Here is a 72,089-nt window from a genome sequence, read left to right as displayed (position 1 = left end):
TCTATATCAAGCCCAAAGGTGTGGCGATGAGGGACAGTTTTGCGCCGGACCTGCCATAATCTTTATGGATAACTATGAGCACACATATGACTCAATGCACGATCACTTGACATCCAGTTTTCACTCGACTTCAGTAACAAAGTTATTAACTTCCTTGACATTTGATAAGGGAGGATGAGGGTAAATTACACACACCACCCTCTTTAGGAAGACTAGTGAGAGGAACACTCTCCTGCGATACTCAAGTTACCAGCCCGTAACCTCAGGGACAATTTACCTTTTGGTCAGTTCCTGAGATTACGTAGGAATTGCACTAAGAAAAAAGATTCCTTCGAGGAATCGGCAGACCTAATGGTACAGCTCATGGAGAGGAGATACCCGGGAGTCTTCTTGAAAAGGCCCGAAAACGGGAATGGTTTTGCCACAGGGAGTTTTTACTTGAACCCAAGCCCAAGAAAAACCCTGAACAGTAACGCCTAGTGTGTGCAACTACGTTCTGTACTAGGAGTAACGCGGTTAAGAAAATCGTTAATCGCCACTGGCATCTAGTAGTGGATGAGATAGGAATCACGGAACCCACTATGCATGCCTTTAAGAAAGGGAGAATTGTAAGGGATTAAGTGGTTAAATTCCTTTTACCTGCCAAACCCAGGGACAACCAACGTACACTTTGGAACATTTCACCAGTCAAGGAACATTACAAATGTGGTCAATGCAAGGCGTGTCCCCTGACTGAGGAAACTAAACAGTGTACCTACAACAATTAGATACACACTACAGGAACATACCAACTGCAACTCCATGGGGGTTATTTATGCCATAGTCTGTTCATGCGACTTCATGTACATTGGCCAGACAGTACAAAAAGTGAAGTTACAATGTACAGGGAGCACCCCTTGTGGAACATTTCAATACATTTGGATACTCTGCTAACGATCTGAGGTGGTGGGTGATCGAAAAAGTGTGGATCAACCCAATGGGTGGGAACTTTGCCAACATTTTGACTATCCGTGAGTGTAAATGGATACATATCTTTTACACTGTGGCTAAGGGCTTGAATGAATAAGAGGAAATCGCCAAACAAATCGCAACATTGAACAATGGCTAGACACTATATCATGCATTACTCATTTATGTAAATATGTACACAATCTATCACATTTAAATTCACTGCGCATTGTAATATTGGCAACGGTCTAGTTGCCCTACGCACCTCACGCACACACACATCCGCTGGCCAGGCGTGGCCTGCGGGGGCCAATAAAAGAAGGACAGGCGCTCGGGCACGTCACTTCCGACACGACTACTGGTGTCCGTCTCATTACTGGTGCTGCTGCGTGCCCTGCCTCTGCGCACCGAGCTGAGCATTGATAGGCCTGAGGGGTATTACAGAGCAGGGTACAACATTGGCGACGAGCGGAGGGGACCCAACCCTCGCCCGTGCACCAGCAGCCTGTCCGGAGCAACCCGCTCCATTTCGCGTTGCCGACCGCGTGTTTGCCTGTGGCACCAACTGCCCACCCCTGTGGCCACCCAGCTGCCCCTGCATTCTTGCCTGGACCCTGGTACCGTCCCCACTGCCATCCGGGGGACGCGGCGACAGTCATCAGCAGAACCGGCCCGCTCACGCGACTGATTGCCAATGCTCACGCATCTCGCGTGCGTCGCGGACCGGCACCTCACCCTGCCGATGCTCACGCATTGCGCGTGAGGCACGGCAAACGCCCTGCCGATGCTCACGCATTGTGCGTGAGGGGTGAAGACGGCTGGGAGTGTGACCTACTGCGCCCTGGAGGGAGATTCACAGTATTCCTGGGATCGGAAGGGAACCCAGACAAGTCTCCAGTACTCAGAATCCGCAGGAGGCCCACTGATTTCACGACGGAGACGAGGTGAGCCGCGCAACTGCCACGCAGCGTTGTAGACCCGGCGCAACGAGGGAAGTCAAGCAGCAGGGGGCACACAGCATACCTCACCCAGGTACACCTTCGCCATGGGGGACGAAGAGGCACCAGCCGCCACCATCAACATTCCATTTCAACACGCCGCTTCAGGGGTGCTGCCACCATTCAGTGAAGTGGAAGACCCGTCCACAGCCTCACCGAGGTGGAAGGTGTGGCTTGAAAGACTAGAAAATGACTTCATAGTCACAAGGGAGACGGACAAAGCAGTTAAAAGGTCGCTCCTGCAACACTACGCAGGGGATGAAATATTCACACTGTTCAAACACCTGCCTAACACGGGGGCGGTGGACAATTACGACGCGGCGGTTGCCGCCCTCAACGGCCATTTTGACCCCCAACTGAATGTTGACTTTGAAGTGTTCAAACTGGGACAGGCACGCCAGAGGGAAGGTGAGACGATGGACCAGTTCCATGCTTGTGTCAGGGAATTAGCCAGTTCCACCGACGAAGACCAACCAAAAGCCATAAGGAGGCAGATCATTCAGGGATGTCGAGACAAGGCACTGAGAGGGTCCATCCTACGCAAACCAGGGATCTCCTTGGAAGACATCCTCATTCTGGCGAGGTCTCACGAACTTTCAAACGTCAGGGCCACCGCCATGGAACAGGCGCTACACAAACCCCACATCAAGACAGAAACCATCAAGGTTGAAAGGGCAGACGCGGTGCGGCCTCAACCACGTGAAGCACCACAGAGAGAGTTCCGAAGATACCCAGATCATCGGAGGGACCCGCCCCGAACGCGATGTGGGTACTGCGGGTACGAGCCTCACGCAGCCAAGGACTGCCCAGCCCAAGGGAAAACGTGTGAAAACTGTGGAATCCCAAACCACTTCGCATCTGTGTGCCGCAGAAGGAACACCTCAAGAAACTCCAAGAAGCCACGGACGCCGACAAAAGCTGTTCGTCAGTTGTCGCTGGCCGACCCACCGCCAGTGAAAGCTGAGAGACACCTGCCTACGGTGTACGACGACTCTGAGTCGGAAGATGAAGAGGCCTACATTGTCTCATTTGCACGAGAGCTCAAGCGACGACGGCGGCCACAACCAACGTGCATCGTGCAGATGGTGGGAAATGAAGTCAAGGCCATCATTGACACTGGCGCCACTGTCAACGTAATGGGCCTGCAGCAGTTCAACAAACTACGCCCGCGGCCCCTGGTGGTGCCGTCCAAGACAAGGATATTTGCCTGCGGAGCAGATACACCGTTACCCCTCAAAGGAAAGGTTACGATACCAATTCAAGCCGATGAATCCGAAGTGATGGCGACAGTCCACATAATTAACCGAGAGGCCGACACGCTGTTAAGTAGTCACACCGCTGAAGACTTGAAACTCATAGCCTTCGCCAACCGCATCAGATCACATCAAGTGGAGGAACTACTGGGACGATTCCCCAAACTATTTCAAGGCTTGGGCTGCATAAAATGCGAACCAATCAAACTGCATATTGATAAATCTGTCACCCCCACTGCCCTGCGTCACCGCAGGATACCATTCCACCTACGCCCCCTGGTGGAGAAAGAACTGGAGAAACTTGAGAGCCTGGGTGTCATAGAGAAGGTCACGGGGCCCACCCCGTGGGTATCGCCGATGGTTATTGTAGAGAAGCCTAAGCAACCTGGCGAAATTCGCCTATGCATTGACATGCGGCTCCCAAACGCAGCGATCAGGAGGGAGAGACATCTGACCCCCACTATGGATGACATTGTGGCTGACGTGAACGGATCGAGGTGGTTCTCGAAAATAGACTTAAACGCCGGATACCATCAGTTACCATTAGCGGAGGAAAGCCGTTTCATCACCACCTTCAGCACCCATCTGGGCCTCCGACGCTATAAGCGCTTAAACTTTGGCATATCTTCGGCAGCCGAGGTGTTCCAAAACACCATCAGGGAACTCCTGTCCGGGCTGCCGGGGGTAATAAATGTCAGCGATGACATTTTGATACACTCTGCCACCGCGTCAGAACACCACAAACAGCTGCGGGATGTCCTAAAGAGGCTGAGTACCTACGGAGCGACACTCCATAAAGAAAGGTGCCAGTTCTTTCAGCCCTCCATTGAATTCTTCGGTTACGTCTTTAACCAGGACGGCATCCAGATAGATCCGAGGAAGTCTAAGGCCATCAAGGACGCTCTAGCACCAAAATCCCCGATGGAGGTAAGGAGCTTCCTCGGCATGGCCACCTACTGTGGCCGATTCATACCGGGCCTGGCCACTCAGAGCGAGCCGTTACGAGCCCTGACCAAAACGGATGCCACATGGCAGTGGGGCCCGAAAGAAGACGAAGCATTCCAGGGAATCAAGGACGCTCTCCTGGAGAAGGCCACCCTGTCATACTTCGACCCCACGAAACGAACAGAGGCGATCGTCGATGCCAGCCCGGTGGGCCTCGGTGCTGTCTTAACCCAAGAACATGAACCCGGCCAGTGGACAGCATTAGCTTTTGCCAGCAAGGCCCTAACCCCAACTGAGACTAGGTATGCCCAGATCGAGAGAGAGGCTCTCGCCATTAAATGGGCTTGTGGCCATTTCCATCTGTACCTACAAGGACACTCCTTTGTTATGGTTACTGACCACCAACCGCTGGTGCCCCTCTTCAAGGGAACTGCCCCACACCCACCACCTCGCATTGAACGGTGGGTAATCCAGTTACAGTCATACGAGATGGACGTAGTATACCGTCCAGGGGCCAAGAATCTCGCGGACTACCTGTCACGCCATCCATCCCATCAGGAACCAGAATCAGTGGAGGACGACTGTGAGGAATTTGCACAGTGGGTGGCACTCGCCTCATGCCCAAGAAGCATGACAATAGAGGACATCAAGGAAGCGGCGGCCGCTGACAATGTCTACCTGAGGTCTCGTCAGGCCGTGCAAGAAGGTTCGTGGACCGACTACCTACGCCCACCCAACTCCTGGCCCGCGGAAGACAAGGAGGCACTCACGAAGATCTGGCGAGTCCGGCATGAGCTAAGTGCCACGGAGGATGGAGTGTTATTAAGGGGTTCACGGCTGGTAATTCCACAGAGCCTGAGACACCGGGCCGTACAACTCGCCCACGGACGCCACCAAGGCTCGACCAAGATGAAGGCGCGCATGAGGGAAAAAGTGTGGTTCTCGGAGCTGGAAAACCTAGTGGAGGAATATGTGAGAAACTGTATGGCCCGCCAGTTGACCAGTGACCCTGAGAGACCCGAACCGGTGATCACAGAAGAAGCTTGCATGTCTCCCTGGACCAAAATCAGCATAGATTTTGGAAGTTTCCCGGGGGAAGGACATACATTAGTAGCCATTGACTCCTACTCCAAGTACCCGCTGGTAGAGAAGGTGGCTTCCACAGCGTTCTCCCACGTAGGTCCAGCGTTGGAAAGAATATTCTCCATGTTCGGATACCCCTCGGAAATACGGAGTGACAACGGACCACCCTTCCAAGGGACCGAATTCGCCACCTTCCTCAGGACCAGGGGAATACATCACCGTCGCATCACACCTCAGTGGCCCCAGGCAAACGGGGACGTTGAGAGATTCATGTGGACCCTCAACAAAATGTTCCGGATAGCACTGGTGGAACAGGCCGACCCCGAACAACGACTGCATGAATTCTTACGGGAATATCGGGGCACCCCCCACTGTACCACGCAAAGAAGCCCATGGACCCTCATGTTCCAAGGGCCACGGAGAGACCTCCTCCCTACTGCTCTGGGCTGGACACCGCCCCCAGTGGAAGTGCAAGAGGCACAGGAACGGAGACGACAAGGAAACCAGAGAGCCAGCCGGTGCAGAAGAGCAGCTCCAAGAAACCTGAGTCAGGGAACCCGAGTCATCGTCCGGAACAGACGCCCGGGGGGAAAGTTCCAAACTCGATACGAGCCGGGCACTTGGACAATAACATCTACAAATGGAACCATGGTCACTGCTCAAAAGGGGGAAGAGGGAATATCATGGAATACCTCATGGTTCAAGGCCCTACCACCAGAATCCAGACAACACGTGGAGGCTGGGGAATTAACACTGAGCCATCCGTGCCAGCGACTCCCAGAGAAGAAGGTCCTACACCCCAAGAGCGCCAGGCGGAGGGATCTGAATCTGCGTCGGGGTCTCAAACCCCCCTGGTCTCCATCAGAGACGCACATCCAGATGCTGACGGTGGCAGGGCCAATGCCCGGAGATACAACTTGCGGCCCAACCCTCCACCGAGTCAGAGGTTGAAAGACTATGCCTGTTCGCTGAAACCCTGAAGTTGTCATCAAGGGACATGCAAGTACTCGGGCATTGATGTGTAGACTAATTTCAGAAGAGAACTGATTTTCCATTTGTTGCGAAAAGTTTATATAGGTGGATAGGGATGTAATATTTGCAACGGTCTAGTTGCCCTACGCACCTCACGCACACACACATACGCTGGCCAGGCGTGGCCTGCGGGGGCCAATAAAAGAAGGACGGGCGCTCGGGCACGTCACTTCCGACACGACTTCTGGTGTCCGTCTCATTACTGGTGCTGCTGCGCTCCCTGCCTCTGCGCACCGAGCTGAGCATTGATAGGCCTGAGGGGTATTACAGAGCAGGGTACAACACGCGTCACTACTTTCACTACACATGTAAATATCACAACATTGTATTTCTGTATTTATTGTATGAATCTGCTTGCACTTATTCGCAATATTGACTATGATTGCTTCTCATTATCTTATGTTTACGCTTGACTTTGTTTATCTTTTTTGGTCTGTTTTGTATTCTAACCGAATTGCGGATGTTACACTGTCTTTGTTTAATTCTGTAATTGTTTGTAGTGTTTTACAATCTCCACTGCTGCAGTCCCTGTAAATAGCATCTAATTCCAATCACTCAACCGGACTGAGTCTGTTTTTCATTGCCCAATGCCGGTAAGCATATACGTGTCGGCCAGCAGCAGCGCGTCTTACGGCTACGTGCACGCGCCTCCCGATGCTTGTAATCCTTAAATAGGCGTGGTTGTGCATTCAACTGTCTTGTCTCATTGAGCGAGTCACGGACGATATAGGCTGCAGGTTAATGTTTGGAATAAAGGTAATTATCGCCACTGGAGGGGCACTGACTTTTCCTCACTCTAGGCGGAGCTGTAATTAATATAGAGTTCCCCTTTGTCTTAATACTCCCGATTGAATTGGGCAATCTATTCACCCTCATGAACATTTTTGGACAGATTTTGACAGCACCTACTGACTTACAGCGCATGTTACACCACAACTATTGTGCGGGTAAGTTAGACTCTCATTCTGTCTATTTGGGACGTAGTTCACATGTTTTAGGAACTATAGACTCATGATGCTCACTTCTCTCTACATACTACCCACCATTTGGGGGCAGTAACCGGACTATTCCAACCTACACCTACACATAGGTCAGTACTTGTAGCATTTTGTTTTGCTTTCCACACAACGATTGAATTAATGGGGCACCCATCTAACTATATGGTTACTCTTTTTAGGTTGTCTCCCCCTTCCCCTGTCCTGAGGAAGACCCATGAGCTGAGGATATAAATTACCCTCCATGCGCCAGGGTCAAAACGTCGACATTCTTTGCCCCAGTGGGCCTGTACCCGGTACCACCCCTACTCTGCCTAACCCACAGATGATGTTTCTCTGTGCATTGTGTTATGAATAATCATAAACAACTACCTGAACAACTTAGTAGGGGCAGGCCCGGATGAAAAACTGGTCTCATTGTAAACTATAGCCAGTTTCATCATGATATACAATGATTGTAATTGATTCTCCCTTAGATGTTTTTTTGGATCCTTTCTTTCCTTGATCTTATCTGTCCCACACATGAGCACGCCCCTTTCCCTCCATCTTTGGAGCAAACTTTTCATCTTGCTATTGAACATAGCGATCTGTTTACGTTATGAGTTTTTGAAAAATAGAAATAAAACAGTTGTCTCTGCTGAAATTCAATTGGGTGCCAATGCGTTTTTTGAGAGTGCGCTTCTATATATATTCTTGGATAAACTGTATGTGCATTTATGACTGTATGCTAATCAATTGCAACTCTAAGGTGTTTTTCTAATTATGAATATAGTACAACTCAACTGTAAGATAAATTAGTCTTGGTCCGTTTGTCTTCTGTACCAATCGATACCCAGGTCCGTGGACATTTTCTTGGGTTACCCCATTAAGTTATAATGGGCATTCCACAAGAGGCACTTAACTTACAGGTCCTGGGTACCCCGGATACCATATACCAGGGACTTATAAGTAAGTGAACGTATGCCAATTGTGAGTAAGCCAATAGTCATATATCATTTAAGGATCAGATCATAGGCACTGAGGCTTATTTTGCTGTACTCTGTGCGCTTCAAGAGTGGAAAAATCAGCAGCGTCAGTCCAAAAGTTTAAGGGCGATCATGCTAAAAGAGTTATTTCCTTGCATCATGTCAGAAAGACTGCCCTAACTAGGGCAGACATGCTAACGTATAGTAGTGGATGGGCCATCAGTCAATGGTTTCTGGTGACATTTACAATGTCATCAGACCTGTGTGTGTGCATGTGTGTTTGTGTCTTTTAATCATGCTTGATGATAATCTTATCAGATGTTTTTTGTACTTATAATATTTATATATGAACATGGTGTTTGTCATGGTTTCTATTAACAAAGCAATAAAGTTATTCCTTCATTCATAGCTCCTATTCACTGGGTTGCCTTAGTGCAGAATGACAAGATGTGCGGGTATGGTTTTCAGAGAAGCACACTGCCAATTGTTTGGCCTCTGGGAGCTTGGTGATTGTTTAGCTGCAGGAGGATTTGGTGAGGAAGGGCTTGGTTTGGGCCTCAGATCAGGAGTGCCAATGGTAAGCTGAAGTTCATGTGATCCGGAGAACTACATGGTGCCAGTGCAATGGTCTTTCGTGCTTTGTTTGGTGGCATGTGAATGTTGTGTGGTAGGTGCTGAGGGTTTTTTCACCACTTTAGTGGTTTGTGGGACCATTGGTGTGCTGGTTTCTTTGTTCAGGTGGCTTTGTCTCTGTTGGGGTTTTTGGAGAGTGGCCATTTGGATATCCTCAGCTTTGTGATGCTTGCATGTGAGCGTGTTGTGAATGCATCTAATATGGTTGGTTTTATCAACAATGTCTATAAAAAGGGTTGGTGAGATTAAGCTCTGATTTTGTTTAGCACTGGCTTCATTGAGTGCAGTGTTGTGTTATGGGTACTTTGGCATTATGGCTGTGCTTACTGCTGTTCGTGAGCAATGTAGTGCCATCTGCATAGTTATTGCTGCTGTGTTGGTTGCATCAAGCTTGAGGTTAATGTTTCTAGTGAACCCTTTTGCATTTGTGTATTGTGAATGTAGGACTTACGGATCAAGTTGGAATTGTGTTTAGATTTGATGCTTTGAGTTCTGAAGGGCAGTTAAAACTGCACAGAACTTGTCTCGAGTGTGTCTGTAGCTGCTGGGGTGTTTGGCTGTGTTCAGTACTATTACAGAGTGACCAGTTGGCATCTCCATGACACTTGGCAGTGTGTTGCTTCTAAGAGAGTGAGGCATTGGTATGTCTAATTGGCCTGGCTATTTTGTGGAGCTTTGGATATTGAGACGGACAGATGTATGCATTTTAAAGCATTGGAGCTGTTAGCCAGTTGATGCATTAAAGTGGTACATCACATTCAAGTGCACTGAAGTATTAACTTTGAGGTTTCTATGTCTGAGTTCCAAAGGTGTTAACCTATGAGTTAATGGGAGCCTGAAACACATTACATTAAGGCAGGCTATCAGTTACCTGATACCACCAAGAGCACTCAGCCCTGCCACTAGTAACCCCTGACCCCTTGTCGTTATGTTAAGTTCCTAAAACATATTTTGTTCTGTTGTAAGCCCTTGCGGAATGAACGCTGCTATAGTCGCTGTTTAAAAAAGTGAGCTCCAATCAAGCATAGTGTGGCATTTCTGCCCAAGCAAGGTCTGGCAGCTGTGAAGAGAATGCCACCAGACAATAGGCCACCTAGATGAGGAGGAAAGGAAGGATTCTCCTGTCCCTGCGATTAGGGCCCTCTTCATGATTTGAACTGCACTATGCAGGAGGAAACTGTGAGCAAACAGCCATGGAACGGGAGTAAAATCATCTCAGAGCAGGAGTATTGTGATGACCTGTCTTCCTGGGTATTCTGGTTCCATGTTGGAACCTAGTGTTTGGAACCACATGACACCAAGGTTCCTATAACTGGTAATTCCAGGATTGTCAGTTGTTAGCTGACTGTTGGATGGGGCTGAATAAATATTACTTATTGAACACAATCCTGTGTGAATCCCACATTATTACACTGGCGACGTTTGTGGATGGGATCTACTCGTGCAAGATAGCCCCAACAACAGGTGAATAGCTAAATGCGAAGAGAAAGACTCACGTGACTGCTGTGTCGATGAGGGGAGATTGATCAGCATCTTCAAGCTACAGCTGTGGCCCAGCGAAGGAAACGCGGCGAGGGACGTGGAAAAAGTCGAAAACGCGACGAAAATCGGCAAAGGTAGTCTTTTACAATGATTTTTGGAAGAAAATTTAAAAAACGGAGCTTGTAACTGACGTCGATTTTCGAGGGTGATTTCCCTTAGAAAAAAGCCTATTTGTTTGTAGAAAAGGTGGCGGACATCTTTGAATGGGCGAGTTTCAAGAATGAAAAAAACAAGCGAGATTGGCCATAGAAAGTGATGCAAATGTTTCTTGGCGGCCATTTTAGGTCGGGAAAAAAAGAAAACAAGCTCGAATAGCCAAAGAAAGAAGCATTTAATGTTGTGGCGGCCATTTTGACTTGGTTTTGGAAAAAGAAGAAAAGAAAGCCCAATCCACTTTGGAAACAAGACTGAATGTTTGTGATGGATTAGTGGCGGCCATCTTGGATTTTTTTGATTGTTTTTTTTTTCCTTTTACTGTTATTTCAAGAGGATTGCAACGGGGGAAGCAGCAGTTCGGAGCGTGACATTATAAGGGTATCTACTTCAATGGTAAAGGAGGACAGAAGGACCTGTTGTACTGAAAACGAGTGAAAACGTGAGGAAGAGAAAAGTCGGAGGAGCTTGGTGGATGGAGTAAGTGACTCAAACTTGAAGAAGTACCAAGAGGTGCCGGAAAGGAAAACCAGATTCAATTTTTTTAGTTCTACATTGAAGAACTTGAAGCCTGTCGACGGTGATGGGCACACCTTTTTGAGGGAAGGGAGGTGGACATTTGTTGTTAAAGGTTTAAAAGTGGAATAAGGGTAAAGGTGTTGAGTGGAACTGGGGCAGTAAAATGCAGAATGTAACTGCACCTCCTTTCTTTCTGATGGAACCAGGGGAACCACTGATTAGGTGGAAAAAATGGAAAAATATATTTGAAAATTACGCAAGGGTGTGTGGTGCAAATTTGAGTGGTGAAAGGAAGCATGCTTTATTGATGCATTGTTTGGGCGGAGAAGGCCAGGAGATTTTGGAGACTCTTCCAGTCATTCCACAAGCAGAACAAAGAGGATTGAATGAGTATGAGGTGTGTGCTAGGCAGTTGGATTTACATTATCTTCCTAAAGTGAGTACTATCATGGAAAGGTATTATTTCGGGTTACGAGAGCAGGGTAAGGAAGAGAGTGTTGAAGAGTACATTACTGCACTAAGAAAGTTGGCTTCAAGTTGCAAGTTTGGGGGTTTGGTGGAAGAACGAATTAGGGATCAGTTTGTTTTGAGATGTGTGAGTGATAAGATAAGGGAAGAGTTGTGGCTAAAGGATGAACCTGCACTTGAAGAAGTGGTAGGTATTTCAAAAGGGGTTGAACACATGTTAAAATGCGTTGGAGAACTAAACAAGGAGAAAAAGGATGAAAAGCCAACTAGTTCTTCAACACAAGAAGTGGTGTGTCAGGCTGTGAAGAGAGAGGATGAGAAGAGAAAAAAAGAAGTGTGTGAGGAGGAAAGGTTGAAAGGGGAGATTGATGGTGGCATTTCCAAAATACAGACAAGTAAGAAATTTTCAACTCCTTTTCAAGGAACTTGTTACAGATGTGGGAGATATGGGCATTTGGCAAATGCGAGAGAGTGTCCTGCCCTCAAGTTCAATTGCAATGTGTGTGGTAGAAAGGGACACATTGGTAGAAATTGCAGAACAAGAGTTGGGAGAGATATGAATGTATGTATAGGCATTTATATAGCGCACTACTTACCCGTAGGGTCCCAAGGCGCTTCGACCGCTGCGAAACCCTTCCTGGCTTCCCTGAGAGATGGTCCCTTAATGGGTATCTCCAGGGTGAGACCAGGCATCCCCGGCGGTCTGGTGGGGCCGTTAGTGAAGATGAGGCAAGCTAATGCCCAGAGTTGCCGAGTGTGATCGCTGATCAGAGTGGGCACCGAGGCGAGAGAATTATCGAGTCCGCTGACCCTGGTCCAGAAACCTGCCGCGCCGGGAATCGAACCCTGGTCCCGGGCCGTCCTCTGCTCTCGGGTCTGCCGCCTCTAACCAGTGAGTCACACTACTTCACTGAAGACTGAGACGAAGTTGGTTAGCTTTCAGATTAATGATGATGTTGTAGAACATCCTTCTGATTATGTGTTGATTGGGGAAGCAAGTGTGTTGATGAAATTTGATTCATGCTCACATGTTACTTTTATTTCAAACGAGGTGTTTGAAAATGTGTTTGGAAAGAAAAAGACTTTGTGTAAACCGGATATAAGACCAACAGGTTATCAAGAACATCCCATAAAAATAATGGGTTACTTTTTTGACTGCATCGAATATAAGGGGAGGTATACAGAAGCAAAAGTTTATGTGGTAAACAGGGGAGACAATTTGTTGAGTTGGTCTCATCAGGCAAGGTTGGGTGTGAGTCTCAATCCAAATGCTCATCCAGTTATTCAAGTACAGGCTGTAGACAATGAGGAGAACAAGTTTATAAAGAACTTTAAAGAGTTGTTCAGTGAAAAACTAGGATGTATAAAGGGTTACAATCACAACATCAAACTGAAGTTGGGTGCGGTGCCTGTTGCTGCTAAAGTAAGGCGCATTCCAATTTGTGTAAAGGATGCCGTGGGTAAAGAGATTGAGAAGTTATTGTCTACTGGGGTTATACAACCAGTAGAAGCAACTGAGTGGCTCGCACCAATTGTGGTCGCGAGAAAGCCTAATAATGAGATTCGGCTGTGTGTTGACCTTCGTGCTTTAAATAAAGAGGTAATAGTTGACAAATACCCTTTGCCAAACATAGAGGAGTTGGTTTCTACATTAGATGGGGCATGCTATTTCACCACCTTAGATATGGCTTTGGCTTATCACCAAGTTCCGCTAAAAGAAGAGTGTCAAGAGCTTACTAGTTTCATTACACCAATGGGTGCATTCAAGTTCTTAAGAATGCCTTTTGGGCTGGTTTCGGCAGCCTCGGTATTCCAGAGAATTATGGAAGATCTGTTCAAAGGAGTACCGGGGGTAAGATGTTATCAGGATGATGTTCTCATTTCTGGTAAGGACGAACAGGAACATGATGAGAGGGTTTGCCTTGTGTTGAAGAAAATGTTGGAAGTTGGTTTAACTCTGCGTCAGAGCAAGTGCAAATTTGGTGTCAATGAGCTAGATTATTTGGGCCACCACATCTCAAGGAAGGGCATATGTCCAAAAAAGGATCTTGTAGAAACAATTGAAAAGTTGAAGGAACCATGTTCAAAAGAAGAGGTTTCATCATTTTTGGGCATGGCAGAATTTTACAATAAATTTGTCAGAAATTTCGCAGATAAGACTGTTAATCTGAGGAAAATCATGTGTAAAAATGCTGTGTTTAATTGGACTGAGGAGTGTAGCAGAGAGTTTGATCAGGTGAAGATGGATCTGAGGAATGCACCAAATTTGCAGGCGTTTGTTCCAGGGGATCCGACGTTTATTGTAACAGATGCTAGCAGTAAGGGTCTGGGTGCTTTGTTGTTACAGGTGAGGAAAGACAAGGATGTCCTGATAGCTTGTGCTTCGAGATGTTTGAACGGGGCGGAGTTGAATTACTCTGTCATAGAGAAAGAGGCTCTAGGTATATATTGGGCGGTGAATAAGTTCAGGAAGTTTGTTTGGGGTTCCTTCTTTACCGTCAGGTCTGATCACAAACCACTAAAGGAAGTGTTTGAAAAAAAGGGGTTAGACTCCATCTCAGCAAGGATAAGGAGATGGGTAATTTATTTGCAGGAGTTCGTGTTCAAGTTTGAGTATATCCCAGGAAAAACTAATGTCTCGGCAGATTGTCTGTCTAGGCTGGTGGATGTTGTAGAGAATGTTGAGGAAGCTTTGGCTGACGATTTTGAGGGTGAATTAAAGGTGTGTGACGTTACCCTGGGGGCGGTGAAGGAAGATACTTGGAGAGAAGAGCTGAGTAAGGATGAGGATTTGAAGGAAGTCATTAAATTGTTGGAAGGTGGTAGGTCTCGTTCTTTAAAGAAACCTTGGTCTTTGATTGCTGATGAGTTGGCAGTGGTGGAGGGTTTACTCATGAGAGGTACTAGGTTAGTTCCACCTGTTAATCTCAGAAGTGTTCTGGTGGACATGTCTCATGAGGGACACTTGGGTATTTCAAAGACGAAAGAACGTATACGAATGGACTTCTGGTGGCCAGGTATCGATTTGTTGGTGGAACGCACCGTTAGGGATTGCTCTTCTTGTCAGGCAAGTGATAAAGTTTTGAGGACGAGGTCTTCTCCAATGGTTTGCAGGAGGTTGCCTAGGTCCCCCTGGGATGAAATTGCAGTTGATATTGTGGGGCCTTTACATGGTGAACATCAAACTCCATTTATGTTGGTTTTATTGGATTTGTATTCTAGATGGGTGGAGGTTAGTTTGGTAAGGGATATTACAAGTGAGTCTGTTATTTCCTTTTTGGAGTCTGTCTTTAAACGTGAGAGTTTTCCGAACTCCATTCTTTCTGACAATGGGCCACAATTTTGTTCAGGGAAAGTTGAGGAGTATCTCAGTAAGTGTGGCATTATCCACAAGAGGATTTCTTTGTATCACCCTGAGGCAAATGGTGCTTTGGAGAGACTCAACAAAACTTTGAAGGAAAGCATTCAGTTGGCAAGGGTCAACAATTTGGACTGGAGAAAGGAGTTACAGAACAGAATTTCAGCTTATCGATTCTCTCCTCACTCAACTACAGGAAAAACTCCGTTTGAACTTTTCAAGGGTAGAGCACCTAACACTTGTTTATGTCCTGCCTGGATGGCTGCAGACAAGGGTGTAAAAAATAATGAGGTCGGTGCATGGAGAGAAAGGGAATTGAAACTACAGAGGAAAAGGAAAATATATGTGGATAGGAGAAATTCTGCTAAGGATTCTAAATTCGTGGTGGGGGAGGTAGTAAAGATCAGGGCTCCTGTGGGCTGTCAAAACTGGTCGAAGTTTTCTGTTCCTAGAACCATTGTGAAAATTTTCAAAAATGCTGTAAATACGGAGGATGGTCGTATCTGGAACAATAGTCGGGTTTCTCATTTTGGGGGAAAAGGGAAATGTGAGGATATTGTTGCTGTTCCTGATCTGCGTTCTAATAATTCTCGCAAGAGTGTGAGAGTATGCAGGCCTCCTGTTCACTTGCGTGATTATGTCTAGGTAGTTTCTTCTTTGTTTTTCTTTATCTTTCTGTTGCCTACTTCATTGCTGAACATGTAAACCTGTTTAATGTTTAAGAGGGAGAAGTGTGATGACCTGTCTTCCTGGGTATTCTGGTTCCTTGTTGGAACCTAGTGTTTGGAACCACATGACACCAAGGTTCCTATAACTGGTAATTCCAGGATTGTCAGTTGTTAGCTGACTGTTGGATGGGGCTGAATAAATATTACTTATTGAACACAATCCTGTGTGAATCCCACATTATTACAAGTATGAATCCAATTTCTTCACCGTAATGTGCACCTACGCAGACAGATAAGACCACATCCAAGTCCTGGGTCTGAGGAGACCCATGAAGATGTTTGGGTCAAAACGTGTTGACTTCTAAAGAAGGAATAACTTCCTTATACTGACTGACATTGATTGAAGTAATACCAAACAAGAGATAGTTGTAGCCATGACCACTCATTACTCTCATACAGGCTCCTTCAGATTAAAATCAGGACCCATACATAAACAACTTGATATTTGTCCCAGAAACTCTCACAATAATAGGACTGATACAGTTAACATAATCTGTGTCTGAGCTTTCTGCAGACAGAATGTTAACTCTGGCCAGATGTACGAAGTCACTTTAGATGTCATAAATCCTGCAATTCTCTAAACCACAGGGTCTCTGAGTGCTGAAAGCTTTTTGCTGTATACTAAACTCATTTTGTGACTCTGTAAATGGTTTCTAAATTGCAAAATGAGTATAGAAATACATAAAGAATCGTAATTTGGAAGGAGTATGTTTAGTGCATCCCTTTCAAACTGTGATTCTCAAAGCAGTGTATCACAAACCACTGAAAAGTTTCCAACTCCTCGAAGGAAATGGTAACCCATTCGCAAAGGGGAAGGGGTCCCTTAAGCATGACTCCTCCTTGGTGAATGTTAAAAAAATGCACAAAGTTTTAAAAAAACATCAACTTTTTTTTTTATACACAGACCTGTTTCCTTTAAGGAAAACGGGCTGCATTACAAAACAAGCATTGGCAAAGCCAATAGGTCTCTACAATGCGAGAGCTATTGACTTTGTCATTGTTTATTGGCGATTGGCAAGTACGATGGCAGTGGAATTGGGGAATGCACTAAATTAAACAACACCGGACGTGCAGAAAAAGAAAGCAACACGTTGAAAAAAGGCACGATGGAAGAGAAGATGATTAAAAGGAGAACAAAATAAGAATTGCTAGTAAATTAAATTGAAAAAAAAACAAGGGAGAACTAAAGGAAAAAAAAACACGGGAACCAATCAACATAGAAAAGTTACAGAGTACACACCACTGCTAGGAGCAGCCGCCACCAGAGTCAGCAGAAACACCTTGACGTTGAAGGATGGGTTGTCTGACTGCAATGGAAGGATGTGGCAGTCCACTATTAATAAGGTGCCTCATCATACCGGCTTGCAGTGGATGTGATGTTGTGCAGGATCTGGAGGGAGGTTTCCCCTTAGGTAACGCTTCCCTGTATTGTCTGCACTCGACTCCTTTGCACCTTCCTCAGTGGCTGCTTCCCAAAGGGGCAGTAATGGCTCCTCTTCCTTGATACCTGGCCACATTGGTCTCACAGGCAGTTTTTCTGAATTTGAAGCTCACCATGTGGCTTCTCAGCTGAATACAGTTAACATAGCAACAATGCACGCCCAGTGAAACAAGCGACAGGTAATGGGCTTTATGCAGAGGCCATGGTTCTACATCTGTCCTAGTATTTTAATGCCAGGCCCAGTGGCTCTGTCAATACTTGTTATGAATAGTAATCTGATGGTGAGGTGGATGGAAGAAGGTAGGAAAGTTTAGTGGATTAAGCCTACCATCACATGTATCGGTAACTTGAAAGTTAAAGTTCTGAATCCCGCTCTACGTTTCATCTTTAAGAGGTTGATAACAGTTAGAAACAGCGCTTCCACTGAGGGAGCGAAAGGCACGTAAAACAATTAACATTTTTGAAGGAATCAAATTGGACATAAAAATACACTATTTTGCTAAATTTCTAACATTAATAATTATAAATTGCCAAGCATCTGATTCAGATTATATGAAAACTACATTTTTATTCTACACAAAGAATCCCTCGAAACTGCATGATTGCATCTGCAAGTTTCTTTATTGAAGGCATGCCGGATAACATAATGAATATTTGCTGTTTAAAATAAATTTTACATAGCAATAAAAATGTATGCGACGATTAAAAGATGAAGTTATGAGATTCTGTCTGCTTGGCGAGTCTTTATCCTACACTTCACAGCATATAACACAGGCAGAGTGCATTATGATTCTATTATTCTATTGTACAGAAAAAAATGTGCACATATTTCTAATTTATAAATGTGTGCACGCATTGTTTTCGGAGAATAGACTCAGACACCCAAAGCCAGATACCTAGAGATGTCATCCTTACATGCAGAGGTATGTGATATGACATATTTATCTGATGCATTTAATTATGTTTATTTATTTATTTTATCTATTTATTTAAGAGGTTTTATATAGCGCTGGCTAGACCCGGAGGTATCAGAGCGCTTTACATGGGTATCAGACAATAAATTGCAGGTTACAGCTTTACAAAGGTTACACAGTTATTAGAGCATGGAAATTTTAGTTACAAGTAAGGTTGAGACAAACAAAAAGGAACATGTAGGTAAGGGAAAAAGCTGGCAAGGGGAGATATTCAGGGGAGTCGGGGGTAAGAGCAGGGGAAGTAGACAGAGAGTGGAGGAGGGGAAAAGGAGTGCAGGGTTAGAGACACAGCATGGCAAGAGGAGGGGGAGGGTGACAGGGAAACAAACCGGTAGACGAGTTAAAGCTGCACCCAAAGTCCAGAAGCTGTGATCCCAGGGAAAGTGGTATCATTTCCCCATCTCTGTTGCGAGAGGCTCCCTAAGCGCAGTGGACTCTCTCAGAGGGGTCTCTGAGACTCCAAGGCCTATTTACTGGATCCTTCCCTAAAAAGGGGAGAGGGAGTGCTTTGGCAAGTGGTGCCAAACCATACCTCATTTGTGAGTGGCTCCCTTAGAGCTGTGGACTCTCTCAACGGGTCTGCGGAGACTCCAGCGTATATAACTTGGATCTTCCCTAAAAAGGGGAGGAGTGCTGAGTCAAAGGGCACAAAAGGAAGGGGCCTAGGTGGTGAAAGCAGGCAAGGGGAGATATTCAGGGGAGTGGGTGGTTGGAGCAGGGGAAGTAGACAGAGAGTGGAGGAGGGAAAGAGGGTGGGAGGATTAGTGACACGGCAAGGCAAGAGGAAGGGGAGGGTGACGGGGACACAAACCGGTAGGCGAGTCAAAGCTGCGCCCAAAGTCCAGTAAGCTGTGATCCCAGGGGGAGTGGTATCATTTCCCCATCTCAGTTGCGGGAGGCTCCCTAAGTGCAGTGGACTCTCTCAGAGGTGTCTCTGAAACTCCAAGGCCTACTTTACTGGATCCTTCCCCAAAAAGGGGAAAGGGAGTGCTTTGGCAAGGGGTGCCAAACCATACCTCATTTGTGAGTGGCTCCCTTAGCGCTGTGGACTCTCTCAGCGGGTATGCTGAGACTCCAGTGTATATATCTTGGATCTTTCCCCAAAAAGGGGAGAAGGAGTGCTTAGTCAAAGGGCACAAAAGGACAGGGGGCTAGGAGGTGAAGCGGGCAAGGGGAAAGATTCAGGTGAAATGGGATTGGAGCAAGGAAGTAGACTAAGAACAAAAGAATGTTGAATAGGAACAGATAGATAGGAGACAAGGAAAAAGCAGAGTCACAGAAATATGATGGGGGGGAGGGAAAGACAGGGAGATGGGGAGAAAAACTGTGCCCAAAGTCCCGCTGGGTAGGTGACGGTCAGGGGATAACCCAAGGCTGATCTCCTCAATAGCTGAACAGAGCAGCTCCACAGGGCGTCAGACATAATGCTCGGACTCCGCTGTCAGGATGGGGATCAGGAGTATACTCAGAGATTGTCATTGTGTGTTGATTAGGTAGTGGTCACTACCACCCCTCGTTTACCTTAGCTCCATGGCTGCCTCTTTGGTCATTTTACTCTGCCCCAGGGTCCCAACAGGCGCTAGAGTGCAAGTTCTGACATTCTTTAAAGCTGAGCAAAGACAAAGCAAGATGCGCGTTTTATCACAATGGCAATTGTGCAGTGGGTAATTTGTGAAAAAAATAAGTTTTGGGGCTCTCGTCAGGAGGCAGCTTCCACCAGCCCATTGCTCCTTTTAGCACCACCTATGAGAGAACCAACTACTCTACAGATGAGGCGAAGATGTGTCCTAACACCCATAGCCGTTGAAGTTTTAGTGGTTGCATTTATGGATTGATTGGTCAGATCTGCAGGTTATTGGAAAGATTGGAACAGTAAGGATTTTTCAACCATTTCTTCTCCCCATCGCTCTCATGTTTAAGCTTTGGAATTTTTACTGAAGAGCGGGAGTTTACAGGGGCAACGAGGGAGTTTTTTTATTTTTATAGATGTATGGTTAGAAGGAAAACATTTCCTGGCTTCTTTAAAGATGATGGAAGCAAATGTCTGCAATCCCCACTGACTCACGTAGTCTGAGCCACACCCTCCTAAATAGGTGTATTGATTTTTAAATGGCTGCCATTAGCAATGTTTCCACTTCCATTTGCTGGGGAAATTTCTAATGGTACCCAAACCCAAGTCCTGTGCACTGCGGTGTAAATTACCAACAGCTGCACCAACCAAATCGGCTCCGTTTAGTATGGGTTTATGAGTTTCTTGTGGTGAACGCGAAAAATAAACATGACCTGTTCCTAAGGCACTCTTAGTGTATTTGCATCACACATTGCATAATTTCATTTGAGTATAAACTACTATGAGACTCAACGGCAGCCTCTGTCCGGATTTTACAAGGCACCAAGGGCCAGATGTAGGAGCCAAAATACCGGTCGGTAACGGCCGATTTCGGCCGTAACCAACCGGTATTTAGGATTTGGCATGTAGGGTACATGTCATTTACAGAATCGGTAAATTTACCGATTCGGTAAATATACAGAATCGGTAAAATAACGAATCTGTAAATTTACCGATTCTGTAAATGAGATGTAGGTGGCACTTCAAAAAGTGCCACAGGCCCTTAAGAGTCGGTATTTTACCACCCAATCCTATTGGGTGGTAAAATACCGCATGCACACCTGTGTAATGTGACACACAGACATGCCCTTAGGGCATGTATGTGTGCCACATGTTACACGTGCCTGTATTCGGGGTGCTAGAGGGTGTCAAATTGACATCCCCTGCACCCTTGCAGGCTTCAAGGCCCATAGGAATCAATGGGCAATACCGAATCGGTATTTACCGATTCGGTAAATACCGATTTTTACAGATTCGGTATTTCAAATTATAAATTCACCTACATCTCCCTCCTTCTAATTTACCGATTCATAAATACCGAATATTATGAGTCGGTAAATTAGAATTACCTACATCTAGCCCCAAATCTGAAGAGCAGGCCCTCATCACGGGAGACAGGAGATTAAAAGAACATGCCTTAATGCCGGATATTTATTTATTTTTTGTGCGTGTGACTCTTGTTCCTTGTATGAAGCAAGCAACTATATAGAATATGTAAAAAATTATATCTGTATTGATTGCGGGCGCCGGGGCTCATATATAGTCATTTCTGCTGGACGTTGTATGATATTGTAAAATGTTTATTGGCAGTCCTGCACACTTCTAGCCTGCCTTGCCCCAGGTCTGCCAAAAGCCCGTCCCCAGCCATTCTTCAACAATCGGAAATTAACCTATTAACAATGAAGGGAAGGCGCAATCTGCTGACGTGACATCACTAACGTGATGACGACGCTGTTTCAGTATGCCTGCACCAGGGTGGGACTTCCTATGAGGACATACCAGTCAGCAGCCACAGAGGGAGAGCAGGAATTTATTTTAATAATTACCGGGCCATCGATCTGCCAGAGGAGAAAAATTGTATAGACCCGGCCCGGTGAAATAAGTGCTGGTGCGGAGCACCGGAAAGCACCGGCACAAATTAAGCACTGCGTAAACAGTTGAAAACAAGCATTATTGGGGTACAGATGGAAAAGGCAAAGAAAGTCTTTTAATCCTTAGCAGAAAAGCAAGACACCCCAGTTACAGCTCCCAAAGGGTCAATGTATCGTAAACAGCCACAGTAATATATAGGTGACAGGTGGAACTACACTGGGTGGGTGACATAAACACACTTTAAAACGGTATAGATTAGAAGGAAAAAGAAACAATGTAAAATATTGGGCAGCAGTACAGTAAAGAAGGGACAAGCCATTAAATCAGAGATATGTAATGCAGATATGAAGAAGCAGAAGGAACACCCCAAACACCAAAACGTCACACAGTACTGGATGGTACACACACATAACATATGCCTACCAAGTGTTCTACATGTGGAATGTGGAAAGAAGCTGGGAGAGATATTAACAAGAGCTTAAGAGCATATTTTAAAATTCCCCTGGTTTGAGGCTCATGTTTACAGTTATTGATACCAAATGTGGTGAGAGTAAGCGCCCTATTAACGAAAACAAGAACACACTGCCCTTTGTTAATCTGCCTATAAATGAGCTTTTTAGTGAGGAAGCTGACTACAAATGTGCAATGAGCAATCTTTTGGTAACAAGTAGGTGTCTACCTGTAAAACAAATGGAAAACTCAAATTCCAGGAATAGGCGCATTGCAAAGCGGACAATCTCTTTATTGAAAGTGTAAATTGAACGAACAATAAATGCGGTGTGTGGGTTTAGAAACAGATCTATAAACAGCAACACTGGGGCGCTGTGGTGGGGGGCTCTTAATGTAAGTTTAGGAGAAGCCAGGGCTTTAAGTGGGATGAAAAAACTGGGGGCAGGGGTCTCTCAAAGGGGCATGGCCAATGTAATTAAGGGTATGACTTAAAACAAAAACTAAAAACCTGAGCTTAGCAAAGTATGGTGCCTGTCTGGAATTTTGCTGCTTCTGTCATTGCACCCAGTTACTCTTACACTTGTATTGTACAAACTGTTTGGGCTCTGCTGGGTAAGTAAAGCCTTATAAACAATTAACATATATGTATTTTTACTGGACACCTGAACACTGTCTTATGTACAATGGTCACATTTATTACACAATTTCTCCTGTGATCTGTAAACTCCTGAATTTGACTAGATTAAAAACAGTTATTATTTTACCACAAGTATATCAATTTAATTATAATCCAACTCATTTCTTTTAAGTATCTTAATAACAATATTCTGTGTTCAAGAAAAATTCAAAATCAACATTGAAAAAAACTCCGAACAATAATATACTATTAGATCACATCCATTTAAAAACATTTTAAAAAGTTGTCAACGCGGCTTTTTGGTGGTGTATTGGTTTTTCTCCGCCGTCTTCAGGACAAACAATTATAAAAACATATTTGTACATAGTCAATTTACTATTTTAAGTTTGACAGATCTACATATCCAGGTTCAGTGTTTATGTCACTTCTAGGTTCGAGCAATTTTGATTTATATTAAAATCACTCCCATTTATGCTTCATAACTATATTTAGTAACAACAAAACTGATGGACTCCCAGTAAATCATTGTGTGAGGACCAAACTTCCAAGTACCCTTATTTTTACTTACAACATTCATTCTTTCAATCTTTAATCTTTGGGTGCCCCTGCCGGATATTTGGAAATACTGGGAATTTACTTCTCTATAGAGGTATCTTACCCACCTATAAGATGAGGAAAAGTTATGTATCACTCCTGTCTTCTGCACCCATGGTAAATAGAGGGCAGGTCTTCCTCATTTTGTAGTTGTGAGCATTTGTTTCTTATATATATTTAATTAACCTTTCTCAAACCACTCTAGAAGGAAATACTGAGATTCACCGTGACCCTGTTCCTCTTCAATACGCAGGGCATCCCTCCTAATTTTGTGGATTGCACCCAGATTTTACTGCAACAAGCAACATTTCACCTACAACAAGCCAGGACTATTTGCTTTATCAATTAGCATAGTATGGTTCCCGTCGGGTATTTTGCTGCTTATGTCATTTCACCCAGATATACAAAGCAACAAGTAACATTTCACTTACAAGAAGCCAGGAATATTGTTTTTTTCAATGGTTGTTAAGTTCATAAGAAACAAATATGGCTTTGTTGTATATAATATTGAAAATGTCTCCGTTGTTGTGGGAGAGATTGTCTGCATAAGGGTAAGAGCTGCCTACCTTGGAGCTAGGGAAGCAAGTTTGAGCCTCGGGTCGGCTTAACATTCTGTGATTCCGAAAAGGAACATCTTGTGTAATATAACTGGTGCTTACAGAAAGAGCTCAGATACCTTCGGGGCAACTTCACGCTATATAAAACTGGAAAAAAAAGTTCTGGAATGATGAGCCTGAACACTAAAAATAAACAAATTTGGGAAAGATGAGACTATTAAGGAACTACAACAAGTCTGTATGAAGGGTGGCATTTCTGCGGAGTTAGAAATATTGTTTTCACCCTAAGGAGAGGGCAACAATGTAGAGCCAAATAGGGACCGGCTTCAGCACCTGCTTTTTAGAGCTGCCGTTGCTGTGCAACATTGACTTATGAAGCTCCAATAAGTGGAACAAGCTTCGCTACAAGCATCTAGGCAACGTGAGGGGAAGGGGGCGGCATTGCGTCTGGAGCAAAAAGCAACAGATGGGGAACAGAGCCAAGTATTACTGACCTTGCTGGGTACTACTTGTGGAAAGCACCTTTAAGTAAAAAAAAAAAAAGGAGTCCAGTACAGTGCCCTACAATGCCCACTGCCCAAGCTGAAAAGTAGTTGGGCAGAGCCCTTTGGGAGGGCTAAGCCCCAGAAAAGGCATGATGTCTGCATGCCCTTCACGAATGGGGAGGACATAAAATGGAGCGAAGGTGATGCCAGCAAATGGAAAGTCTATAGGTGGATTGTAGGCCCAGATGTACCTACAGCAGTCTCGGTTCGAGACAGCGCAGGCGCGCCATCTACAGTCGAGACCTAAAAAGACATGGTGATCTAGTGGCCCCTGCAGGCCACCATCCCTGCGATGGCAACTAATTGGAGTAAGTCGTAATTTGTGACCTATCCCATTAATATTTGTGAGGTAGGTCAATTGATTTTGTGTTAGGTCTGTTCACAGACTCTCATTGGATTTGCAAAAATCTGTGCACAATTCGAGACCACTCTTTGTGAATCCAGTGTTAGTACATCTGGCACTTTGTTCCTTTTTCTTTGGTCTTTTTTCACCAAATAGCGTGTCTTTTCACAAGGCACTGGATAGTCACAAAAAATGTAATGATTGATTTCTATGAAATGATGAAAGTTGGTATACTGCCAGCAGCCTTTTCCCCGCATACGTCCTCTCTACTAGTGGTCATTTGGATATGGGCAAACCTCTACTTCTCCTGCAGCCCTGTCTGCCTTTGAATTTAACGAGGAAGCCCTTGTCGGTGCTTGTTTCATCATGTCTCCATGTGTCTACATACGTGAGTCTTAAAAATTACCTTTAAAAACCATACAGTTTTCATTGATGCCTTTTGTTTTTCAAAAGAGTAGAAAACTATGTACCAATTTCTAGTTTTTTATGTATTTGTTTAGTGTGCAAACTTCTCACCGAAGCATCATCTGATTCTCATTGTTACAAGATAGAAACTTTAGAACAGATTTGCATAAAGTGTTTTAGGAGCTCATCCTAAAAAGAGGGTTAAATTAGAGGAAGAAGTTAAACAGATGTGTTTTAAGGCCACCCTGAAAGAAAGGAGAGAAGGGGCCAGTCTTAGATTTTCCAGTCATAAGTTCCATAACCTGAAAGCAAATCAGGAGGCTTCCTTCTGATGTTGTGTGAGGCCCAGGAGATAATCTGTGAAGGTGTCTTTGAGTCACATTGGCCACACTAACTGGTCTAGTGGTCTTAAAAATGCACGCTTTGCCATGTTTTTCGACAAAAATCCAGACAGAATGAACACCCTTCCATTCACGTATGTGCGTAATAATTTTTTCAGTTTTCAACAATGTTCCTCATAGTGGAGAGGGTTGGGGAGAGCTTCTGGTGAGCTTTGGAGGTGGTTGGGTGTGATAGTTGTCATGATATCCAGCGAGCAAATAAAGAAGGGTTTGAGTGGCTCTCCCACCAAGAACATTTGAAAATAAATAAATCAAATAGCGCATTTCAAAGCTCAGTTTTCACAAAAATTTGCTAAAAAGCCATAGTCTCCCAGACAGCTCTCATAACATATCCAAGTACTTTGATAGCGTGCCAAGCCAGTAATGGTTATGCTCCCCATGAGTTGACTCCATTTTGTATCGAGGTGTACTATGGGTGCCTCTCTAACTTCAGTAATTACCTCCATTTTGCTTGGGCCAACAATTTGACGTGGGTGTTTCCCATTTACCATGGCTGCCCTCTAATGCTAAACCTCTGATCATCTTTCATCGTGTGATGGAGGATCGTCTTGAGATTAAACTCTCATTGAAGTGCTATCCACAAGTGTTGCTCGCTCCAGTTTCATGAAATTTAGCATCTTCAAAAAGATCATGTCATTAATTGACCCCACACTACAGATCACTGCTATAAATGCCCTTATCCATTGGAGACTGGACTATGCTAATTCTGTTTGGCATCCTCAGTCAAAATGTCCAATTGTTAGCAGCTTGTTCAGAACATGGCCATCTGTTAGGTGAAAGGGATGTCAATAGGAGCACACATTTTCCTGTTTCTAAGATCTCTGAACTGGTTTCCAGTCAGGTCACAGGCGGTCTTCAAAGCACTGACACCTGTGCATGAAGATTTATGTGAGAAACAACCTGCTTTTTGGCCAACAAAGTTACCTTCTGCTGACCTTTGAGTCCAATGAGGTCCTCCAAACTCTACCTGTTCTCGCTTCCCAGGGCAAAACTAGCCACCTTCAGGGATAGCTCTTTCTCAGCAATAGCAGCTAAATCTTGAAATTCTTTACGCCCTCATCCTCACACCCACCCTAATTTACTCCATTTTAGTCACTCTCTGAAAACATGCATATTAACAAGTAATTTTCGTTAGGTTTTAATTCAGGTACTTCGTGTGTTATGTGTCACCTGAGCGCCAAGAAGATTTGCAGTTGAGCGCTCCATAAATAATATAGCATAACAAAAACTAATATCACATATGCCAAAAATGACTTACAATATGTCAGTGGCAGAAAATTGTCATTGATGCCAAACATATTCCATGGGCACCGAGGACATGTTTACATTTATCTTAATATCTCACGGCCAACATTTTGTCATGACTACCTCTCCCCCATGCCTTGTTTGTCCTTTCCTATGCTATGAACGACCTCCAATATGACAGTGCCAACATTTTCACATTGGTTTCCCATATGCAAAGAATAACCTGCATAATGCCAGCACCGGCATTTGGCCACAGGTGTCCTACATGCTGACAATTGGCCTTATAATGCCACCACCAGTATTAAGCCATGTGTGCTGCTAATTATGCCACAATTACCTCCAATATGTCAGTACCAGCAATTCCCACAAAAATGCCTTATTTGCAAACTATTACTAAAGTATTCAAGTGCCGGCATCTTGCCATGGGCGCCACATATTCCAAGAATTACATATAGTATGCTAGGGTTAGCATTTTACCATGGTGCCTAGTATGCCAAGAATAACCTCCTGTATCCCAGAATACTTTGCTTTGCATGCCTAACATGCCAAGTATTATCTATTGTATGCTAGCTCCAACATTTTGCCATGGATGTCCCATATGCTAAATATTATCAATATCAGGCCAGGGCATGCATTTTGTAATGGGCACCCACATGCCAAGAATAACCTCCAGTATGCCCGCAAAAACTATTTGTCTGGAATGCCTCCATAAGACAACAACTACCTTCAATTTGGCTGGGCCAACTGCAAAGTCGCAAGTATAACACAATCATGCATACAATCACTCGTACATTCACTCTCATTCTCACTAACAGACATTCTCACTCACACGCCTTCAATGTCATTCCCTCACTCTCTCACACTCCCTCACACTCATTCATTCATGCATATTCACTCTCATTCAAGCTTACTTACATTCACTCTTACTCTCACTCACTCACTTGAACTCATTCACGCACCCCGATGCACTCATTTTCACTCTCAGCTATACTCATTGTCACTCACTCTCATTTATTCTCACTCACTCTCCATCATTTACTCTGTTGCACACTTTCATTCATACATACATACATTCACACTTATATATGTTGGCACACACACGCGCATACTGTCACACACATACATTAACACTCACCCATGCACTTAACATTTAATAGTACTGTTTTTACTTAACCTCAGGTGTCAGATTTAGCTTCTCAGCTGCTGCTGCATGGACCCTTGGAGGAGGTACACAGCTCCCTCCTCCCTCAGTCACTCAAACAGAGTACTGAAAGCTGGAACCTGCAGAGTACATACACCATGTTGCTGCACTAAGCAACCTCCTGCTTTCAGTTTTAGTGAGGCTCACTCACCTCAGCCCAACCTATAACAAAATGGGAGAGGGTGGGATGGCAGACTGATTGGCATGTAGCCCCAGTCATTACAGGACTCAAGCATAAAGCTCCCAAGGCTATCTTTATAGGTGATACTATAGAGTATCACAAATAAAGGGACCCCAAGGCAAGGCAGGACCATAAAGCCAAGGCTGGGACATCCCCAGCACTGGACAATTTGTTGGTGCTGATCCCTTCAGAAGCATGTACAAGCTATGAAAAAGATTTTGTTGCTTTAGACTGCTGCTTGACCCTCAGTCACAGCAAGGGTTGGCATTTTTTATTATTATACTAATAATATTTAATCATTCACTATAAGTATAGTATAAAAAAAACAACAGACAAAAAGGATGGTACAGCCCTCCCAAATGCCCCTAAGGGCAAGCTGCTCTTTTTGATACACAATTTTGCATACTGTCTCCACTACTCTTTGCCTTGGCAATTGAGCCACATTGGTGTAAGTTATAATGGAGACTGCAAGGCCTCTGCCTGACAAACAGTAACAAGGGACATGTTGTATGGCTTAGCTCTTTAGACTATATAGTGCATACAACCCCTGACTTGAAACTGAAGTACATTTGTGGCATGATTGATTGATTGTGGCTAGGTGCTGTGCTACTCCAGGGCCATGCTTTTGATGAGAGTGTATCTTTGTCATGTGGCCTGTATTGGTTGCATTTGATGTGGTGTGTGAGGTCCTGAGTTGTGCTCTTATCATGTTTTATTGATGCACCGTGATGTGGAGAGTCATGAAAAACAGTCAGAGATATGATGCTTCAGCATTAGATGCTAGTTTATGGATAGTCAGAAAGTGAGTGAGTGCAGTGTGGACAATGTGCAACATGTTTTGGTGGTGAGCATGTATGGCAGAGACTGCTCAATCCATGCTGCAGGAGAAGGTAGCTGCACATAGGCATAGGTGTAAGATAAAAGTGTGAGAATATAAGTGGTCGCTCTTGCTGAAACCTGCCATCCTCCCAGTGATTCGTGTAATACAGTTTGATGCCACATAGAATATGGAGCAGAGGTGCACGGTTCTGTCTTAGGATGTAGTGTAGTTCCTATATTCCGAATAGGCTCTGCGCATTGGAATAATATATCTTATAGATTGGACGTAGGACTTATGTCGACTAGGTCTCTATCGAATATACTAGACTTAATTGTGTGTACCAGCTAGCTCAGAGGTAACTTGAAACTTTCTCGAATAAACAAGAAGGGATTAGTTTCTGACAACTGCATAAACATGACAACTTTGTTTTCCAAGAATAGGAAATGTATCTCTAGAGTCGCGGAAACAATAGATAGTTATTTCACTTAGTCAATCGTGCATGCTTCGTTTCACCAGAGGTGCAGAGAAAATAGAGAGATGGGCTTTTTCAATAAAAAGTATTTATTGAACAGTCTTCTGTCTCATGCAGGAGAAATGAACTGCTCCAATCGTAATACTGGTTGCAAAGTACAATACGTACAATACGAAGAGTATTATAAAATAATACTGTAAAAGCATTATATGGTTTCTAAGCCATAAAATACATAGAATACATACATTAATAAATAAAGACTAAAAAGTACTCAACTGGTGCTTCTAAAATACGCCAACCCTGTGTACCTAACCTAGGTTTAGTACAAGGGAAGAAGTAAGTGAGGTGTAGCTTAGTTTTAGTATTCTTTGCCAAGAATCTATCCAAGAATTCTCTAAGGGTCTAATCAGCTCCGTACCTTGGTTTTAGAATGAAGGAGGTCTGGTATCTCTCTCTCAGGACTCGATTTACCAACAACCCCAAGGGTAGCTTGGAAACACTGGAGCTGGATTTCTCGGCAAGAGAAAAGACAGCGTCTCTCTCAGTGCGTCTGCTGGAGGGTCGGCTTCCTTCGGAACTTGCTTCGGCGAGCTGTGTAGTGTAGGTAGATAGTCGAACTGCTCCAAACCACCGTGTGTTTGCTTGGGCAAGTATGGTCATATTTATACCTTGAAGGTGCCTAGTTTGACGTAAGGTTGGACATAATAATGTCATCAAAGACTTAGTTCTTTGAAAACTCCACGAGTTCTTGGATAAATCAATATTCAAGCAAGGGGAAGTCCCTGACTGCTGAAGGCGGGTTTTTCCAAGAAATCATGGTGGATTTTCGGAACTAGTGGAAGTAGCCATGCCGTATTTGGACTGCATAGGCTAAGTCTAAATATGATTATGATTTCTATGCCTACATAAGGATAGGGTGATTTATACCTATATATGGGCATGAATCGGGAAAATTACACCAGGGTCCTAAATTCATATAGAACACCCACTCCACTCTATTATGTTTAACATTACTAAATTATAATCACTAAAACATATCTGAAGCATGTGTTTACAATCCCACCCAAAATACACAAAATGCATTTGATAAGGTTGCACACGAAAAATGAGCATTTGTACAGTACGCATTTAAAAGCAATAGGCGTCATTCAAAACATGAATTATGATGTTGGCAAAGCTAACTGAATGAATCATATAATGACATTTATGAAATGGCTCTAAGTTGCAGAATAAAAGGTCGAGACCATTCCATAGCAGAAATTATATACTGTGTTGGTTTTGAGGACAAGGTCAAATATTGTCTCTAGGAAGTATTTAAAGAATTCATGTTCTCTAAGAATAGTTCTACTTTAAGCAGATTTACTTTGTGCCCCAAAATTTTTTTTACGTTTTTGGGGAAAAAGTCAAAATTAGCCATAGAAAAATAGAGTTCCAAAGCTTTGGAAGGATTGTTATGAAAATTGAAGGCCAAATTTAGAGTTCATGAAACGTTGTGTGCAGATTTCAAAAGTTATTCTCGGTGTCAGGAGAAAACATCAAATCGTCTAGGCTGGCAAATAAATTGTCTACCACAGTAGGTGAAAGTGGAACTACTTCATTAAGTAGATCAATTGTGCACAGATGAGAAGCATTGCCGTCAGCGTCATCCGCATTAGCAATGTTCGCAGCAGATGGTACCTGTGTGCCTGTTGTTCCACGCACCTCACCATTAGCTGTAGTTGCTGGTGAGATCTCCACGAATGCGGTCACAGGTGGTTTTTCTTCAGTGGTCGGTGGCTTTTGTGTTGTGTTGCTCAGACTTCTTCTTGTTTCATTTAAGTCCTGTAAAACAGCCAAACGGTCTTTGATATCAAAGGGTTTTTGTTCCACCACTAAAGTTTGACGATCAAGATCCTGGATGAGCATTCTAGTACCAAACAGTAATTCATATGGAGTGATTCCACCCAGAGAACTTCTTGGCAGATTATTAAGACTATGTTGGACATTTATTAGATGTTTGACCCACCCGTCACCCGAACCTAATACCCTAGCTGTTATAGATTGCTTTATATCACGTTTTTTTCTTTCCACTACCACATTTCCCTCAGGATGGAATGGACTTGAGTACCACAATGCAACGCCCAAGCTGGCCATGACCTCTTTGTAAGCTCGAGATCTAAACGCAGGACTCTGGTCAGAATGCAGCGTGCCGATTGCGTATGTGCCGATAAAGACTCGCAAATCTTTTATAACAGTTCGGGCGTTAGCCGAGTGCTGAGGCCACATCCAAATGAATCTTGTGCAGGAATCCACTGCGACCATGATATATTTATAGTTGCCATCCCTTACCTGGACAGAGGTCCAGGTAAACACACGCTAATGGTTGATCTGAAATTAGAAGGGGCATCTGCGCAGGTCGTTTCACTGTAGAAACTTTCATTTTTTGGCAGATTTCACATTCTAGAACATAGTTTCTAGCTTGTTTCCTCATGCGTGGCCACCAATATCTCTGTTTTAATAATGATGCTGTGGCGGAAACTCCTGCGTGTGCAGAGGCAAGTCCTTCATGTGCTGCTAAGATTAGTCCTAACCTATGTTCCATGTTTGGGATTGCTCTAACTCCCACTTCAGGGATTCTTGCAAAAGGAACATTATTTGTATCAGTTATATATGAGTACTTTACTGGAAAGCCTTTCGGGAGTGTTTAACCACTGTCTTTTACTGAGGTGGTGACAGCTTGCATTATTTCGCTGTCTATTTTTGTTTTTGAACGAGTGATTGCAGCTACGGAAACCATTTGCACAGCTGCCTTCGCGGCTCCATCAGCCAATGAATTCCCTGCAACGTGAACGCCATCACGCTGATGACTCAGTGTATGAATCACGTGAATCTTTTGTAGTTCTTTTTGTAATAGAACTACTTGTTCCCAAAGCAATTAATGCTTAATTGTGCTACCTTTTGCATCTTCAAAACTGTTTTGAACCCAGTTCTGCAGATATTCATTGTAAGGCTGAACGCAGTAATACGAATCGCACACTATGAGTGTGGGGAATTCGCGATCGGTGTTTTCAAGCGCCATCTTGGAAGCCTGCAATTCAGCTCGCTGAGCTGTACAGTCTCTGAGTGATTGAGTTTTAGTGACCATAGGTCTAAATTTACCTTCGCACCAGCGACCTTTAACAATCGCACATGCAGCACTATATGCCTGTATACCCCCAATTGCGGGTTGTGCTGATCCGTCCGTATAAAATATACATCCATAATGTTCTAGATGCAGAATCTCGGTTGGCGGAGGACATTCATGTTCGTATTGTAGAAATTCTTGTGTTTTCAAGTAGGGGTCAAAAACGTATTCAACGTCTAATGCAGCAAGAGAATTAACCCATTGTATCCATCTCGGATGTAAAGCTTTATGCTCCCTTTTGTTACTGCTTCTAAGGCAGGTATAGGTGTAACGACCATTATGCGTTTACCCTGCGAGAGAGCTCTCTCTTTTGCTACTGCAGTTTGAACCTCTGTCAGAATTTTTTCTGTAGAAGTGAATTTCATTTCAGCCTGTGTGTACAAGTGTGATTTGTACGCTATTGGTACATTTTCACCTTCATTAAAGGTTAGGTATGTGAATCCGCATCTCCCTGGGATGATTCAGATTAAAAGATTGCGCACGTTGTTGCGTGTCTGTAACTGTGTTTTTGCTAACATGTCTGTTTGCACTGAACACAAAATTTCTGTGTGTTTTTGAGTCCAATTAGTTGATTTGAAATCAGGTTTTATTAGTTCGTAGAGAGGTTTAACCCTTTCTGCTTAATGTAGAACATAAGTTCTTCCAAAATTCAGGAAACCTAGAATTGACTGTAAGTTTTTCAGCCTTTTTGGAGGTTGGAGCAGCGCACATTTCTCTAGAAAGTTGGCTGCCAGGCTTTTGCCTTCACTTGATCATTCGTATCCTAAGAATAGGACGTTGAGGTGGGCAATTTGTGATTTCTTAAAATTGAATTTGTAGCCCTCAGAAGCGAAACCAAGTATTATGGTGTTCACTCTTTTCAAATGCACGGCCAAATCATCGTCTGTAAGATAGATGTCATCGACATAAGATAATGCCTCATCATCATACGTATGTAGTAACTCTGTTACTCTGGCTGAGAATAAACCTGGACTATTCTTGAATCCCTGGGGGAGACGTCAAAATTGTCGCTGTGTCCCCATTATTGAAAAGCGGTCAAGTACCTACTTTCTGGTGCAATGTTTTGACAGAAGAAACCGTTAGAAATATCTAATGTGGTTTTATATTTTTTCCGCACGATGTTATTCATGAGTGCTGCACTGTGTGCATTTTGTACTGCAAAAGTTTTGCAACAAGAATTTAAGTGTCTGTAGTCCAAAACTAGACGATATGTATTGTCTGGTTTGGAGACAGGAAACAAAGGATTGTTCATGGATAAGGAGCATGTTTCAATCACCCCTTGGTATTCAAGTTGATCTAAGATCTCCCTGACCTGTTTTTTTAGCTTCTTGCTTAACTGGATACTGCCTTTGTGCAGTAGGTTGATTTTGTAACTGGATTTTATGATGAGGAGTGTGATGTATTCCTATAGGTTCTGTATCGATCCCCCTATTCCTGACCCTATTCTGGTTAACAAGTTAACTAGCAGCCATCCCATGATGCAGAAAACCCCCATGATGCAGGAACCGTTATCTGATTAAGCCACACTACGGCACAGGAACGTGTTATCTGATTAGGTCATAACGCTTGCCATCTAATTAGACAAGCGATAATTCCTCCAGCCCCTGATAAGGCATACGGAGTTCTCAAAACAAATCAAACCTATGACAACCTGGGAAAAACCCTGCGGCCATTGTTTTGATTTCACCGAGAACTTCAGCAAAAGAATGTGCTAACGACCAGGTCGTATGACATCCTTATTGACGTATCTATGTCCATCCTTACGTCAATCTCGGCACCTTAAAGGTATAAATATTACCGATATTGCCCTATGCAAACACACGCGGTGGTGACGAGATCGGAGCAGCCAGACTTGCCGAAGCCCAGAGCAGAGCAGACCCCGCTGGCGCAGCCCCGCCTTCCTGACGCGCTGAGAACGAGACGCTGCTTTCTCCTGCCGAGAAATCCAGCTCCGGCGCTTCCGGGTAGCCCTCGCAGGCAGCCTGGAATATCGAGACCAGAGACGAGAGATACCATCCCTCATTCATCCTAGACTCCAGGTACAGAACTGAATAACCCCTTGCAGAGAATTCTTGAGTCAGTCACTTGGCAAAACCAACTTAACTTAAACTGCTACTTTCTATTCCCGCCCACGTATTAGGCTTAGGTCAGGTACATCTGGGGTAGGCGTAGTTAGAAACACCAGTTGAGTACGATTAGTCAAATGTATATGTGTATGTATCTATTTTATCCATTTTAACCCATCATATGGCTTAGAAACCATATCAATGTTTTTACAGTATTATTTTATACTTCTGCTTTTAATGTATGCACTTTACTTAACCATAAGTATTGCAATAATATCGATCCATTTCTCTTGTATGAGAAAAGAGACTGATCAATAAATACCATCTTTTATTGAACACGCCCGTCTCTTCCTTTTCTCTACAATCTGGTGAGACTAAGAATGCACGTACTGACTGAGTAAAATAAGTCGTCTTTTGTTTTCACACGACTCTAGAGATACACTCTTGATTAGGGGAGAGCAAAGTTGTCATGTTCTATGGTTGTCAGAAACTAAATCCCTTCTTGTCTATCCAGGGAGGTTCAACTCCTCCTTGCCTATTCGAGAAAGTTTCTAGTGAACTCTGAGCTAGCTGGCAAACCCAAAACTTTAAGTCTAATATCGACAGTAGTAGACCTAGTTAACGTCTGGTCTAGGCCTATACTATTGAAGGTATTATTCCAATGCGCAGAGCCTATTGGGATAATAGGAACTACACTACATGGCGCCCAGCGTGTTTGGATAGGCGATAAAACTAACGTAAGACATTTAGAGTAACTCAGTCGTGCTTTTTCACTCAGACCCCTTTTTCCCATAATACTCCAAAGACGTCTGGAGTGGGTGAAAGGTAATATCCGCCAGACCTCGCAGGAGGAAACTCCTATGTATGGTTCTTGGTTTAGTCAACGTTGAAGGATACACTGTTCCAAAATATTGTGCATCTAATCTTTGTTTCCATAAGAACCTGATCTGCAAAACAAACTAAATAACCTTCTGGACAGTACAATGTCAGACACTGAAGGAGAAAGAGAGGCAGTTAGAATAGTAACTGAACTCGCAGCAGCTGATAATGCACTGCAAGACGCTGACCCGGATATAATACTCATCGCGGTCAACATAAGAAAATCTATAACTTTAAAACTTATAGAAAATGGACTAACACCTAGAGGTGGCACAGTCATATTCGTAATTGAGGCACACGAATATAGGCAGACAGAGGTATTCTATTCATGGATACACTTTCCAGCAGCAAATGCTGTAACAAAGGTCTTCCACTATTACAAAACAGAGGAACCTCCTAATGAGTACACTCCTTTCGAGGAGGTGGAAGTACCACTTAAATTTCAAGAGCATCTGCTCTTATTTAATGGCGCCCTAAAACATAATAATCACATCACCAGGCTCGGTCCATTAGGTAGACCAGGAGCAACGTGGCCGGTCCTAGCCGGATACACACCACATCCAGACATCGATGGGATGTCTGCAGCAGAGCTTTTAACACAGCTAAAACAATTAATAAAATTACATAGACAATTAGTCCAATATGTGATGCGGACTTCAACAATTCAACCAGCAATTAAAATTCCACAGCTGACCCCTCATCAGGGGAACACAAATAAAATTACACCACAGAACATACAATCCTGCCTAGGTAAAGTACCAGCTAAACGGGAACAAATACCATTCTGGTTAGCACAAAAAATCACCCAAATAGAGGCGGTGTTTCCAGACACCACCCCGTTAGAAAAACACAGGATTCTGACTATCTGTCTTCCAATGGGAATCGCACCACACGTGGAGGACTGTGACACTTGGGGTACAGTCTTTGCTTCCATCTACACAAAAACGCACGGTGTTCCATCCATTTCGGTAATACCAGATGTGCTAAAACAAATTCAAGACGAATACGGTCCAGAACCCGCTTTAACTCTTGGTATGAAACTACTAAAAGACTTCAAGCAGGTCTCGGCTATATTATTAGCCAACATAAAGGGAGAAGCAGCAAACGTGGCGATCCGCCAGAGGTTAAAGGAGACAGATATAGCAGACCAACCAGCTGAAATTGCCAGAATTATAGAAAAATCCTATGAGGAACTAGGTAGAGATAGTTTAGGTGGAATACCAATAAAACCACAACTGATTGAAAGTCCTGGAAAAATATTTTTTAATAATAATTCAACATCACAAAAAAAGAGCTGGGATGGAAACAAACAATCCAATCCTAAAGAAAAGAAATTCCAGTCCAGAGGAAGGTCTCCTCGGCGGAGAGAAAAATCTCCGAACCAAAGACACAGGTCACCCCAAAGTGACCCCTCTGGGAAAAGATATAACCTTAGAAATAGGGATAATATAAAGAAGCCTGATAGATATCAAGACATTGATACACGTCCCTCTCAATCTTTTCAGACTTCCTCGCAGAAATCGGAAAGAAGAGGACGATCAGAACAAAGAAAAGAGCACGCCAAGTCCAAAGACAAGGAATCTGCTCATCTAAAAAAGAAACTACAATTTCCAAAAAAGAAGGTAGCCAGTATCAAGGTAGTTAACAATGCCGAGAATACTGAGGACACAACTGAAAAACGGAGAATGGGCTCAGACAATGCTAGACAGCGCAGCAGAAGTGAGCATAGCTCGCAAAGTCCTTATGAATCTTCTGGAGGCAGTGGACACGAATGAATATCTTCAAGTGGAAACTGCAGACACCAGAGTTAGCAAACCTCACAAAATATATGAAATAACTTTACGTATAGAAGGGGATAAGACTAGAAAAATAAGGGGACTATTTTGGGATAATCTCTCCAAGGGCTATGACATCCTTCTAGCTGAAAAAGACTGGCCACCAGAGTTTGTCAGGGAGTGCCCTCATGGCGAAGAAATAATTATGCCTGCCTTCTCAAATCATATCCCAATTCATAAAAAATACACACTTGCCAGAAAGTGGGCAGTAGCTCAAGCTCCTGCTTTATATAGAAATCATGTAGGATGGGATGAGGACTCTCCTCCTCACAAAATCCAGTTAAAATCACAACCTACTGCACAAAGACAGTACCCAATTAAGCAAGAAGCTAAAAAACAGGTAAAAGAAATCCTAGATCAACTAGAATACCAGGGGGTGATTGAAACTTGCACCTCACAAATGAACAACCCTTTGTTTCCGGTCTCCAAACCAGACAATTCATATCGTCTAGTTTTGGATTACCGACACCTTAACTCATGTTGCAAAACTTTTGCAGTACAAAACTCGCATAGTGCTGCACTAATGAATAACATAGTGCGCAAAAAATACAAAACAACATTAGACATCTCTAATGGATTCTTTTGTCAAAACATAGCACCAGAGAGCAGATATTTGTCTGCGTTCTCAATAAATGGCACTCAAAAACAATTCTGTTGGTTAGCCCAGGGGTACAAGAATAGCCCAGGGGTATTCTCAGCGAGAGTAACAGAATTACTACAAACATATGATGACGAGGCATTATCTTATGTCGACGACATATACCTAACAGATGATGACTTGGATACTCACTTGAAGAGAGTGAACACCATAATACTTGGGTTCGCAGCAGAGGGTTACAAATTCAACTTTAAAAAATCTAGAATTGCCCATCTAACAGTCCTGTTCTTAGGATACGAATTATCAAGTGAAGGCAAAAGCCTGGCTGACAATTTCCTAGAGAAATGTGCCGTAATCCAAGCACCTAGAACACTAAAAAACCTACAGTCAATTCTAGGCTTCCTAAATTTCGGAAGAACATACATTGCAAATTACGCAGAAAGGGTCAAACCCCTTTATGATCTAATAAAACCAGATTTTAAAAGAACCAATTGGACTCAAATACACACAGAAATTTTGAGATCCTTAAAAAACAGACATGTTAATTAAAACAAAATTAGAAACACGTGATAACACACGCAATCTAGTGATTCGAGTCATCCCAGGAAGATGCGGATTCACATACCTGACCTCTAATGAGGGAGAAAAGGTACCAATTGCATTCAAATCACACTTGTACACTAAGGCTGAAATGAAATTTAGCCCAACGGAAAAAATTCTTACTGCAACACAGACAGCTATAGCAAAAGAACGAGCCCTGGCACAAGGAAAACGAATAATAATCGTGACACCGATACCAGCCCTAGAGGCTGTAACAAAAGCAAGCATTCCAAATGCTAAAGCGCTCCATCCGAGATGGATACAATGGGCTAATTCTCTTGCTGCAACAGACGTGGCATACGAATTTGATCCTAACTTAAAAACACAAGAACTTCTCCAATATGAATTTGAATGTCCTCCGCCGACCGAAATTCTGCCTCTAGAACATTACGGCTGTATAATATATACAGACGGATCAGCACAACCCGCAGTAGGGGGTAAACAAGCTTACAGTGCTGCGTGCGCGATTGTTAAAGGTCGCTGGCACGAAGGAAAATTCAAACCAGCTATCACTAAGACACAATCTCTAGGAGATTGTACAGCTCAGCGAGCTGAACTACTCGCGTTTAAGATGGCGCTTGAAAATACCGATCGAGAATTCCCCACACTCATAGTGTGCGATTCGTATTACTGCGTTCAGTCTTACAATGAATACTTGCAGATCTGGCTTCAGAATGGCTTTAAGGATGCAAAAGGAGGCACAATCAAGCATAAGATGCTCTGGGAACAAGTAGTTCTATTACAAAAAGAACTACCAAAGACTCACGTGATACATACGCTGAGTCATCAACGTGATGGCGTTCACGTTGCAGGAAATTCATTGGCTGATGAGGCCGCGAAGGCAGCTGTGCTAACGGCTTCCGTAGCTGCCATCACACGGTCAAAAACAAAAATAGACAGCGAAATATTACAGGCTGTCAGCGCTACAGAAAAGGATTCGATAGAAACACTCCCGAAAGGCTTTCCAGTAAAATACTCATACATAACTGATGCAAACAATGTTCCTTTTGCTCGAATCCCTGGAGTGGGGGATAGGGCAATTCCAAACATGGAACATAGGTTAGGACTGATAATAGCGGCACACGAAGGGCTTGCTTCTATACATGCTGGCGTCTCAGCCACAGTATCATTATTAAAACAGAGATACTGGTGGCCACAAATGAGAAGACAAACAAGGAACTATGTTTTAGAATGTGAAATATGTCAAAGAATGAAAGTATCAACGGTGAGACGTCCAGCGCAGACGCCCCTTCTAATCTCGGATAAACCATTAGCCTGTGTTTACCTAGACCACTGTGGTCCCTTACAAAGGGATGGTAACTATAAATATATCTTGGTTGCAGTGGACTCATGCACGAGATTCATATGGATGTGGCCCCAGCGAACGGCTGACGCCAGAACTGTTATAAAAGATTTGCGAGTCTTTATCGGCACATACGCAATTGGCATGCTGCATTCGGACCATGGTCCTGCTTTTAGCTCTAGAGCTTATAAGGAGGCCATGGTCAGCATGGGCGTTACATTGCGGTACTCTTGTCCATTTCACCCTGAGGGGAACGGGATGGTGTAAAGAAAAAACCAAGGCATAAAGCTATCTATAACAGAAAGGATATTAGGTTCGGGAGCTGGGTGGGTCAAACATCTAATAAGTGTCCAACGTAGTCTAAATAACCTGCCAAGAAATTCTCCGAAGGGATTCAGTCCGTACGAATTATTGTTTGGAACTAGGATGTTAGTCTTAGACCTCGACAGTCAGACTTCAGTGGTGAAGGAAAAAAGCTTTGATATCAAAGATCGTTTGGCTATTTTGCAGGACTTAAACGAAACAAGAAAAGACCTGAGCAACATAAAGTTGAAACAGCAGCCAACAACCACTGAAGAACCACCACCTGTCCCAGCAAGACCTGTCTGGATTCCAAAAGTCGGGGATCTAGTCAGAGAAAAGATCGCGGTAAAGAAGGAATTTGGGCCTTCTTACAGAAAAGCAGTTCCTGTCTTGTCCATCAACGGGACAAGATCAGTTGTACTACCGCCGCTTGCTGGTAAAAAGGAGAACCGAGTTGTATCCATCGACTTGGTAAAACCACAATCATGTGGCCGATAACAAATAGTAGGCCAAGTGGACTCCCGATAAGTAGTAGAACACCAAGATTTGCTACAAACACAGAGGTTCAATCTAAGAGGCTAATCACATTCGAAACGCCTACAGAACTACAACAAGGACTATGCAACAATGCAATGGAACTTAGACCTCTGAAAACCCAAATAAAAACATTTAGCAGAGACACACCAATCTATAATGAAGTAACAAACGACTATGCAAGAAACAGTAATCCTGAAGCAATTGGAACAATTGACAGAACTGCATCCGGCTACTTCATAAACTTCGATGATTCCTCTGAAGGCTTCACTGAATCAAAAACGCAGCCATCAACAAAAACATTTAAAGATAAAGTTAAAGTACTTTTGAAACAACTGAAAGAAACATATCTGATTTCTCCATGGATTGAATTTTGGGTGGGTTTTGGTGCATTTATCCTCGTACTTTGGCTCATCATGGTACTAACTTTGGGACGCTTCATTGAGGGAAAATATGCTAAAATGGACACAGCAAGTCAGAAAATCAACTTGATCCTCAAACCACACACATCTTCACACGTCGAGAAAAGAGAACTTTCTTCAGTCAACTTCACAGCCAATCCTATACCGGGTGGGGTAGCATGGGACAACACTGACTACGAAATTTATGGTCCGGTTGAAATCCTGAAATATCCACACCAAATTAAGATCTCGTTGAGTGACTTTGTAAAACCAAGCTCATTTGCTGATGATTGGGACTTTGAAAGTATAAATAATATGATGTCTGACTTAGTGATGTCTGCTAAATTTACCAAACATGATTATTTGCAGGGTTCGACAAATTATGATAGTATGTACTGTTATAACCACTATGGTAACCATTTTCTACATAGATCTGCACAACCTAGAAATTTTTTAAATTATAATCAATGGGAACATTGTGCAACCCCTCCAAAAGGAAGCTCAAGAACCGTTTATGACAAATATTCATACTTTTCAGGTTTTAACACAAGTAATGCTGAAACATTTTATTTCAAATTGTCAAATAAGACAGGGACAAAGACCATGATAACAAACACGAAATTGATATATTCAGACTCATTCTTTGAACAAATGAATACTTTTGGTTTTGATTATTGGGACAGAAATGTTGAAGTAAAGAGTGTTTGGGGTACAAAAGAATGGCAAGTACAGGGTATAGAATCTTTGTTTAGAGCCTGCATGATCCCAGAACAAATTATATTTTTAAATGACACTGTTCAACAAACTACCTGTCTTGGCCTAGCCAAAATCAAAGACTTAAATAAACCGTCTATTCCAAAACCAACAATGAACAGCAATAGCTCTACAGATGAAGAGATAGACGTAAATTATGTATTAAACCAAAACAGAACACATCCTGATTGGAAAAAGTGGTTGATCTGGCCCACAGATACTAATAACTGTCAAGACAGATTCCTGAACAAAACACAGGGGTTCAAAATGACCAGGCCAGACCCTAGATATTCCCAAAGACAACACCCAGGGATAATAACCACCTACAGTGTGGGCAAATTATGCCTTCAGTGGCTACAAACTTCCACACTGGCAGAAATTAACCCCTAACTTTACTTACTGATGGTGCTGACTTGCGTGATTTCATTATGGGACCGCGCAAACAGTGTCAGAAACGTTTCATAGCAGCCTCTGTATATGCAGCATACAACGAGGCCTGGAAGGTGACTCAAACAGAGACAGCAGAAAGTATACGGGAAATTGACCGTATTCATTTGGAAAAATCACTTTCTGTAGTGGACAATGGGTTAATGACTCTGTCCTCCAGAATTTTTTCTCTGGACAGCATTGTGTCTTCAGCAATCGACATATTATCGCAAGACTTACTGTTGTTACAACACGGTCAGTCCCAATTGCGTTCTATTGTACAGCTTGGCTGGACGTTACAAAATCTGCGTTCAGGCTATGTGCCTTGGCGTTTAATCAACACAACGTCACTATTCAATATCTTTAACCTCACTGATAAACAAATCAGTATGGCACAAAAGGGTGCTGATTATACAATCCTGAGCATTGAGAAACTCGAGAGATTACCAGTGACAATGTCAGAACGACCTGTCAGTGAATGGATAATACATGGGATAATTAATATTCCAATATCAACCTTCAGGTTTCAATACTGCCAAAACTATATACAGGCTGGCATGTACGAAAAATTGGGAAAAGGGTACATTAAAACAACATGGAACTTGCCCTATTCACATGCATGTGTCAGTAATAAAGGACAGAAAGTGTTTCTTAGTGGCAATAATTGTGCGATGTCACTGAGCGGTACACTTCTGTGTAATGGAATTAGTTTGCATGGAGCCTGTGAAGGGAACTCAAATAACCTTTCATGTCACCAGCTAGGCGCACCTGCAACAGAGATAGAACCATTCTTTCAAAGACTCTATAATGGGAGTTACGTTCTAATTGTGGACCGCAGATGTTGTAGTCTTATGCCCGGGACTCCTTATCTCGTAACTACGACTGCGAAGGTCAAGTGCTGTGGACGCTTATTGTTCCCCAGCTCCCTTCCAGACAGGGAGGCAAGGGCATGGCCCAACTTGAAAATTACTTCTATTCGAATAGATACTTTAAGCAGAATGAAAACAGTGCTTCTTCAGACGCCGACCAGGCTCACGTCATCAAAAGAAACGTATGATCTCCTAGTCGCAAGGACGACTGCAGAGATTCACTCATTGTTATCAACTAATTCCCCCATACATTTCGCAGAAATCCTGAATGAAATCTTAAATATTTCTGATACCAGTGGAGTCTCAAAAGTATTTAAGACAGTATTTTCGATGGCATTAACACCATTCAAAGCCATACTGGGTATTTTTCCAGATTTCGTCCATTCGATTTTTGGCGGACTTCCCCTCATTTTGGGACTAATTGCAGGAATACTATTCTTAGTCCTTATATTTCGTTATGGCAAACCATGTCACAGACAAAACACCTGCGACAAGGGAAGAAACAATCCTAGCCATTGGATACCGGGACCGGATATCAAAAATCCTGGGACTATCCCGGCTTAGAGATCTGAACATGACTTGGTTTCTTTCATTTCGACCAATGTGGCAACGATGTGTTTTACCTGTATTAAGGTGCTTGCTATGCGGAGAAGAATGCGTGTTAGACACCTGTCTGACGCTATAATCAGATGCGCCAATGGATGCAGAAACATTGTTGAGTCCAATAAAGGCTCATGCTTTGTGCTGCCCTCAACGGCTACCAATCCTGATGATGGCATTCGTGGAAGCTTCACCACTACGATTGAGGGGTAGTGAAGTTCAAGATGAAAACAGCATTGATCAGGTACGACCTTCTGTCAGCAATACTAATCAAAACGTCAATGGAGACAATCATGCGCACGAATGCATGGTTACATCCTTTTCCGAGTTAGTGGAACTCTCCCAGGAAGCTGTTGACAGCTTTTTCGACAGTCTAAATGATATGATGTTCTCACCAGAGCAGAAATAGAGACTTTTGAGCAAGCTCGCACACGGCGTTCCCTGAATTTGGCCTTCAACTAGAATAATAAAATACCATGAACAATTTTCCCTCCAGTTCACGGACAGCAATTTTTTCAGCAGCCCCAAAATATTTTTACGAATTTTTCGGGACACTTATCTTCTGCTTAAAGTAAGAACTATTCTTAGAGAACTAAAATTTCTATATTTAGATACTTTATAGACATTAGCTGCCCGCTGGTATGTTCATAATTATTTTATTCTGTGATGGAATGGTCTCGAAACCTTTTTTCTGTATTAAGAGCCATTTCATGTGTAAATTCTCATATACAAATTAGTGATAATGTATAGATATGCGTGATTACTTTAGCATTATTCTACAGCTTGAGTGCATATATTACATGTGACTGTTTTTTCCGTATATTTGATAATTTCAAAATGCATTTATGTATTTTGGGGTGGTAAGGTATACACAATACTCTACAGTATGTTTTACTATGCATAGATTCGTAAATATGTCCATAGTTAGCGTGGAGTGGGTGTGATGTATTCCTATAGGTTCTGTATCGATCCCCCTATTCCTGACCCTATTCTGGTTAACAAGTTAACAAGCAGCCATCCCATGATGCAGAAAACCCCCATGATGCAGGAACCGTTATCTGATTAAGCCACACTACGGCACAGGAGCGTGTTATCTGATTAGGTCATAACGCTTGCCATCTAATTAGACAAGCGATAATTCCTCCAGCCCCTGATAAGGCATACGGAGTTCTCAAAACAAATCAAACCTATGACAACCTGGGAAAAACCCTGCGGCCATTGTTTTGATTTCACCGAGAACTTCAGCAAAAGAATGTGCTAACGACCAGGTCGTATGACATCCTTATTGACGTATCTATGTCCATCCTTACGTCAATCTCGGCACCTTAAAGGTATAAATATTACCGATATTGCCCTATGCAAACACACGCGGTGGTGACGAGATCGGAGCAGCCAGACTTGCCGAAGCCCAGAGCAGAGCAGACCCCGCTGGCGCAGCCCCGCCTTCCTGACGCGCTGAGAACGAGACGCTGCTTTCTCCTGCCGAGAAATCCAGCTCCGGCGCTTCCGGGTAGCCCTCGCAGGCAGCCTGGAATATCGAGACCAGAGACGAGAGATACCATCCCTCATTCATCCTAGACTCCAGGTACAGAACTGAATAACCCCTTGCAGAGAATTCTTGAGTCAGTCACTTGGCAAAACCAACTTAACTTAAACTGCTACTTTCTATTCCCGCCCACGTATTAGGCTTAGGTCAGGTACATCTGGGGTAGGCGTAGTTAGAAACACCAGTTGAGTACGATTAGTCAAATGTATATGTGTATGTATCTATTTTATCCATTTTAACCCATCATATGGCTTAGAAACCATATCAATGTTTTTACAGTATTATTTTATACTTCTGCTTTTAATGTATGCACTTTACTTAACCATAAGTATTGCAATAATATCGATCCATTTCTCTTGTATGAGAAAAGAGACTGATCAATAAATACCATCTTTTATTGAACACGCCCGTCTCTTCCTTTTCTCTACAATCTGGTGAGACTAAGAATGCACGTACTGACTGAGTAAAATAAGTCGTCTTTTGTTTTCACACGACTCTAGAGATACACTCTTGATTAGGGGAGAGCAAAGTTGTCATGTTCTATGGTTGTCAGAAACTAAATCCCTTCTTGTCTATCCAGGGAGGTTCAACTCCTCCTTGCCTATTCGAGAAAGTTTCTAGTGAACTCTGAGCTAGCTGGCAAACCCAAAACTTTAAGTCTAATATCGACAGTAGTAGACCTAGTTAACGTCTGGTCTAGGCCTATACTATTGAAGGTATTATTCCAATGCGCAGAGCCTATTGGGATAATAGGAACTACACTACAGGAGAGTCCTCATCCCATCCTACGTGATTTTTGTATAATGCTGGAGCCTGGGCCACAGCCCATTTTCTGGCATAGGTGTATTTTTTAGGAATATGATTAGAGAAGGCTGGCATAATGATTTCTTCGCCATGTGGGCACTCTCTGACAAATTCAGGTGGCCAGTCTTGTTCAGCTAGACGAATGTCATAACCCTAAGATAGCTTCTCCCAAAAGAGTGCCTTTATTTTCCTAGTTATGTCCCCCTCCATCCGGAGTGTTACTTCATATAATGTATGTGGTACACTAACCTTTGTGTCGGCAGTTTCAACTTGAATGCATTCATTCAAGTCCACTGTCTCCAGATGATCCTTCAGGATCTTGTGAGCTATGGTGAACTCTGCTGCGCCGTCTAGCATTGTCTGGGCCCACTCCCCGTTCTTGAGTTGTGTCCTCAAGATCCTCGGCATGTCTGATCTTTACATTTGCTACCTTCTTCTTGGTGAATTGATTTTTCTTATTGTTTGGAACGTTCTGTTCGTCTTTGGACTTCACGCGTTCTTCCTTTTGTTCTGATCGCCCTCTTCTTTCGGATTTCTGCGAGGAAGTCTGAAAGGTACGAGAGGAACGTGTATCAATATCTTAATATCTATCAGGTTTTCTCAAATTATCCCTATTTCTGAGGTTATACCTCTTTTCAGAGGGCTCCTGTTGAGGAGACCTTCCTCTGGACTGAGAACGCTTCTCTTTAAGAAGTGTCTGTTTGGTGTTTTCCCACTTCTTTTTAGGAGTAGTGAGATTATTTTTAATAAAAACTTTTCAGGATTTTCAGTTAGTTGGGGTTTTATTGGTTTCCCACCCAAACTATTTCTACCTAGTTCTTCGTGGGATTTTTCAATAATTCTTGCAAGTTCATATGGTTGCTCTGTTATATCAGTTTCTTTTAGTTTTGGTGGATTGCCATGGATGCTGCATGTTATGTTATGTTATGTTATGTTATGTTATGTTATGTTATGTTATGTTAAAAATGCTCTTTTATAGCGCACGGCTACTCCTAGGAGTGTCCCGGGGCTTTGGCAAAGAGCCCTAGAAATAAGAGAAACATAACACGACAAAAGCAGGGGGAACAATTACTGGGCGAAAAGCCAGGTTTTAAGTCCTTTTCTAAAGGAGAGCAGATCATCAGCTTTCCTAAGCAGGACAGGCAAGTCGTTCCAACCTTGAGGCGCTAGAAAACGAAAGGAGCGTCCTTCGATTCTAGAAAGGCGGATGGGGGGAATCAAGGCTTTAGATAAAGTCGCGGAACGTAACGTCCTGCGAGGCACATAAAAAGCCAAGTGCTTCTGAAGATATTTGGGGCCTATCTGATGAAGGGCCTTAAAGGCAAAAGTAAGTGCCTTAAAAACGATCCTTTTGGCGACTGGGAGCCAATGCAATTTTTTTAGCAACTCTGTGGCTCCAGCTCTGCGCTGGAGACCAAAGATGGCTCTGGCCGCAGAATTTTGCACAATCTGCAGTCGAGCCAAAAGATATTTCGGCAGGCCAAGATAGAGAACATTTGCGTAGTCCAAACGCGAACCTATCAAGGCCTGCACGATGATCTTTCTATGCTTCAGTGACAGCAGTGGAAGAAATTTCCGCAGCATTTCCAGGAGGCCGAAGCATTTACCAGTCAGCCCAATGATCTGGGGGCCAAAGGTGAGGCCATCATCTATCACAAAGCCCAGATTTTTAGCTTTGGAAGAGGCGGCATCCGGTGGAAACATATCTGAAGGCCACCAGGCCTTCCAGCCAGGATCAGGAGGGCATCCAAAAAAAAGCAGTTCCGATTTATCGAAATTGCATTTTAGGCTGTGTCGCTGGAACCAAGCAAAGACAGCTCCCAAACATTCTCTAATCCGAGGACCGTCAAAATCCTTGCCCTTATCAAAAGTAAAGAGCAACTGGGTGTCATCAGCATAGGTTATGATCTGGGCACCAAAAGATTCCGCAACCGCTGCCAGAGGGGCCATATAGATGTTAAAAAGCGCAGGGCTTAGAATGGAACCCTGCGGCACCCCTACCTCAAGCGGCGGCATTTCAGCGGAAAACGGAGGTGCCCAGACCACTTGCCGGCGGCCGGTCAGAAATGATTTAAACCAATGCAACACCGTCCCACGAAAACCGATCTCCTGGAGTCTTAAAAGGAGACTTTCATGGGGGACGGTGTCGAAAGCCGCCGACAAATCCAGCATAACCAAAATGGCCTTCCCTCCAGTATCCAAAACCTCTCTGATGGCATCGGTGACCTCGAGAAGAGCGGTCTCTGTACTAAGATTCGTGCGGAAGCCCGATTGAGAGTCATGGAGAATGTTGTTACTCTCAATGAAGTTGGAAATGGAGCTATGCACGTGCTTCTCGGTCACCTTAGCCAGAGCAGGGAGGAGAGAGATGGGCCTGTAGTTAGCATGGATAAGAGGATCAAGGTTAGTCTTCTTGATCAGTGGAAGAATCAATGCATGCTTCCACGCTTGAGGGACAACTCCCGTGCTCAGCGAAGCATTAAGCAGAGGATTAAGCAACGCATTTAAAGCCGGTGCTACTTTCCCCAAACATTTCGCCGGGCAGGGGTCAAGCAGAGAGCCGGACTTGAGCCGAGACAGAAGGTCAAGAGAGACCGTGGGAGACATCACCGGAAATTCCGACAGGAGTGGGCCTTCCTCAGTTATAGATGTAGACAAGCTAGATGTAAAGCCAGGAACTGGCGTAGGGGATAGAAGGCGAAAAGAATCGTGAATAGCTTTAATTTTATTCACGAAAAAGTCCGCTAACTGGCTAATCCAGACTTCAGTGTGCGCATGGAAGGGAGCACCAAGGGAGGGGGAAGTAAACTCCTTAACTATCCTAAATACCTCTTTACTGGTACTCTCTGAATCATCTATTCTACGCTCAAGATAGACTTTTTTTCCCGCTAGGATGTGCCTATGATATAGCTTGATGGCTTCTCTATAACTAGCCTTGAGATCAGGGTCATACAGGCGTCTCCAGGCCCTTTAGGCTCTCTTACATTCCTGCTGCATCGCACCCAAGGATGAAGTAAACTAAGGGGCCGAAGCACGCCTATCAGCAGACTTAGCCGGCTTCCCTGGGGCTAGCTCCTCAAAACTAGCAGTCATCCACTTATGCACCGACTCAAGGTTTTCCTCCAGACTGCCAGAAAATAAGCAGGGATGACGACAAAGCACATCAGATACCATTTCGGCGGAAACCTGGTGAAAAGGCCGGGTAATTCCTCTCTGGTCTTTCAGTGCTCTCGGGGCCGTCATAGAGATGAGGGGTATGGTAAACTTTATTAAAAAATGATCAGACCACAAAACGGGTAGTGCCATGGATGTACTAATTGTTTTCGTGGAAAAAACTTGATCAATGGTGTGGCCCTTGTTATGAGTTGGCCACATAATATATGGAATGAGCCCTAAAGGGGAAGTAATGTCCCGCAACTTAAGAACATCAGGATCGGTGTTATTATCCATATGGATGTTCAGATCACCCAATAAAATACAATGGTCTGATTAAAGACAAGGCACAGAAAGTGCCGCCTGCAATTCGTCGAAGAAGGGGCCCAAAGGACCAGGTACTCTGTAGAGTAAAATCCCAACGACCGTTTGATGAGGCGACAGCGTAAGAGTGAAACCAAGGGCCTCACAGTTAGGGATATTGTCAATCGAAAAGGTAGTACAGGAAAAGAACTTATTAACAGCTAAGGCGACCCCCCCTACTCTGCCTATCACTCTATCCTTCCTAAATATGGTATAGTCGGGAGGGATAGCGTTAGCTAGATCGGGACCTGAGCCATCTCCAAGCCATGTCTCAGTAAGAAACAGACAAGGTGGCTTAGACTCCGTCAGTAGGTTCCAGATATCGAGGGAGTGTCTGCCAAGAGATCTCGTGTTGAGAAGAAGGCACTCATTTAGAGCAGGTGAAACGACCGGCCGGTTAATGCCGTTGCTCGAAAGACGCCAGCCACAACCCACGCAACCTCTCTTAAGAGCACGCCCTCCCGGAAATATATGATGGCAAGACGAGGAGTCCCTACGCAGAGCCAAGAGCTCAGAAGAAGAGTAGGAAAGCATTCCGACAAAGAGACAACGCCTACCTAGGAAATACTAAGAAAAGCCTGAGGCCGCCCCATACGCCTCCGAGACGCTGACGAGCGCAGACGGGCAGGACTCTGGCACGACTCAGGCGCAGCGATGGCGCTCCCGCTGCGCGTCACCGCTGCGCGCTGTAAAGAGCGTCTTAAGTAGGCGGCTCCGAATACCCCCGAGCGCTAGACCGCTCAAAGATGGCCGCCAAAGTCCCTCCTGACCCAAGATGGTGGAAGTAGCACCCAAGCCTCCCCGGGAACCGGGCCTGCAAAACAGCGGTGGAGAAACAGAGGAATTATGGTGCAAGTGAAGGCCAGAACACAGCGCCAGGTAAAATCAGGGGAAATTAAATAAAACAAAAACAAATACAAAACAGGTTTTTTAAAATATTCCAAAGCAGCGCTGTAGGTGCGCGAGGTCGCGTTCAGACGCGCTATGTCGCTCCCAAACCAAATGGTTACCTTTACCAGGCTGACCACGAAATACTGACGCCTTAAGTAGGCGGTTCCGAATACCCCGAGCGCTAGACCGCTCAAAGATGGCTCAGGCGCAGCGATGGCGCTCCCGCTGCGCGTCACCGCTGCGCGCTGTAAAGAGCGTCTTAAGTAGGCGGCTCCGAATACCCCCGAGCGCTAGACCGCTCAAAGATGGCCGCCAAAGTCCCTCCTGACCCAAGATGGTGGAGGTAGCACCCAAGCCTCCCCGGGAACCGGGCCCGCAAAACAGCGGTGGAGGAACAGTGGAATTATGGTGCAAGTTGGTATGGTGCATCACCTTTGATGTTAGCTAATAGTATAGCCGAGACCTGTTTGAAATCTTTTAGTAACTTCATACCAAGATTTAAGGCAGGTTCTGGTCCGTATTCATTTTGAATCTGTCTTAGGATGTCTGGTATTACCGCCATAGACGGAACACCATGTGTTTTTGTGTAGATTGTCACAGTCCTCCACGTGTGGTGAGATCCCCATTGGTAAACAGATTGTCAGAATTCTGTTTTTTTTCATGAGGTGTACTATCAGGAAATACTGCCTCTATTTGAGTAATTTTTTGAGCTAAACAGAACGGAATTTGTTCCCTTTTTGCGGGCAATTTACCAATGACTGATTGTATAGTCTGTGGTGTAATTTTGTTTGTGTTCCTCTGGTGAGGGGTGTGCTGTGGAATTCTTACAGGAGGTTGGACTGTTACAGTCCGCATTACATATTGAACCAACTGTCTATGTATTTTAATTAGCTGTTTTAGCTGAGCTAACAGTTCTTGACCTGTCATTTGTTCAATGTCAGGATGTGGTGTATAGCTTGCTAGTACCGGACATGTTGCTCCTGGTCTACCTAGTGGACCGAGCCTGGTAATGTGATTTTGATGTTGTAGGGTGCCTTTAAACCAGAGCTGATGCTCTTGGTAAGTTAATGGAATTTAAACGTCCTCGAAAGGAACGTATTCCACTGGAGGTTCCTCTATTTTGTAGTAGTGGAACTCGTGTGTTACTGGATTTGCTGCAGGAAACAGAATCCATGAATAGAATAACTCTGTCTGCCGATATTCATGTGCCTCTATTACAAAGATTACTTTACCACCTCTCAATGATACTCCATTTTCTATAGGCTTTATAGTGATTGTTTTCCTTATATTTACCGGGATGAGTATAGCATGTGGGTCATTGTGTTGGAGACTTGTGTTGTCTAAAACTGCCTGAGCTGCTACTGCAGCTCTCTCCCTTTCGTTGTCACTCTCTGACATTTTGTTGACCGAAGGTTTGCAGAGCAAGTTTCAAGGAAACAACGTTAAGGTGCACAATATTTTGGAACACTGTATCCTTCAACGTTGAACAAACCATAAACGAATACATAGGATTTTCGTCCTACTCAATTATGGCAGATATTATATCCTTTAACCCACTCCAGATGTCTATTGAAGTATTTTACGGGAAAAAGGGGTCTGTGTGAAATGCACGACTGAGTTACTCTAGTATCTAGCGTTAAATTATCGCCTTACCAAACATTGGGCACCATGTAGTGTAGTTCCTATATTTCCAATAGGCTCTGCGCATTGGAATAATATATCCTATAGATTTGACGTAGTACTTATGTCGACTAGGTCTCTATCGAATATACTAGACTTAATTGTGAGTGCCAGCTAGCTCAGAGGTCACTAGAAACTTTCTCGAATAAACATGACAACTTTGTTTCCCAAGAATAAGAAATGTATCTCTAGAGTCGCGGAAACATTAGATAGTTATTTCACTCAGTCAATCGTGCATGCTTCGTTTCACCAGAGGTGCAGAGAAAATAGAGAGACGGGCGTTTTCAATAGAAAGTATTTATTGAACAGTCTTCTGTCTTATTCAGGAGAAATTAACTGCTCCAATCGTAATACTGGTTGCAAAGTACAATGCGTACAGTACGAAGAGTATTATAAAATAATACTGTAAAAGCAGGATATGGTTTCTAAGCCATAAAATACATAGAATACATACATTAATAAATAAAGACTAAAAAGTACTCAACTGGTGCTTCTAAAATACGCCTAACCTAGGTCTAGTACAAGGAAAGAAGTAAGTGAGGTGTAGCTTAGTTTCAGTATTCTTTGCCAATAATCTATCCAAGAATTCTCTAAGGGTCTAATCAGCTCCGTACCTTGGTTTTAGAATGAAGGAGGTCTGGTATTTCTCTCTCAGGACTCGATTTCCCAACAACCTGCAAGGGTAGCTTGGAAACACTGGAGCTGGATTTCTCGGCAAGAGAAAAGACAGCGTCTCTCTCAGTGCGTCTGCTGGAGGGTCGGCTTCCTTTGGCACTTGCTTCGGCGAGCTGTGTCGTGTAGGTAGATAGCCGAACTGCTCCAAACCACTGTGTGTTTGCCTGGGCAAGTGTGGGCATGTTTATACCTTGAAGGTGCCTAGTTTGACGTAAGGTTGGACATAATAACATCATCAAAGACTCAGTTCTTTGAAAACTCCATGAGTTCTTGGATAAATCAATATTCAAGCAAGGGTAAGTCCCTGACTGCTGAAGGCAGGTTTTTCCAAGAAATCGTTGTGGATTTTCGGAATAAGTGGAAGTAGCCATGCAGTATTTGGACTGCATAGGCTAAGTCTAAATATGGTTATGATTTCTATGCCTATATAAGGATAGGGTGATTTATACCTATATATGGGCATGAATCGGGAAAATTACACTAGGGTCCTAAATTCATATACAACAAGGACAGTGCAATCTTCTTTCAAATATGGCGCAAGATGTGTAGTACTTGCAAGAGGAACACATGAGAATTGGCGCTATGCATCCAGCCATGGTGTACTCTAAGAAGTCCACTGAGGAGTAGCAGGCAACAATCAACATGCAACCAACTGTGATATATGCTTTCATTGGTTCACAACTATGCTGCAGAGGAGCAGCCCATAGGAAAGGAGATATACAACCACCCAGAGCATATACTCTGGGCATTGTAACCCGCCCTCAACAATGTCATACGCTACTGTTCCAGTACTATCTTTACCTTAGGTGATAAGTGCATTCCGATACCTGGGAATTAGAATCTGCCTCCGGAAATTGAAATCAAACAGACTGAACCTGGAACAGGTCAGACTGGCCCAGGAAGTTTATAGGCTTTGCTGGATATGATTTAAATTGAAAGATTAAGCCTGCAATTTAATGTAAGGAGATGTCACCCCTAAAAGGCTAATATATGTAATGTTACAAGAGGTGGCATTCCAGCAAAATTGCCAACTGCTTTTCAGAAAAGGCTGTTGTTGATACTGGTCTTTCGGCAAGAAAGATACATGTAGACACTTTTAAGGAACTGATTGTACGTAACATCTCAGGTCTTTTGCCATCTTGGTTCTAAGCCCGCAGTCTATGGCAATGGGTGATTGTGAAAATTGATGCACAATGCACTCTAGTGACCCCTTCATGAGGGCTCACTGGGTTTACAAGGCAGCAGTGGAATGTGTTGTGAGAAATGGGTTGAAGGCCAGTGAAACATGATGGGTGGCTTGTTTTCAAATGTGAAATAATTTACTTTTTAATTTATATTTGGGGAGGTTCGCGAGGCATTCTCCTCGGATGTTGGCCTGCTTTTCGAAGATGGGACACTGGTGAGGGCTGATTGGAAAAGACGCTTGGGCCGCATTTCCCAAAGTTCCTCCTGCATCTACCGGTTTAAAAGCCATGTGAGACTTGACTGAAGTGGTGAGGACTATATCTATACTCTATGGGGCTGTTTGCAAAGATATTAGGTGGGAACCCCTAACTAGTGAATACCATAGCACCCTGACTATACTGCTGTGTATTTGCATATTGCTGGGTCTGAACTTAGGTGGCGAAGTGAGATAAAGAACGATGATGGATTCAACCCAGGTCTGTGACTGGGGGTGAGTGGCTGCTCACTTTACCTTTGGATTCAAGCTAGCCTGGCTGATGAGGGGTGTTACCCTGAAACAGGTCCCAGGAAGCTTGTTTCCGGTTTAGGGAAGACCTAGCTTGGCAGTTCATGCTGGATTGTTCCCATGAGGCACAGGGTCAAGACTGATTTGCATATAGCTGAACTGATGTGGTGAAGTGAGCGAAAGAACGATGATGGATTCAACCCAGATCTGTGACAGGGGGTGAGTGTCTGAAAAGTTGCAGCGCTCTGTCCATCATCTCCTTGTGTTTACTTTGTTCGCCCTAAGATGGCAGGGTATGCCCAGAGGTTGGACCCTTGCTCACTTTGCCACTAGATTCAAGCTAGCCTGGCTGATGAGGGGTGTTACTCTGAAACCGGTCCCTGGATGCTTGTTCCCGGTTCAAGGAAGACCTGGCTTGGCAGTTCGGGCTGGACTGTTCCCATGAGGCACAGGATCAGGACTGATTTGTATGTAGCTGGGTCTGAACTGTGGTGGAGAAGTGAGCTAAAGAACGATGATGGATCCAACCCAGATCTGTGACTGAGGGTGAATGTCTGAAAAGTTTAGGCGCTCCGTCCATCATCTCCTTGTTTTTGCTTTGTTCACCCTAAGTTGGCAGCGTATGCCCAGACGTGGGTCCCTTGCTCACTTTGCCACTGGATTAAAGTTAGCCTGGATGATGAGGGGTGTTACCCTTAAACTGGTACCAAGTTGCTTGTTTCTGGTTTAGGGAAGACCTGGCTTGGCAGTTCGGGTTGAACTGTTCCTATGAGGCACAGGGTCAAGACTGATTTGCTTATAGCTGGGTCTGAACTGAGGTGGCAAAGTGAGCTAAAGAACGATGATGGATTCAACCCAGATCTGTGACTGGGGGTGAGGGTCTGAAAAGTTTCAGTGCTCCGTCCATCCTCTCCTTGTGTTTGCTTTGTTTGTCCTAAGTTGGCAGGGTATGCCCAGCAGTGGGTCCCTTGCTCACTTTGACACTGGATTCAAGCTAGCTTGGCTGATATGGGGTGTTAACCTGAAACCAGTCCCAGGATGCTTGTTTCTGGTTCAGGGAAGACCTGGCTTGGCAGTTTGGGCTGGTCTGTTCCCATGAGGTACAGGGTGAAGACTGATTTGCATATAGCTGGGTCTGAACTGAGGTGGCACAGTGAGATAAAGAACAATGATGGATTCAACCCAGATATGTGACTGGGGGTGAGTGTCTGAAAAGTTTCAGCACTCTGTCCATCATCTCCTTGTATTTGCTTTATACTGCTGTGATGTCAGAGAAGGAGTGTCAGAACGATGCTTGTATAGAAGGTATCTGAGGATAAGTGGTTTAAGCTCATTAGATTAACATACTTTATTGAACATACACAGCACCTTACAAATGATATAATATTAAGGCACACAGTTGACCCTAATCGACTCAAATATGAGTCTCAGAAGCCCAATTAACTTCACTTGAGTATGGGAGGAGAGCTATGGCTGATGGAGTATGGCCTTACGTGTAACAGTAACTCTTGATACCTCTGTGCAATAAAAATCCACTTGATCCTAATTACCTCCTGAACCAGGTTACTGGTTAAAATCGGGCTGAGACTGGTGCAGATGTCATGTGGTGTTTTCATGCACCTTAATGGATGTCAGCAGTTCAAAGTCTCAGAAAACGAGCTGGAAATCCACTATTTACAGTGGTTTTAATTCTGCTCATTTTCTCTGCCACTGTGTGAGATCGGCTCCTCACTGGGTCACCATGTGATGGGAGCCGATATTGTGTGTTATGAGGTGGCACCGTGTGAGGTATCTCATCACTCCACACCTTTGGAACTGTGCCAGCCCCACCAATGCAACCCAACATCCAACAACACCACTGACACAATGCCAGACCACATCAAGGCCACATCACTGCCCAATGATCCAAACAAAACACCACCAGCACCACATTACACCTCACACCCCTACAAAGTTCAGTATGTATGAACACATTCCACCTGAAGAAACCCACCTACACCGCATGACCTAACAATATATCCAGGTTGGACAGAGCTGGGATCAGAGGTACATTAGCAAAAAAAAGTTATCTTCCAGTGACTGCCTATCATGTCACAATACATTCTGGGAAGTTATAGTCAAAGTACCATTGAATTATATCACCTGAAGAAAAGACTAAGGGGGTCATTACAATGGCGGGCGGATCGCCACTGTGCAAACGGCGGTGGCTATCCACCTGCCATAATACACTGCCAGCATGCCATTTACCCCCCGCCAAATTATGATGGCGGGGGGTACCACGGCAGACAGAAAGTCCTTACGCCGCTTTTCTGCCGGTCGATTTGTCGACCGGCAGAAAAAGTACACAATATGGTGGCGGTGTCTTACAGACACCGCCACTCATATTATGATGAAAGCAGAAATATGCCTTTCCATGGCGGTGATGCCGCCATGGAAAGACTTGCGGTCTTTGCAATTGGGGGCCCCTTGCTGACGCCCATGGTTTTGGGGGGGGGTAGGGGTGCATTTGCATGAACAAGCTGGCAGGCACCGCGCGGTGCCTGCCACATTGTACATGCAAATGCACAACATACATATTGTGCATTGCTGCGGGTGCTGCTGACAGCACCGCCTACCACAATGCATAATATGCTGGATGTCACATCCTAATCTGCATGGCGGACTGTCGCACCCCTGGGGGACGGTTCCGATTACCGTTACGGTCTACCCGCCATCGTAATAAGCCACTATGTTACGCTGATGTACAAAAGGATAGTTAAGAGTTATAACATGTTTGTGACATGGTGCTATTTGGTAAACCTACTCCCGGTTCCATGGGTGGACATTTTAGGCACTAGACCACTTCTCCTCCCACATGTTGCATTAACAGCTACACCTTTAATCAATCATCAATCACCATCCATTGGCATATGGTCATAATGAAAAAGCCTAATATTTATCTGTGTTATTACATGTTGTACAATGGGGTATTAGCGATGTACAGCACAATATAACAGAGTATAAGGTAGCACAGGGTGCCTTAAATTACATAGAATCAGATACCATAACATAACAACATAACACATAACACAACACAATACAGAGCAAAACAACGTATCATAACATTAATATAGCATACACAGCATAGTAAGCCACTACAAAATATACAATACCAAACAATGCCTGTAAATGAAAAACATAGCATATTGTTCTAAAACAATACAGCATAATATCCCGAAGAATGAATTGCATAAAAAAAGATAAAATAATATTGCACCATATATTCCATAACATAATAGAACATAACACAGCATAACTCATCTTAGGCAAATTAACACAATATACAGCTTTATAAATGCTTTAAACAACATAACAAAGCATAATATACACTAGATTACTTTGCATAATACAATATATTCGCAAAAAGCATAGCATAGGTAGACTAATACAGTATACCAGCACATATACCATCAATTCATAAAACAACAAAAAATAATATATTTAGTGGAACATGACATACAATACACTACAATGAATTGCATAATGCTAGATAACAACAAATCATAAAGACAAACCTTACGATACCCTAATACTGCGTACCATACCTAGCAAGACAACACAAAACACAACATACCATGCTATGTCATACAACAAATAGAATAGATAAAACATAACATGGCATACCAACCATAGCACAACATAGCATATAAGTGAATATATTACATTGCACAACGTAACATCATGTAATATAGCATAACTCTGTAAAACATAATATTGCATATCAAAACGAGTGCTCCCAGTTTTATGGTATTTATATTTTAACATTTCCAACAGTTTTCATCAATATTTATTTTTTGCTATTTTATCTGTATTTATCCATATTTATATTGGGTTTTGTGATAAAAAGTACGTTGAAAATAGTATATTTCCACATTTACTTAACCCATAAATGTACACTCATAGTTGAATGCCTGACATGTTTCAATGACACAAATACCGATGCATAATAAATTCATCAATTTGTATGAAAACCAACACATTTGATTTTCAAGCTTGTACACTTCTGTAGCTGTTTAAGTCTCATTATAATGTTTTCTAGTTTTATATACCGCTCGTGTTTATCTGTGCACCTAGTAGCCTAGCAGTTATGACTGACAGTATTTAAAATCATTAAAGGACAAGCTAATTTTAGTTTTTATCCATATTTAAGAAGAAATAAAGAAAGGAGAATAGATTGTTTTATCTCCGTATTTATCAGTAAAAACAGAAAACTCGGGGGCATATTATCAAGCCTGTGCGATAAAATTATCGCCGCTTTATCGGCCGAAAACGGCCGATAAAGCGGCGATAATGGGCTTGATAATATGCTCTATGGAATTCCAATCGAAGCCCATGTTAGATGTGAAGACATCTAACATGTTAGATGTGAAGACATCTAACATGGGCTTCGATTGGAATTCCATAGAGCATATTATCAAGCCCATTATCGCCGCTTTATCGGCCGTTTTCGGCCTATAAAGCGGCGATAATTTTATCGCACAGGCTTGATAATATGCCCCTCGGAGCCTTAACCGCATGCGTGCGGCATGATTCCCGGCCGTACGCTGGATTTTGCGGATTCGCACTTTACATGACGAGCTGGGCTCGTCATGAGCGTGCGAGGAGGCTACCTCATGACGAGCCCAGCTCGTCATGAGCGTCGAAGGGGTTAATCATATAACACAAAAGAACGTTAAATGCATTAATATAATAATGTCTCCCATTTTCATGGTTTCATTTTTTAGACATTTGTGGCTGAATTTGTACATATATTTAGCTATATTTTATATTTTGTAAAAAAAATATTTAGCTCCAAATTGTTTATTTCCACATTTGTTAGCGGATACACGACCACGTGGATGCCAGATGGGGTTAATGCTGTAAGAAGACATATGTAACACATTCCTCATAGGCAATACACTCATATGAAAGCATTGGCATTGCAGTACAAACACATGCATATCTGCATCTGTGTAAAGCTTTATTAGGAAACTTACCATCTCTTTTCTCGTTAATCTGCCTTCCTGACAGTCTGCACAGTCCTTTGCTGGGTAGTAATAACTAATAGCATTGAGAAGCACTCAAATGAAGACCTAGTTTCCCTTTTGTGTTTAAATATAAATATTGACAACGTTTTTGTTAGCAATGAGCTGTAAAAACAGAAAACTGAAAAAGCCTTAACCAAAATTTTGCAGAACATTCCATAAACCCTTTGTCCCGCTTGCTGTGATGACTCACTTAGGGGCATATTATCAAGGGCCTTATCTCCGTTTTTTTGGCTTTAAAAGCCAAAAAAGCAGAGATAATGTTTTCGCCCTATTTATAAGGCAGTGCTAGCGCATGTTAGCAGCCTTATGACCGACAGCTTGCTTTGCATCTATAATGAGATGCAAAGGGGGTGTTTTCTACTAACACAACACGGGAATCAAGGAGTTACAGCACTACTCCCTTTCAACAAGCTGGTCCAGGACACCAATTCCGACGTTAGAATCCGCGCTTACCGCGGATAATGCCGAAAGCTAAAGTCTGCTAAAAACAGGTTTAGCTATACATATGATGGGAGGTGGATTCTATTGCTGAATCCAAATCTCCCTATTAGCAAGGATTACCTGATCGCTCCCGTTGTAGCCCTGGATTTCCAGCGATGTGCGCGGATTTCACCGCTATCGCCGGATTTAATATCGCCGTGGATATATGCATTGTTGATAACGCGATATCTTGCCGATTAAATCCGGCAATAGCCGGCGTTAAACTAATCCACGCTAAGCACGCTCAGCGATGTTTATCGCTATTCTTTGTTGATATGCCCCTAAGTGAGGCCCCTGTGCCTTCAATCACAACCATTTCCCAAATATAAAATCCCCTCCCCTTTCGTTAATTCCTGTTCCTTTTTTATGCATTCAATCTATGGGCAGGCTCGGCGTGCGTGGTCCAGTGACTTTCGGCGGCTCTTTTTCTGCCGCACCATACCGGTGGGTTTGAGAGGCTACACTGACCTGTTTTGCGGCCTATGCATGCACATCGACTCATCCAGGATCGGTTGCCTGTGAGTTGGCATTTCTTGTAGTGTGTGGAGTTGCAGCGGGAGCCAGCAGGTACAGTGTGAGAGGGAGGAGCATGCAGCAGTTTCTGGATCCTCCTCCATTCACACTTTCCGTACTGCCGGGCTGGAGGTCTGCGGTGCTTTCCTCTGGCCAGCTGAGAGGGCATTGTAGTGTTGTGTGAGTTAGAAATGACTGAACTTTTTTGGCTTCTGAAGGACTCCATAGACCTGTGGCGTACATGTTAGGGCAGAGTGAAGTGAATGCAGGTTTAGAATGTTGAGTTCGCGTTTACACATCGATGAATAAAGATGTGTAAAACTACCCCCGCGTGTGGCGTAGTCATTGGCGAGTGCCCAGGTTGAAGAGGATACGACAGGCATGTCTTGTTCGCCGAGGAGACAGAGACTCCTCTGCAACAACCTGCAGGCTAAGAAACTGACAGGATTTCTGGCGGCATTCGGGCAGAGTGCTGCTCTATGTGGGAAATGTTTTGCATCAGTTTCTATACCCCTAATTTTTCTAACTGTATTACAGGCTTCCTATTGCCAAATGTATTCTAGGTGGCATGAGATTGGTTGAGCAATATGTGTTGTATTTTTACAGGTTGGTCAGTTTTGGATCCTATTATTAGGGTTTTGAGACTGTCCGTTACTGTAGTGGTTGCAATGGAGAAGCGTAGTGCGAAGAGGAGTAGGTCGCACTCCCCCGATTCAGAGGAGGGGAGTGAATATCATCAGAATTGGGAATGAATATCATCAGAATATCAGCAAGTGGGCCTGATGGTGCCCTGACTGGGGCTTCAGTATCCGGGGTGGCCTTGGAAGTACAGGCCATGATTGAAGCCACGGTCACTAAAGCCTTGTCCGACCAACACAAGGCTAAACATCCTTCGGCCCTGCTGGATGATGAGGATTCTATTATTCTGATGTTTCTGAGCCAGAGAGACATGTGGTACCTGGTGGAAAGGTCATATCCAGAGTGGAACTGGAAGACATTCTGTCACATATCAGAGACAATCTGACCATAGCATCACCTCCGGTGGAGTGGGCTGTTGAGGATTTCTTTCTGCAATTCGCCAAGCCTGCAGCTCTTGCTTTACCTTTGCATTCTAAGATCAAGGAGGTGATTTTCAGGTCCTGGAAAGAGCCTGACCATAGCCAGATTCCCCATTTTCTCCATAAAGTCCTAGGCTTTGGAAGAAGGAAATAAGCTGTTGCCACATTCCTTCAGGGTGGATTCCATCTTGGCCACTCTCAATGGTCATTCCTCTAAATCCTGATGACTGTTTTCCTATGGATTACAGAGACTGCAAAGTGGATGGTGGACTTAAAAAGTCTTTCTCTGCCTCTAATCTGGTACTCAGGGCAGCATCGCCTAGGGCACTAATGGCTCATTCCTTGGTCAAGGATTTTGAGTTCTTGGCGGATGTCATGCAGGAGGGTTCCAACTAGATGTATGTCCTCGTACATATGGAGCAACAAGCTAAGTTGCTGGCTGATGTTTCAGCAGATGTGATCAAGGCAGCTTCGTTGCCTTCCTCATCAACTATCATGGCTCACTGTAACCTGTGGTTGCAGGACTGGAAAATGGATCTGGCAGAGAAGTCTTCTTTTCTTAAACTGCTGTTTGAGGGAGGCAAGCTGTTCAGTGAGTGGTTGGATGGTCCAATACGGAGGTCCTTCAAGGATATGAAGCACACATTGTGCTACAGGTTCTCTTCCAGTAAGCTTTCTAAGACTTGGATTCACTCGGATGCCAGGGACAGCAGAGATTTCCCTCACAAGGAATGCCAGTCCTATTGTGTCCCCAGGAAGAGGTTCTAGCCCAGGAGGGCTAAGCAGCAGGATGTCACCTCTCATACCCAGCGCTCCTGACTATGAGACTCCTATGGACCCACGAACTATAGGAGAACGGATAGCTGCATTCTTCAGCAAGGGTGCTTTCTATCTTTGACAAATGGGTGAGGAGCATTGTTCAGAGTGGCAATCTCATAGATTTTGTTTCACTTCCTCCAGATACGGTGTGCTTCCCTGCTCCTGGCCTCAGGAATCCTGCAAAGAAGGTGGCACTGTTGGATGGGATCAAGGCTTTGTTGGAGATAAGGGGGGTCACACCTGTGCCTCTGGATCATGTCGGTCAAGGGGTGTACGCTATCCTTTTCCTGGTACAGAAAGTATCAGGGGAGGTTCGTCCAGAGCTCGATTTTAAAAGCACCTCAACAAATGGGTAGCATCTATGTCATTTAAGATTCTTTCTCTCCAACAGCTCATTCCTCTGGTGTCTCCAGGGGACTCTATGGCTACAATCAATCTGTAGGATGTGTACCTGCATGTTCCCACTCATCTGCATCATCAGAAGTTTCTCAGTTTGCTGTGGGGTGATACATTACCAATTCCAGGTCCTGCTGTTTGATCTGAATTCTGCTCTGTGAGTTTTTACCAAGGAGTTGGCCCCTCTGATGGCAGTTCTTCCTCTGGTGGGGATTTTCGTCTGCCTGTATCTAGATGACTTTTTGGTCAAGAGGGCATCTCTTCCCTTTGACTTGTTTGCATATACAGACAGCGCTGGATCTTCTGTCATCTCATGGCTTCTTAGTGAATGTGAGGAAGTCACTGCTGGTTCCAACTCAGGATCGCATCTTCATTGGCACCTGGTTGCGGGTGGATCTGGGCATTGTGATGTTGCCGCACTCAAGGATGCTAAAGAATCATTCACATCTGCTGGATCTATTGTTGGCACACATTCAGCCAGTCTCGCTTTGATTGAGGGTACAGGATGATATGGTGGCCACTCTGTTCTTGGCGCCTTGGGCTTGGTGGCACATCAATATTCTCATGAGGTTCATTCTGAGACAGTGGGTGCAGGATTTGCATGTCTTCTCCCTGTGATGGATGGGAACTGGGGTGGTGGCTACTTCCGTCCAACATCCTGAAGGGGTTCTGTTTGTTGTCTCCAGATAATCCCCACAGATGGAAGCCTGAGTGGTTGGGGGGGCCTGGTCAGGGGCTCTCATGGTCCAGGGCCTGTGCCTGAAGTGCCAGAGTTCCAGTTGTTTTACACAGTACGTGTGCACAGTACCTGCTATAAGTTTATGTGGTGTTCTGGTGTTCCCCACCAAGCCGCTTCCGAGGGGCTTCAGGGTTTCCTCTTTACTGGCAGCACCGTTCAACTATCTGGACCTCTCACTAATTAATATTCACGTAGCGCCTATTCTGTACAACCCAAACCCTCCGTAGACTTTCCTCCAGAGTTTCAGGTTGTCCGTCTGGAGGGATTTGGAGGCAATCCATCTGGCTTCCCTTCACTTTTCCCCTCATCTGAAGGACAGTGTTGTCATCATTCAGACATTCAACACCACTGCTATGTTATGTCAATCAGCAAGGGGGGATTAGGGTCCTATCCTTGTCTTCAGTTGCAGATCGAATGTTCCTTTGGGCTCCGTCGACTGTGGGTTCATTAAGGGCCATCTTTTTTTAAAAATCTTTTTATTTAAACAAGTAAATAAACAGCAAGCAATCAGTGAGTCAGTGCACATTCAGTATCATGTTACATGTTGCAAAAACAGCACCAAGCGGTCATCAGGATCATACATGTTCAGGATGTCATTGATCACAACCCTCACCCGCCCATACTTCAAGCCAGTATTGACTGATTTCTTTGCCTTGATGTTGGTATTGGTGCGCATATCATGCCTCAATATTCGTTACACTTTCCCCAAACATTTGTCCATTTGCCTGGGCAGCCCCTACTCTCATATACGTTTTTTCGGCCATGATGCACCAATCATATAATTTTTCCATTTATTCAACTTAGGAGCCGCCTGGGCTCTCGACAAACTAGTGATGTTACGCTTAGTCACCACACATCTCAGTGTCACGCCGATGCATTCTTTACTAGTGAGGTCGTTTTCTCTCCAAATATTCAGGAGACACCATTGTGCCAATTTCTGCATCGCTACAGAGGGCACCTCTCGCGTGCAAGAGATAACCTCCTCCCAAAGCTAGACGATCCCACATTATGTGGAGGAAGGAACCTTCCTGTCCACACACCCGGTGCAGCTTGGGGAATCAAGTTTGCTCATTTTCACCAAGGTTGTACGGGCAATATATGATCTGTGGAGTACATTCAATTGTACCAACCTAAACTGTGACCTAATGGCTTCCTCCTTGGGTGAGGCTAGGGCTTCCATCCAGTCCTCATCTTCTATCTGTGCCAGGTCCGCTCCTAGCAGGCAAGGAGGGTGAGTAAGTGATCTCGAGAGTTATTCATGATTTTACGATAAATCAAAGAAGTCACCTTCTGAAGCACCGGGTTATTTAATACCCAGCAGCGCCGGGGGCACGCCCAAAGTCTTCGGGTTCCACCTGTCTTATAATACAGAGACACGGAAACTTCTTGGTGGCGTCAAATACCTAACATTTACAAACTGTCCAATCACATGTATCCACACCAGAGGTATCGCATGACAGTAAAAACCACTTTTCAGTTGCCCAGCCCATGATCAATCATCGGTCAAACCCAACATTCTTCTTTAGACAGGTCGAACGAACCCATAATAAAAAAGGGCACAACCCAATCGTAAATAGACCATAAAGAAAGGAGCAGAAACAGATGAGAGTAGGATAAGGCATATTTGTGTGCAGCAAAAGTTTATGACGTCCTGTGCTCTGATCCTTAATCTTGATCAGCTAAAGGGCAGGAACTGGTTTAACAAGGTCAGCTTCAGGCAACAGGGTCAGTTCACTCAGGTCAAACAGAAGTCAGCACGAACTGGAGCTAAAATGTACATGTCCTTAAAAAGACTAGTTCAGCCACAGTCATCGGCCTATGTGAGGGCAACCACAAAATGGCTGCCATACACAAAATGGAACCCAAGGGTTCAGAACGAAATCCATAAATACGTAGTGAATCCATCGGTCTAACGTGATGAAAACACTCATACTTGCCGCACTAACTAGTTACGGTTCGCTAATATCAAATTCGTAACGAAACCATGACCTTTATGGAACGGGTTCAGAATTCACGGAACCTCAGACCCTCCTTTTGCCCTTACATAGGCAATAACCTAAACTCACGTCAATCTGAGTCCAGGTCTATATTCATCAGATCATCAAGATGTTGCTGGAGCATAATCCTATTACTTAGTACCTCTCTTGGGACAGGTCTCCTTGCACACGTAGTAAGACATTTGCCACATATAGCAGGAGCGCACTGCACACAAAGACAGAACAGGAAAAGAATCGCTAAAGCCATCCCAATGATCATCAGAATCTTCCATCCCCAAGTGGATAACAATCCCCAAAACCATCCCATCAACGACCAATCTCCTTCGTCCATGTGTACAGACTCGGAGATCTTATGTAGCTTGGAAATGGCCTGGTACACTATAGCAGCATTGTCTGGAATAAAAATCCAGCAGCTCGATTGAATCAATTTACATACCCCTCCTCTGTCTGCAAGTATGACCTCTAACGCAACTCGATTCTGCAACGTCATAAGACGATCCGATTGGAGCCCAGCAGTCAAATTACTAAGGGGACCGGCAGTCTCTACTATGGTGGACTCAACCACTCTCGTCAATTGCCGTATGTTCCTACTATTAACCATAGGTCCACAAAACGGCAGGAAACCCTTAAGAAAATCTCCCAATTCTTGTCCTGAAGTATCTTCCTTACTGAAGACACCTCTAACTACTCTAGTTCTGTGGTAATCTGCCGCTGCAGTATACGTAGGGGGCAACAGATACGAAACATAACATGTTCCCGAAAAATTAGGGGGCAACCATGTATATGCTCTATCATAGCACACAAAATACGTACCCTTAGCTGCTAAAAACGGTGGGGAACTCTGGGGCACAAAAACATACGTCTCAGTACAAACACTCTTCCCTAACTGAGCTCTTGGATTCTTGCCATTACCTTGCAGACAAAAATGACCACGATGGGGCACGATCCAAAACGGGGATGATTTTTCCCTTCGCTGCTTTTCACTCAGACTAACACCATATCCAGTCACGTTCCAACCAATATAAGCTAGTGTCCCATCTTTAGGGATAGTCTCAAAGGCCTCGATTCCTCTAATCATATCTACTATTCCTTTCACTAGAGCACTATTACTTGGATTATCTTTCATAGAACGCAGGGGGTAAACTTCATGGGCATAAATAAACATCGTCCTATATGCCCATACAGATCCATTATAGCTGAATGGCAGAACCAGGTAAGGAATACCCTTATCCGTGGTATGAGGCATAAGACCACACACCCAGCAATTAGTGGTGTTCACTACTAACTGATGCAGATGCACAAGCTGCACAAAGGAATTATTAACGAATTCCAATCTTCTGATAGATTCATGTTCAGGCAAAGGATGAAAAGAATGCGAAGAAGTAGTAGTAGGAAAAGACATAGGTTGTATGGTGGGTGCAAAAGTCACTTGGAAAGAAAAAACAAGATATCCCACTAAGAACATCGTTATGCTAAGTAACATTAAAAGACATGTTATCAAAAAACATTTGCTACTAATTAGTCTACACAGTCTCGTCTTAACGTTCATTTCTACAACAGCTCTCTCGATCTAAAAAAACTCCATCCTCTAACCGTGCTGTTCACGGCGGTTGGTTTTCTTCTGCTAAAGAATGCTTCTGTCAGCCCAGGGAACTCCCTTAGACCAACCAGAACCATCGACCTTGCGTCCTCGGCTGCACTCCCTAGTCTTTACACCGTGACCCTACAGGTGAACCCGGATGGTGGTTCACAAAAATATACCAAAATGTTTCTTGGCTGAGAGAGTTCAGTTCCAAAAATCAAAAAGGAATTATTCACTTTATTAGTTCATTGTCCCTAGGTCGTAGATTATAACGGTCTTTTCCAGGCTTCGTTTGACTTTGGAATAATAGTTCAGGTTCAGTAGTGTCCAATCTTAGAGACAAAGGCACAGCTTCTTGCAGAACATTATCATCTTCTTTCTCGGAACCTCTCCATACCAACTCAGCATCGCTAAACGGTGCAAACTTCGGCACCCTTTCAGTCTCGGAATCTGCAATACCTTCACAGACCCACTGGTCGTACGGCAGAGGCAACGGTGCTCTCTTACAATGTACGCCGTGGATCCAGTTCTTTTTCCCGAAAACTTTCACTGAGGTCCTCGTAGACAACAAGACTTGGTGTGGGCCGGTCCAGCGGGGCTGATCATTCTTGGTTCGCTGCAAGTTCTTCACCAAAATCCAGTCACCAGGATTGAGGGTGTGACCTGGATCCACAGAAGCTAGCGGCATTTTATCATGAACCTGTTGATGCAAGATACATAATTTAGTCGTTAAGTCATACAAGTAGTCCACTAGCATAGGATAATCGATCTCACTGAACTTCGTTGGCCTCGGCACTCCCCACACATTTGCCGGACGGCCAAAAACTATCTCATAGGGACTAAGGCCTATTTGGGAATGTACTGTAGTTCTAGTTGACAAAAGTCCCAACGGTAAAGCATCGGGCCATTGGAGACCAGTGCTTGCTTGAATCTTGGACAGTTTTAACTTTAACGTGCCATTATAGCACTCAACTAAACCAGCTGATTGGGGATGATTCGCAGCGTGGAATTTCTGGTAATTCCCAACCCTTCACACACTCTCTTCATCACCTTCCCCACAAATTCACTTCCATTATCACTCCATACCATCCTTGGCAACCCAAACCTAGGGAAATATTCTTTGACCAGGACTTTAGCAGTGGACGAGGCAGTATTATCTTTTAGGGGGTATGCTTCTACCAATCTAGAAAAGGCGCAAACAACAACAAGGACATACTTTAAATTATTGCACCTTTCTATGTGGATGAAATCCAATTGCAAAACCTCGAACGGATGCGTCGGAGGAGCAAAATGACCAGCTGGAGTTCGGGTTCCCTTGCCAGGATTATACATTAAACACACCATACAATTCTTGACCACATTCTCCGCACACTTGGGAATTCCAGCATTCTGCCATACTGGAGCCAACAACTTACAAATCCCTTTCACACTGATGTGAGACAAACCATGTGCCATAGTAACCACTGCAAGCACGTACGCATCTGGCAACATCCATCTTTGGTGTTCTGATAGCTCAACCCAACAACCAGTCGAATCCAATCTACCCGTCGTTTCTCTCCACACGCTCTTTTCACTTTCAGTAGCTTCAGTTTGGATTGATTTCACACTCTCAATCGTATCTTCACACATTCCCACTGCACCAATCCATCTCGCAGGGCCTGCAACATACATTCGACTCATCACATTTCTCGCTGTTTCTTTCGCAACTTCATCCGCAAACGCATTACCACGACCAACATCAGCTGTAACCTTCCGGTGAGCACTACACTTCACAATCGCAACTTGCTTCGGCAAAGTAAGTGACTCCAGAAGCTCATTAACCAACTGTCCATGTTGAATCTTAGTCCCATGCGACGTCAGAAATCCTCTTTCTCTCCACAAGCGTCCAAAACTATGGGCAACACCAAACGCATACTGACTATCGGTATACACATTCACTCTCTTTCCTTCAGACAAAACACACGCTCTCGTTAATGCAATCAATTCCACTGCTTGTGCTGAATTATAGCTCACTCGTGCAGTTTCAACAACTGTACTTAATGTCGTCACGGCATATCCTGCAGTCGTGTCACCATTCGGAAGCTTGTAGCATGAACCATCAACCCATAACGTACCGTCAGGATCCGGAAGAGGAGAATCTTTTAAATCGATCCTACCCTTCATCTCCTCTTCCGTCCTCAGAAAACAATCGTGCTGTTCCTGACCATCTGTATCCACAGACGTCGGCAACAATGTTGCTGGATTTAATACATTGCATTGCTTAATATGCACATGACTAGCCAAAAGTGTCAACTCATAACCCGACAACCTTGCACTAGTAAGGTGTTGAGTTTTTGTCCGTTTTAATAAAGTATCCACTGCATGTGGAACCATCACAATCAACGTATTATCCATCACCAGTCCAGCAGACTGTCGGATAGAAACAGCCGCTACCGCTGTCGCTCTCAAGCAACTCGGCAATGCTCTAGCTACCGGATCTAAAGTGGACGAGAAATACGCACATGGACGCTGCTTATCACCAAACTGTTGAGTCAAAACTGACAATGCACAACCCTCTCTCTCGTGGACATAGAGTGTAAAAGGCTTACTGTAGTCAAGAGTACCCAACACTGGAGCAGAACACAACGCATCACGCAATTCAGAAAAACTTTTCTGACAATCGTCGGACCAAGGAAGAGAGTTCGGTATATCCTTACAAGTCAATGCCAATAGAGGTTTTGCCAATAAAGAAAAGTTCGGAATCCACTGTCTACAATACGACGTGATACCCAAGAAAGCACGCACTACTCTCTGTGTACTTGGCACAGTCATTCGAGCAATCGCTTGAATTCGTTCTGGGGTCAACCTTCTTCCCTCCTTCGACAAGAGATGACCTAAGTAGGTCACTTCTTGGCGACAATACTGCAACTTAGAACGTGACACTTTATGATGCAAGTCCGACAAATGTCGCAACAAAGAAATAGTAGCTTCTTTACAAGTTTCCTCATCATCAGCAGCCACTAATAAATCGTCAACATACTGAATAAGAGCAGTACCAGCAGGCAACGCAAGAGTATCAAGCTGAGTCTTCAAAGCCTGGCTATAAATAGAAGGACTTTCGCAATAGCCTTGGGGAGCTCTCTTAAACCGGAAGCTTTGGTCTCCTAAAGAGAAGCCAAAAATATCTCTACTTTCCTCGGCAATTGGAATGCTGAAGAAAGCATTCTTCAGATCTATAACCGAAAACCAGGCAACTGAAGCAGGAATCAAAGTCAACTAAGCAGTAATATCCGGAACAACTGGAAACTGTGGCACGACAATCTTGTTAACCTCTCTAAGATCGATCACAAACCTATAAACAGGTGGCTGAGTAGAGTCAGTGCGCTTCAGGACAGGCAAAACGGGACTGTTACACACATTACCTCTCGTTTCTTCAATCACATCTTTCTCAATCAAATCATAGATGATTGCTAAAAGCGCTCTTTCACCATCGCTAGAAATCCTATATTGGGGAATGCGCGGCAATTTAACGTTCGCTTTAAGCATTACAACGTAAGGTGGAATCTCCAAAAGACCCACATCATTAGGACCAGTAGCCCAAAGAGTATCAGGGAGAGAACGCAATTCCGGTGGAAGCCGATCTTTAGATAAATACATCGGAGAGATCACTTTCTTACCCAATGTAAGCTGTACTCCCAAAGGAGAACAACGTAATGTTGCATGCAACCTTTTCAACAAATCCAAACCCAACAAATTCTCACCACAACCTGTCGTTAAAATGAGAGGTGCTTCCAACTCACAAGGCCCTATAGAAAGAGACAAGGGACTAGAAACTGGGTTACGAACTGGGGCGCCAGAGAATCCTACTGAAACATTAGTTAAGCCAGACAAAGGTGCACCAGGGAGTTTAGAGTGCATGATAGAACTCTTCGCTGCACCAGTATCCGAAAGAAAAGGCTCTACCACACCCGATGTGGCTACTGCAACATAAGGCCCACTCTGATCTACTGGAACCGACACTACTCCCTCTCTTTGTCCATGGCTGTCCTAGCAATCATTATAATCAGCATTCTCACTCTCAACATAATAGTCATCAGCATAGTACTGAGTCGACTGACCAGATGCAATTTTCTGTTTATTTATTTTATTTATTTATTTGAACTTTTACCGCGCACAGCTACCCACAGTGGGTTTCCCGGCGCTAGGGATAGACTGGAGAAGAAGATGTCAAATAAGCCAGCATACTGGTACCAGCTACTTATGTGAACAACAGCGTTTTCAGTGCTCTACGAAAGCGAAGAAGACTGGTCTCTAATTTAATGGCTGTGGGCAGGGCATTCCAATATTTGGGACCAAGGTAGGAAAAAGAACGTCCCCCCATCCTTACCAGCTTAAATCTTGGTATGGTGAAATTCCCAATTTCCGAAGATCTTAAGGTACGTTTGGGCCTGTAAGGTTGCACCAGCTTTTGTAGGTATGTAGGTGCAATGCCTTGCTTGATTCTAAACATGTAGCACAATGTCTGAAACTTTATGCGGCTACAGATCTTAAGCAAATGAAGATCATGCAAGGCAGATAATGCCGAAGTTCTTCTAGGAACATTCTTCAGAAGTCGCGCGGCTGCATTTTGTACAACCTGCAATACTTTAACAGTGGCTACATCAGCGCCCAAATATAGTATATTGCCATAGTCCAGGCGAGATGTTATCAATGCCTGGACAACCGTTCTACGGGAGGGAATGGGAAGCATCCATAAGATCTTTTGTAGCCACCTAAGAGTAGAAAAACAGGTTGCTGCGACCTTAGTGGCTTGCTGCTTCATTGTTAGCTTGTCATCAATTTGGACGCCCAAATTACGTACAGCATGTGTGGGTACAGGAAGTGAACCCATCTCATTTGGCCAGTGCTGAGGGCCCCAGAGTTTCTTTTTTTTTACCCAGAATGACCACCTCTGTCTTCTC

This window comes from Lissotriton helveticus, chromosome 1_1 (assembly GCF_964261635.1).
Source record: "Lissotriton helveticus chromosome 1_1, aLisHel1.1, whole genome shotgun sequence".
Taxonomy (NCBI): domain Eukaryota; kingdom Metazoa; phylum Chordata; class Amphibia; order Caudata; family Salamandridae; genus Lissotriton; species Lissotriton helveticus.
This window is presented reverse-complemented; position numbering follows the sequence as displayed.